The 71,706-nt window shown below is 44.6% G+C and overlaps 3 protein-coding genes and 2 non-coding genes across 6 annotated transcripts; 3 read left to right on the top strand and 2 right to left on the bottom strand.

Annotated features, from left to right (window-relative positions):
- The first annotated feature begins 19,080 nt into the window (after positions 1–19,080).
- LOC123171255 (ethylene-responsive transcription factor 1-like) lies at positions 19,081–25,657 on the top strand. The gene is made up of 6 exons (XM_044588837.1): positions 19,081–19,137; positions 19,529–19,870; positions 22,244–22,297; positions 23,254–23,307; positions 23,654–24,029; positions 24,981–25,657. Exons 1-6 carry the CDS (start codon positions 19,081–19,083, stop codon positions 25,655–25,657), a joined length of 1,560 nt encoding a protein of 519 aa, XP_044444772.1.
- Positions 25,658–26,351: 694 nt separating this feature from the next.
- LOC123167942 (probable LRR receptor-like serine/threonine-protein kinase At2g23950) lies at positions 26,352–30,613 on the bottom strand. Of its 2 annotated transcripts, XM_044585798.1 has the most exons (11): positions 30,375–30,594; positions 30,156–30,288; positions 30,002–30,073; positions 29,756–29,899; positions 29,567–29,638; positions 29,407–29,466; positions 29,182–29,288; positions 28,783–28,914; positions 28,345–28,707; positions 27,151–27,542; positions 26,352–27,047 (listed from the first exon to the last, which is right to left on the bottom strand). In XM_044585798.1, exons 1-11 carry the CDS (start codon positions 30,481–30,483, stop codon positions 26,685–26,687), a joined length of 1,947 nt encoding a protein of 648 aa, XP_044441733.1. In that variant the 5' UTR covers positions 30,484–30,594; the 3' UTR covers positions 26,352–26,684. The 2 variants fall into 2 exon arrangements, with proteins under 2 accessions (XP_044441733.1, XP_044441734.1); XM_044585799.1 differs by having other exon boundaries at positions 28,345–28,914; positions 30,375–30,613.
- A 30,509-nt stretch (positions 30,614–61,122) lies between these two features.
- On the top strand, positions 61,123–61,195 carry TRNAE-CUC (transfer RNA glutamic acid (anticodon CUC)). The gene has a single exon. It is a non-coding gene; the product is annotated as a tRNA-Glu (tRNA).
- A 2,949-nt stretch (positions 61,196–64,144) lies between these two features.
- On the top strand, positions 64,145–64,217 carry TRNAE-CUC (transfer RNA glutamic acid (anticodon CUC)). Its single transcript has one exon. It is a non-coding gene; the product is annotated as a tRNA-Glu (tRNA).
- Positions 64,218–64,373: 156 nt separating this feature from the next.
- On the bottom strand, positions 64,374–67,345 carry LOC123167042 (uncharacterized). Its single transcript, XM_044584879.1, has 3 exons — positions 66,055–67,345; positions 65,823–65,969; positions 64,374–64,899 (listed from the first exon to the last, which is right to left on the bottom strand). Exons 1-3 carry the CDS (start codon positions 66,967–66,969, stop codon positions 64,555–64,557), a joined length of 1,407 nt encoding a protein of 468 aa, XP_044440814.1. The 5' UTR covers positions 66,970–67,345; the 3' UTR covers positions 64,374–64,554.
- Between the last annotated feature and the right edge of the window lie 4,361 nt (positions 67,346–71,706).

Below are 71,706 nucleotides of genomic sequence, written 5' to 3' on the forward strand. Positions count from 1 at the left end.
AGAATGGCAAGCAAGTTGATACTCCCATGAAGAAGCCCAAAGCTACACCCAAGCCTGAAACTGAGTGCTTCTACTACAAAGGGAATGGTCACTCGAAGCGGAATTGCCCCAAATATTTGGCGGATAAGAAGGATGGCAAAGAGAACAAAAGTATATATGATATACATGTTATTGATGTGTACTTTACTAGTGTTCATAGTAGCCCCTGGGTGTTTGATACTAGTTCAGTTGCTATGATTAACTCGAAATAGGAGTTACAAAATGAACAAATACTAGTTGAGCGCGAGGTGACGATGTGTGTTGGAAATGATTCCAAGGTTGATACGATCACCATCTCACACTCCCTTTACCTCCGGGATTAGTGTTGAACCTAAAATAAATGTTATTTGGTGTTTGCGTTGAGCATAATATGATTGGATCATGTTTATTGCAATACAGTTATTCATTAAGTCAAAGAATAATTGTTATTCTATTTACATGAATAAAACCTTCTGTTGTCATACACCCAAGGTGAATGGTTTATTGAATCTCGATCATAGTGACACACATATTCATAATATTGATGCCAAAAGATGCAAAGTTGATAATGATAGTGCAACATACTAGTGGCACTGCCGTTTAGGTCATATTGGTGTAAAGCGCATGAAGAAACTCCATGCGGATGGACTTTTGGAATCACTTGATTATGAATCATTTGATGCTTGTGAACCATGCCTCATGGGTAAGACGACTAAGACTCCGTTCTCCGGAACAATAGAGCGAGCCACTGACTTTTTGGAAATAATACATACCGATGTATGCGGTCCGACGAGTGTTGAGGCTCGCGGCGGGTATCGTTATTTTCTGACCTTCACAGATGATTTGAGCAGATATGGGTATATCTACTTAATGAAACACAAGTCTGAAACGTTTGGAAAGTTCAAAGAATTTCAGAGTGAAGTTGAGAATCATCGTAACAAGAAAATAAAGTTTCTACGATCTGATCGCGGAGGCGAATATTTGAGTTACGAGTTTGGCCTTCATTTGAAACAATGTGGAATAGTTTCGCAGCTCACGCCACCTGGAACACCACAGCGTAATGGTGTGTACGAACGTCGTAGCCATACTTTATTAGATACGGTGCGATCTATAATGTCTCTTAACGATTTACCACTATCATTTCGGGGTTATGCATTAGAGACAGCTGCATTCACGTTAAATAGGGCACCATCTAAATCCGTTGAGACGACACTATATGAACTGTGGTTTAGCAAGAAACCTTTTTTAAAAGTTTGGGGCTGTGATGCTTATATGAAAAAGTTTCAACCTGATAAGCTCAAACCCAAATCGGAGAAATGCGTCTTCGTAGGATACCCAAAGGAAACTATTGGCTACACCTTCTATCACAGATGCGAAGGCAAGATATTCGTTGCTAAGAATGGATCCTTTCTAGAGAAGAAGTTTCTCTCAAAAGAAGTGAGTGGGAGGAATGTAGAACTTGATGAGGTAATTGTACCTTCTCCTGAATTGGAAAGTAGTTCATCACTGAAATCAGTTCCAGTGATTGCTACACCAATTAGTGAGGAAGCTAATGCTGATGATCACGAAACTTCAGATCAAGTTACTACGGAACCTTGTAGGTCAACCAGAGTATGGTACGCACCAGAGTGGTATGGTAATCCTTTCTGGAAGTCATGTTACTAGACCATGACGAACCTACGAACTATGAGGAAGCGATGATGAGCCCATATTCCGCGACATGGCTTAAGGCCATGAAATCTGAGATGGGATCCATGTATGAGAACAAAGTATGGACTTTGATTGACTTGCCCGATGATCGGTGAGCCATTGAGAATAAATGGATCTTCAAGAGTAAGACGGACGCTGATAGTAGTGTTACTATCTAGAAAGCTCGAATTGTCGCAAAAAGTTTTCGACAAGTTCAAGGTGTTGACTACGATAAGATTTTCTCACTCGTATCGATGCTTAAGTCTGTCCGAATCATGTTAGCAATTGCCACATTTTATGAAATCTGGCAAATGGATGTCAAAACTGCATTCTTTAACGGATTTCTTAAAGAAGAGTTGTATCTGATGCAATAAGAAGGTTTTGTCCATCCTAAAGGTGCTAACAAAGTGTGCAAGCTCCAGCGATCCATCTATGGACTAGTGCAAGCATCTCGTAGTTGGAATATACGCTTTGATAAAGTGATCAAAGCATATGGTTTTATACAAACTTTTGGTGAAGCCTGTATTTACACGAAAATGAGTGGGAGCACTACAACCTTTCTGATAAATATATGTGAATGACATATTGTTGATCAGAAATGATGTAGAATTTTCTGGAAAGCATAAACGAGTGTTTGAAAGGATTTTTTCAAAGAAAGACCTCAGTAAAGCTACTTACATATTAGGCATCAAGATCTATAAAGATAGATCAAGACGCTTGATAAGACTTTCTATGAGTACATACCTTGATAAGATTTTGAAGAAGTTCAAAATGGATCAATCAAAGAAGGAGTTCTTGCCTGAGTTGTAAGGTGTGAAGTTGAGTAAAGACTCAAAACCCGACCACGGCAGAAAATAGAAAGAGAATGAAAAGTCATTCCCTATGCCTCAGTCATAGGTTCTATAAAGTATGCTATGCTGTGTACCAGACCTATTATATACATTAGCATGATTTTGGCAAGGGAATACAATAGTGATCTAGGAGTAGATCACTGGACAGCGGTCAAAATTATCCTTAGAGGACTAAGGAAATATTTCTCGGTTATGGAGGTGATAAAAGAGTTCATCGTAAAGAGTTACATCGATGCAAGCTTTGACTCCAATCTGGATGACTCTGAGTCTCGATCTGGATACATATTGAAAATAGGAGCAATTAGCTAGAGTAGCTCCGTCCAGAGCATTGTAGACATAGAAATTTGCAAAATACACACGGATCTAAATGTGGCAGACCCGTAGACTAAAACTTCTCTCACAAGCAAAACATGATCACACCTTATTACTCTTGGGTGTTAATCACATAGCGATGTGAACTATATTATTGACTCTAGTAGAACCCTTTTGAGTATTGGTCACATGGCGATGTGAACTATGGCTAAAGATTTGAACTATTGGTGTTAAATCACATGGCGATGTGAACTAGATTATTGACGCTAGTGCAAGTGGGAGACTGAATGAAATATTCCCTCGAGGCAATAATAAAGTTATTATTTTATTTCCTTATATCATGATAAATGTTTATTATTCATGCTAGAATTGTATTAACCGGAAACTTGCTACATGTGTGAATACATAGACAAAACAAAGTGTCCCTAGTATGCCTCTACTAGACTAGCTCGTTAATCAAAGATGGTTAAGTTTCCTGACCATAGACATGTGTTGTCATTAGAGAATGATGTGATGGATAAGACCCATCCGTTATCTTAGCATTATGATCGTTGATTTTTATTGCTATTGCTTTCTTCATGACTTATACATGTTCCTCTGACTATGAGATTATGCAACTCCCGAATACCGGAGGAACACCTTGTGTGCTATCAAACATCACAACGTAACTGGGTGATTATAAAAATGCTCTACAGGTGTCTCCGAAGGTGTTTGTTGGGTTGGCATAGATCGAGATTAGGATTTGTCACTCCGTGTATCGGAGAGGTATCTCTGGGCCCTCTCGGTAATGCACATCACTATAAGCCTTGCAAGCAATGTGACTAATGAGTTAGTTGCGGGATGATGCATTATGGAATGAGTAAAGAGACTTGCCGGTAACGAGATTGAACTAGGTATGATGATACCGACGATCGAATCTCAGGCAAGTAACATACCGATGACAAAGGGAACAACGTATGTTGTTATGCGGTTTGACCGATAAAGATCTTCGTAGAATATGTAGGATCCAATATGAGCATCCAGATTCCGCTATTGGTTATTGAACGGAGATGTGTCTCGGTCGTCTATATAGTTCTCGAACCCGTAGTGTCCGCACGCTTAACGTTCGATGAGGATTTGTATTATGAGTTATGTGATTTGATGACCGAAGTTTGTTCAGAGTCCCGGATGCGATCACGGACATGACGAGGAGTCTTGAAATGGTCGAGAGGTAAAGATTCATATATAGGACGATGGTATTTGGACACCGGAAGTGTTCCGGGTGATACCGGGTCACCGAAAGGGGTTCCGGGCAACCCCCGGCAAATATATGGGCTTAATGGGCCAAGTAAGGGAACACACCAGCCCACAAGGGGCTGGTACGCCCCCTATAGGGCCAGCCACATGGGGAGAAAGGGAAAGGAGAGGAGGAAAAGGAAAGTATGAAGTAGGACTCCTACTTCCTTCCCCTCCCCCCTCCTTCTTTCCCACTTGTCCAAATATGGTAGGGGGGCGAATTGGACTAGGGGCCCAAGTAGGATTCCTCCTACTTGGGCGCGCCCTAGGCTGCCTCCCTCCCTCTCCCTCCTTTATATACGTGGGGAGGGCACCCCTAAAACACACATCAATTGTTCCTAGCCATGTGCGGCGCCCCCTCCACAGTTAACACCTCGGCCATATCGTCGTAGTGCTTAGGCGAAGCCGTGCGCCGGTAACTTCATCATCACCGTCGCCACGCCATCATGCTGACGGAACTTTCCCTCGTCCTCAACTGGATCAAGAGCTCAAGGGATGTCATCATGCTGAACATGTGCTGAACACGGAGGTGTCGTACGTTCGGTACTTGGATCGGTTGGATCATGAAGACGTTCGACTACATCAACCGCGTTACTAAACGCTTCCGCTTTCGATCTACAAGGGTACGTAGACACACTCTCCCCCTCTCGTTGATATGCATCTCCTAGATAGATCTTGCGTGATCGTAGGAATTTTTTTTAAATACTACATTCCCCAATAGCTAGAAAAGAGTCTTGATGATCCACAAGTATAGGGGATCAATCGTAGTCCTTTCAATAAGTAAGAGTGTCGAACCCAACGAGGAGCAGAAGGAAATGACAAGCGGTTTCAGCACGGTATTTTCTGCAAGCACTGGAATTATTGGTAATAGATAGTTGATAGCAAGGTAACTTGTAGCAAGCAACAAGTAGAAATTGTAACAAAGGTGCAGCAAGGTAGCCCAATCCTTTTTATAGCAAAGGACAGGCCAGAACTTTCTCTTATAGCAAGCAAAGCATTCTCGAGGACACATGGGAATTTCATCTAGTCACTTTTATCATGTTTATGTGATTCGCGTTCGTTACTTTGATAATTTGATATGTGGCTGGACAGGTGCTTGGGTGTTGTTCTTACTTGAAAAATCTTCTCACTTATGAGTACCCCCTCTCGCAAGCATCTGCAACTACGAAAGAAGATTTAAGATAAATCTAATCATATCATGAAACATATAGATCCAAATCAGCCCCTTACGGAATAGCGCATAAACTAGGGTTTAAGCTTCTGTCACTCTAGCAACCCATCATCTAATTACTACTCCACAATGCCTTCCCTTAGGCCCAAAGATGGTGAAGTTTCATGTAGTCGACGTTCACATAACACCACTAAGGGAATCACAACATACATATCATCAAAATATGGAACGAATACCAAATTCACATGATTACTTATAACCTGACTTCTCCCGTGTCTTGAAGAACAAAAGTAACTACTCACAAATCATATTCATGTTCAAGATTAGAGGGGATTGAATAGCATCAAAGATCTGAACATATAATCTTCCACCAAATAAACCAACTAGCATCAACTACAAGATGTAATCAACACTACTAGCAACTCAGAGGTACCAATCTAAGGTTTTGAGACAAAGATTGAATACAATAAATGAACTAGGGTTTGAGATGAGATGGTGTTGGCTAAGATGTTGATGAAGATTGGTCCTCCCACGATGAGAGGGTTGGTGGTGATGTTGATGGCTTCGATTTCCCCCTCCCGGAGGGAAGTATCCCCAACGAAATCGCTCTGCTGGAGAGCAAAAGTGCTCCTGCCCAGGTTCTGCCTCGAGACGGCGATGATTCGTCCCGAAAGTCCTCTCCTGATTTTTTATGGAAAATTTCATCATATAGGAGAAGATGGGCCTCGGAGGTTGGCTAGGGGCCCCACGAGCCACCAGGGCGCGTCCAAGGGGGGTGCGCGCGCCCAGATGCCTCGTGGGAACCTAGTGGGCATCCTCTGGTATTTAATTTCTCCAATTTTTTTATTCATTCCAAAATAATTCTTCGTGAAAGTTCAGCTCATTTGGAGTTGTGCAGAATAGATATCTCTGATGTAGCTTTTTCAGGTCCAGAATTCCAGCTGCCGGCAATCTCCCTCTTCATGTAAATCTTGCAAATTAAGAAAGAAAAGGCATTAGGATTACATCACAAAGTGTTATATTGATTAAAGAACATTATAAATATCAGTAAGAAAACATGATGGAAACTGGACGGATGAAGGATGAGCAGGAATTAAGCTTGAGGATGCTTGATACATCTCCAATGTATCTATAGTTTTTGATTGTTCCATGCTATTATAGTATCAATCTTGGATGTTTATTATGCAATTATATGCAATATTATATCTTTTTTGGACTAACCTATTAACCTAGTGCCAAATTCCAGTTGCTGTTTTTTTGCTTTTCAGGAAAACCAATACCAAATTGTGTCCAAACGCTATGAAACTTTTTGACGATTTTTTTTTTCTAGACCAGAAGGGACCCTAGAAGCTTCGGGACAAGACCTGAAGTGCCACGAGGCAGCGACAAGCCTGCTAGGTGCGCCTGATACATCTCCAATGTATCTACTTTTTTCACACTTTTCCTCTTGTTTTGGACTCTAATTTGCATGATTTGAATGAAACTAACCTCGGACTGACGCTGTTTTCAGCAGAACTACCATGGTGTTGTTTTTGTGCAGAAATAAAAGTTCTCGGAATGGAACGAAACTTTGCGAGGATTTTTTATATCAATAATAAGAATTTCTGGAGCCAAGACCCACTAGAGAGGGGCCCCTGGTTGGGCACAACCCACCAGGGGGCGCCCCCCTCTCCTGGCGCGCCCAGGTGGGTTGTACCCACCTGGTGGCCCCGTTGAAGACCCCCTGATACTATAAATTCACATTATTCCAAAAAAAATCAGGGAGAAAGAATTATCACGATCCACGAGATGGAGCCACCGCCAAGCCCTGTTCTTCCTCAGGAGGGCAGATCTGGAGTCCGTTTGGGGCTCCGGAGAGGGGGATCTTCGTTCTTCGTCATCACCAACCAATCTCCATTACCAATTCCATGATGCTCCCCACCGGGAGTGAGTAATTCCTTTGTAGGCTCGCTGGTCAGTGAGGAGTTGGATGAGATTCATCATGTAATCGAGTTAGTTTTGTTAGGGCCCGATCCCTAGTATCCACTATGTTCTTAGATTGATGTTGCTATGACTTTGCTATGCTTAATGCTTGGCACTATGGGCCCAGGTGACATGAACTCAGATCTGAACCGTTTATGGATTCATCATTATATCCATGTTTTAGATCCAATCTTGTAAGTTATAGTCACCTACTACATGTTATTATCCGGCAACCCCGGAGTGACAACAACCAGACCCACTCCCGGTGATGAACGTAGTTTGAGGAGTTCATGTATTCACTATGTGTTAATGCTTTGTGCCGGTTCTCTATTAAAAGGAGGCCTTAATATCCCTTAGTTTCCAATATGGACCCCGCTGCCATTGGAGGGTAGGACAAAAGATGTCATGCAAGTTCTTTTAATAAAGCACGTATGACTATTTACGGAATACATGCCTACATTATATCGATGAACTGGAGCTAGTGTCGTATCGCCCTAGGTTATAACTGTCACATGATGAATATCATCCAACAAATCACCGATCCAATGCCTACGAATTTATTTTATATTGATCTCGCTGCGTTACTACTGCTATCATCACTGTTACACTTGCTACAAAATTACTGCTATCGCTGTTACTGTTACCGTTGCTGCTGTGACTACTATGAAAACTATCATTTTACTGTGCTACTAATCGCTTTGCTGCAGATAATAAATCTCCAGGTGTGGTTGAATTGACAACTCAGCTTCTAATACCTTCAAATATTCTTTGGCTCCCCTTGTGTCGAATCTATAAATTTGGGTTGAATACTCTACCCTCAAAAACTGTTGCGATCCCCTGTACTTGTGGGTTATCAAGACCTTTTTCTGGAGCCGTTGCCGAGGAGCATAGCCATATTAGTTGAGTCACTTCGGATTATTATCATATTATCACTATGAAGAATTTGAAGGATCCTAAGCCTAAGATTTATCCCTCAAAGACGAGGGGAGGTAAGGAACTGCCATCCAGTTCTGCTTTAGATTCACCTTCTGTTATGAGTAAAATCGCAACACCACCACATGCTATCAATTCTAATACGTCGCAAGTTATTGATGATGCTACTTCTACTATGAATAATGCTTATGATGATGCTAGTACCTTGCTTGATAATGATGATGTGCCACTTGGTGATTTTCTTGATGAACAAATTGCTAGAGTAATACAACATGATGTTGTTGAATCTAATGATGAGCTTGAAACTGAAACTCCTGAAACACCGGCTAGAACTAGCCTTCCTAGATATGAATTGCCTAATGTACCGGAAGGTTATGTTATGAGTGAAGAAGCAACTAGAGATATTCTTGCTTGTAAGGATAGAGATGATCTAGAGAAATTACTATGCAAGTATAAAGAAAAATCTTTGAATGTTAGAATGAAATGTGATCGTAAGTTTGCTACTTCACCTATCTTTATTGATGATAAGGACTATGAATTCTCTGTCGACCCAGAGTTAATTACTCTGGTTGAATCTGATTATTTCCATGGTTATGAAACTGAAACTGTTGTGGCATATCTTACTAAGTTGAATGACATAGCCACCCTTTTTACTCATGATGAGAAGACTCGCTATTTATTTATTCTCAAATTATTTCCTTTCTCATTAAAGGGTGATGCTAAAGCTTGGTACGATACTCTTGCTCCCGGTTGTGTGCGTAGTCCCCAGGATATGATTTATTACTTCTCTGAAAAATATTTTCCTACTTATAATAAACAAGCTGCCTTACAGGAAATATTTAACTTTGTGCAAACTAAAGAAGAGAGTCTCCCACAAGCTTGGGGGAGGCCTTGCCAGTTACTTAATGCTTTGCCTGATCATCCTCTTAAGAAAAATGAAATACTTGATATCTTCTATAATGGACTAACCGATGCTTCTAGGGACTTCCTAGATAGTTGTGCTGGTTGTGTTTTCAGGGAACGAACTATTGCTCAAGCTGAAGAATTATTGAATAACATATTGACAAAATTATGATGATTGGACTCTTCCTGAACCACCGCCTAAACCCACTCTGAAGAAGAGGGGTATATTATATCTCAGTCCTGAAGATATGCAAGAGGCAAAGAAATCTATGAAGGAAAAGGTATTAAAGCTGAGGATGTTAAAAATTTACCTCCTATTGAAGAAATACATGGGCTTAATACACCACCACTGCCTAAGGTGGTAGAGGTAAATTCTCTTATGAAGTTCAATGAAAATGATAATCCTCACAATATGCATCCTAGTCAATGCCTTTATGAGTTTAAAAACTACATTAGAAAATAAGATCACTTCAATGCAAATGTTATGAGACAATTGAAATACAATTCTCATATGATTGCTCGCTTGAGTGACTTGTTATTTAGAATATCAAATGATGCTAGAGGTGTTGGAAAACATGCTTCTATGGTTCAAACTCAACTAGAACAAGTTGCTAAACCACAAAGAGAATTACTTGATGAAATGAATCATAATATGCACGACTTTGCTGTTAGAGTTGCAACTAGAGGAGGTAAAATGACTCAGGAACCACTTTATCCTGAGGGACACCCAAAAAGAATTATACAAGACTCACAAAGACACACTAGTGCACCTAGTCCTTCTAGAAAGAAAAATAAAAAGAAAAATGATAGGACTTTGCACACTTCTAGTGAACCTGAAATAGAAAAACCTCCTGATAATGAAAATGAAACTTCTATCTCTGATGCTGAAAGTCGATCTGGTAATGAACATCCACCTAGTGATAATGAAAAAGATAATGCTGAGATTCATGAAGACACTCAACCAAATAATGATAAAGAACCAGATAATGATGTTGAGATAGAACCACCTGTTGATCTTGATAGCCCACAACCCAAAAATAAAAGGTATGATAAAAGAGACTGCATTGCTAAAAAACATGGTAAAGAAAGAGAACCGTGGGTTCAAAAACCTATGCCTTTTCCACCCAAGTCAACTAAAAAGAATGATGATGAAGAATTTGAACGCTTTGCTGAAATGCTGAGGCAAGTCTTTTTGCGTACTCGCTTGACTGATATCTTGAAAATGCCTCCTTATGCAAAGTATATGAAAGACATCATCACAAATAAGAGAAAAATACCGGAAGCTGAAATCTCCACTATGCTTGCTAATTATACTTTTAAAGATGGAGTACCTAAAAAACTTGGAGATCCGGGAATACCAACTATACCTTGCTCTATCAAAAAGAATTATGTGAAAACTGCTTTGTGTGATTTAGGAGCTGGTGTTAGTGTTATGCCTTTCTCTTTATATAAAAGACTTGACTTGAATAAACTCACACCTACTGAAATATCTTTGCAAATGGCTGACAAATCAACTGCCATACCTATCGGTATCTGTGAGGATGTGCCCGTTGTTGTTGCTAATGTTACTATTTTGACTGACTTTGTTATACTTGAGATGCCCGAGGACGACAACATGTCGATTATCCTTGGTAGACCCTTCTTGAATACTGCAGGGGCTGTTATTGATTGCAATAAAAGCAAGGTCACTTTTCATATCAATGGTAATGAGCATACGGTGCACTTTCCGAAGAAACAATTCCAAGTGAATGGTATTAATGTTATCGAAAAATCTCCGACAATCACTATTGGAAGTTTTCAAATACCTCTCCCTACTATCAAAAAGAAATATGAAATGCTTATTGTTGGGGAGATACATATCCCCATTGAGGTAACTTAGTGATTTACGAAAGTTCTTCGGTTTCATGCTAATCGAAAGTGGTTGTTAATAAGACCTGATCAACCTTATTAATGAATCATTTTTGAACGGTATGAAGTTGATGAATTTAGTAAGCACTACTTTCCGTCCCTACTTTTTATTCTCTGTTTTTATTAGTTAAATAAAATAAATGCCATGTTTTGTCTATTTTTTGAATTTCCCGTGCAATAAAAAAATGACCGAAAAATAAAAGTTTTTAGAATGCCCTGAAAATTTTGTACGATTTTTTTTCTGAATATTTAAGAATTTTTGGTGCAAATAATACCAGAGGGAGGTGCACCAGGTGGGCACAACCCACCTGGGCGCGCCAGCACCCCCAGGCGCACCCTGGTGGGTTGTGGTCCCCACGTGGGCCCCCTCACTTATCTCTTCATCCCACATTGTCACCTGCCTCCAGAAAAAAAATCACTCTTGCTCTCTCTCTCCCGTGTTCTTGAGCTCAAACTCGCAGATTTCGATCTCTTTGCTCGAAGCTCCATTTCCGAAACTGTTTCGAGGGATTGTTGCTTGGTATGTGACTCCACCATTTGTCCAATTAATTTTTGTTTTAGTGGTTTATACTTTCAATAAATAGCTACTCTTGGTGCTGCTATAGATGTGCTTTCATGTTGAATTCTTAGTGTTCTAAGTAGTTTGAATGCTTGCTATGACCTCTATGTATCCCTATGAGTAGTTGCTATCAATTTTGTAAAGTTTTGTTGGAAAATTTTTGTGACTAAAAATTCAATTTTTTTCATAGGAAAATTGTACGCGGACATGATGAACCTATTTGGAAGGAGTTCTTCGAGGAGACGATCCTCAGGGGCATCTTCTAGTGACAGTTCTGCTCGCCGGTCTTATGTTGAACCAAGTGAAAGTTCCACGCGACATGCCGCCACCAAAACATGTTTATGACCTTGCGATGAATATATGGTGCGTGTGGGCATCAATAAGGAAATTGAGCAATATGTTCACAATGCCGGTCTCGGTCCCTACCTCTCAGATAAGTGTGAACAGCACCATCTTCTCACTGAATCATTTGTCAAAGGATTTAAATATTTTCCACGTGAGTCTAGGGTGTTGTTTATGCTTTATGATAATCCATTTACTATTCCACTAGAGAACTTTGCTTACCATTGCAAACTCCCATTTTGGGTTTCGCTTGATGAGCCACCAAAGGCTGAGTACGAGTCTTTCTTGACTAGCCTTTGTTACGGTGAAAACAGGGGAGTGAGACAAGGAAGAATAACGAGCATTCACTTTCCCGCAATTCAGTATTTTGCATTATTCAACGGGAAATGCATAGTAGGCAATCAAGACTGTAGCATACTTTGTGCACCAGACATGCGCCTCATTCACACCGCTCTCACTGGTGAAAGGAATTATAACCTTGGAGCGATTGTTGCACGTAGACTTCAGCATAACGCCAAAAGTGGCTAGTTCTATGGTGGACTTTATGCCACACGTCTAGCACGAGGGCTGGGTGTTTAACCTTTGCCCTTTGATCCTATCTTACCCACGCAGTATTTAGATTTTGACACCTTAAAAGAGCATAATATTCTTAAGGGAAGGGATGATAACTTCACTTATAATCTGTTTAACCAATCACATGTTGTGGACACATATTTGCATGCGCCTGCTCTCTTTGATTATAACAGCAAGGAAAGATATTTTGTTCTTGAGAGCGAGGACCTAGCTCACAATGCAGCAGTGTTGGTGGCATGGCATGCTGAGGAATCCGCACCGAGAGCCTCGGTGAGCTACCATGCCGACTACTACCCTCCAGGCTACTGATAGACTACCAAGTTAGGCCAAAAGCCTAAGCTTGGGGGAGTACGTTTTTCCACCGACATTATATTCATGCTCACATATCATTCTAGTTGTCAGTGCTCACACTTTTTCATTGTATCATCCATGCTTAGATTTATTTTTCTTGCTTTCTTCTTATGTGTTTGAAAAACTTTAGAAAAACCCAAAAAAATAGTTGTAGTAGTTTACTTTCTATGCATGCTTAGTAGTAGTACTAAAAAGAAAAAATCCAAAAAGATTTCCTTGTTATTCTTTTGCTTGTTGGGAGCTTTCCCGTGTAAATAGTTTTTCTCATTTTTGTTTTTCCCTTTTATTTGCTTGTTGAAGAAAACCAAAAACTCCCAAAATATTTCAGTGTGTTTCTCTGAATTTCTTTTTCTTTTTATTCGAGTCTTACCGAGGAGAAGACCACGATGAAAATGTTGAGTGGCTCTCATATGAATAACTGTTGAACTAATAAAGAGCCCATTTTACCTTGTCTTCTCCTGTTGAATAAAATGTTTGCAGATTCCAGCTTAGTCCATGGCACTCTTGCACTACTATTATTTTCATATCATTCGGTCGTGCAAGTGAAAGGCAATAATGATGATATTCAATGAACTGGCCGTGGCAAAGAGAAACTGGTATGAACTCGCCTTGTTCTGTCTGTGTAAATATGTTTAACCTAGTATCCATGCTTCAGCCCATTATGATTAAACATGTTTGCAATGACAATTAGAGATTATAGTTTCTCATGCCATGCATAAGTAGCTGGGAGTTGATAATGATTTATCTTGGATATCAACATAGCGTTAAAATGATTGTGATGTAGTATGATGATATGGTATCCTCCTCTGAATGTTCGAGTGGCTTGACTTGGTACATGTTCATGCATGTAGTTGAATCAAAACCAACATAGCCTCTATAATATTTATGTTCATGGTGTTCATATCCTACTCATGCTAGTGTCCAATGTTACTTATGCATAATGCCTGGTTATGATCGTTGTTGCTCTCTAGCTGGCCGCTTCCCAATCTTAATTGCTAGCCTTCGCCTGTACTAAGTGGGAATTCTGCTTGTACATCAAAAACCTTGAACCCAAAGTTATTCCAGATGAGTCCACCATACCTACCTATATACGGTATTACCCTGCCGTCCTAAGTAAATTTGCATGTGCCACCTCTAAAAACTTCTAAAAATTATCCTTTTGTGTGCCTGGATCGTTCATGGAACGACAGGAGGTGGTCGATATCTTCCGTGCTAAGCGGGTTATCCTCAGGTCGAGTGTTTATTCACTCGCCATCGCACGAGGAAATGGGCGGTAATAGGGATGCCCAGTCCCAAACTGCAAACATGAAAAAGAGTTCATCTCTTGAATAATCAAACAAAAACTCCCAATGGAGTCAAAACCTTTACTTTACCGCTTGGGAACCGCCACTAGCGTGCTTAGCATGGAAGATGTTGATAACTGATGGTCGTGAAGTGAATGAGAAGGGTGCATGTCTCAAAATATCATTTATCTCTGTTTTAAAAATTGAGCTCTGGCACCTCTGCAAATCACTGCTTCCCTCTGCGAAGGGACTTTCTATTTACTTTTATGTTGTGTCATCACCTTCTAAAACAAGCGCCAGAAACTGAGTAGAGCACAACTGTCATGATTTATGCATTGTGTATAGCTAATGTTGGGTGCATCATGACTGGATCTTTTCTACCATGAATTACAATGTTTAGTCGCTGCTTGAACTTTGGAGGTGCTCTGCATTTATGTTTTGCGGTCTCAGAAAGGGCTAGCGAGATACCATTATTGTCATATTATATCATGGTTGTTTTGACAACGTGTTGCTGTTTGAGATATCTTATTATTGCTCGCTAGCTGATTATGTCATTGGTATGAGTCATTATAATCTTTAAGAGTTATTGTTGACATGGTTAGTTATAATGTTGGCTGAAAACCTGGGTGCTGTTTAAGCTTATTTATGCAAACAAGAGCAAAAGAGTTCGTAAAAGTTTTTTCTTTCTCACTTTCAGTTTATCAACTGAATTGCTTGAGGACAAGCAAAGGTTTAAGCTTGGGGGAGTTGATACGTCTCCAACGTATCTACTTTTTCTCATGCTTTTCCTCTTGTTTTGGACTCTAATTTGCATGATATGAATGAAACTAACCCCGGACCGACGATGTTTTCAGCAGAACTACCATGGTGTTGTTTTTGTGCAGAAATAAAAGTTCTTGGAATGGAACGAATCTTTCGAGGATTTTTTATATCAATAATAAGAATGTCTGGAGCCAAGACCACCAGAGAGGGGCCCCTGGTTGCGCACAACCCACCAGGGCGCGCCCCCCCCCTCTCCTGGCGCGCCCAGGCGGGTTGTACCCACCTGGTGGGACCGCTAACGACCCCCCTGATACTATAAATTCACATTATTCCAAAAAAAATATCAGGGAGAAAGAATTATCGCGATCCACGAGACGGAGCCGCCGCCAAGCCCTGTTCTTCCTCGGGAGGGCAGATCTGGAGTCCATTTGGGGCTCCGGAGAGGGGGGTCTTCGTTCTTCGTCATCACCAACCAATCTCCATCGCCAATTCCATGATGCTCCCCACCGGGAGTGAGTAACTCCTTCGTAGGCTCGCTGGTCGGTGAGGAGTTGGATGAGATTCATCATGTGATTGAGTTAGTTTTGTTAGGGCCCGATCCCTAGTATCCACTATGTTCTTGGATTGATGCTTAATGCTTGCCACTTTGGGTCCGGGTTCCATGAACTCAGATTTGAACCGTTTATGAATTCATCATTATATCCATGTTTTAGATCCGATCTTGCAAGTTATAGTCACCTACTGCATGTTATGATCCGGCAACCCTGGAGTGAAAACAACCGAGCCCACTCCCGGTGATGACCGTAGTTTGAGGAGTTCATGTATTCACTATGTGTTAATGCTTTGTTCCGGTTCTCTATTAAAAGGAGGCCTTAATATCCCTTCATTTCCAATATAGACCCCGCTGCCACTGGAGGGTAGGATAAAAGTTGTCATGCAAGTTCTTTTAATAAAGCACGTATGACTATTTACGGAATACATGCCTACATTATATCGATGAGCTGGAGCTAGTGCCGTATTGCCCTAGGTTATATCTGTCACATGATGAATATCATCCAACAAGTCACCGATCCAATGCCTACGAATTTATTTTATATTGATCTCGCTGCGTTACTACTGCTATCATCACTGTTACACTTGCTACAAAATTACTGCTATCGCTATTACTGTTATCGTTGCTGATGTCACTACTATCAAAACTATCATATTACTGTGCTACTGATCACTTTGCTGCAGATAATTAATCTCTAGGTGTGGTTGAATTGGCAACTCAGCTGCTAATACCTTCAAATATTCTTTGGTTCCCCTTGTGTCGAATCTATAAATTTGGGTTGAATACTCTACCCTCGAAAACTGTTGCGATCCCCTATACTTGTGGGTTATCAGCGCCCTAGGGGGATGCCCCATAGGCTTGTGGGCCCCTCATGGCACCTCCTGGCCTAATTTTAGCTCTATTAATTCCCAATACATCAGAGAGCCACCTGAAACACTTTTTCCAAACTGCAAGTTTGTGTTCCTTCGAGATTCCATCCGGAGGCCTTATCTGGTACTCTACCGGTGGGGGAATCGACCACGGATGGCTTCTTCATCATTCTTGTTGCCCTTTCGATGATGCGTGAGTAGTTTAGCACAGACCTAGGAGTCCATAGCTAGTAGCTATATGACTTCTTCTCTCTCTTTGATCTTCAATACAATGTACTCCTCGGCATTCTTGGAGTTCTATTCGATGTAATCTTCTTTTGAGGTGTGTTTGTTGGGATCGGATGAATTGTGGGTTTATGATCAGATTATTAATGAATATTATTTGACTCTTTTCTGAATTCTTATATGCATGATTATTATAAATTTCTATTTCTCTCGATCTATTGATTTGGTTTGGCCAACTAGATTGATTTTCCTTGCAATTGGAGAGGTGCTTTGTGATGGATTCGATCTTGCGGTGCTTGATACGTCTCTAACGTATCTATAATTTATGAAGTATTCATGCTGTTATTTTATCATTCTTGGATGTTTTACAATCATTTTATAGCAACTTTATATCATTTTTTGGGACTAACCTATTGATCCAGTGCCCAGTGCCAGTTGCTGTTTTTTGCTTGTTTTTTACATCGCAGGAAATCAATACCAAACGGAGTCCAAACGCAACGAAACTCCACGGGGATTTTTTATGGACCAGAAGGAACCCAATGGGCCAGAGCTGCTCCTGGGGGGTGCCCCGAGGGGGGCACAACCCACCAGGGTGCGCCAGGCCCACCTGGCGCGCCCAGGTGGGGTGTGCCCACCTCGGTGGCCTCCCGCACCCCTTCTTTGCACTATAAATTCCCAAATATTCCAAAACCCATCGGGGTTAACCTAGATCAGAAGTTCCGCCGCCGCAAGGTCTCTGTATCCGCGAAAACCAATCTAGACCCCGTTCCAGCACCCTGCCGGAGGGGGAATCATCTCCGGTGGCCCTATTCATCATCCCGTCGGTGACCACGATGAGGAGGGAGTAGTCCACCCTCGAGGTTGAGGGTTTGTACCAGTAGCTATGTGTTTAATCTCTCTCTCTCATGATCTATATCATGGGCTTTGTTAATATAGTCGGATCATGGGCTTTGTCTTGTCGGATTGAATATTCAAAGATGAGAACACATGATATATATCTTGCAATATGAATACTTGTGGTGAAAATTGGGGTATCTTATTGATTCACTTGACATATGTTATGGCATTCAACTCGCGGATTCCCGTGGTGATATTGGGGTAATCTATGCATAGGGGTTGATGCACATTTTTCTCCGGTAGAAACTTCGGGGTCTCTTTGTAGTTCTTTGTGTGGACTGAGCATTATGAATATGAATTTGCTTTGGTGTTATCTTAGTACGAACTCTTGATTAGATCGATCGGAAAGAATAGCTTGCGTTATTCTAGTACGAACTCTAGGATAGATCGAACGGAAAGAATAGCTTTGAGATGGTTTAGTACCCTACAAGCAATATCTATCTTTTGTTCTCCGCTATTAGGAACTCGGGAGTGATTCTTTATTACACTTTGAGGGATAATCATATGATCCAACTATGTTAGCACTGTTGAGAGATTGCACTAGTGAAAGTTCGGACCCTAGACCTCATTTTTAAGCATTGCAATACCGTTTTTGTGCCTGTTTAATATTTGTTACCTTGCTGTTTTATTTATTCAGATTATAAAAATATGTTTCTACCATCCATATTACACTTTTATCATCATCTCTTCGCCGAACTAGTGCACCTATACAATTTGCCATTGTATTGGGTGTGTTGGGGACACAAGAGATTTCTTGTATTTAGTTGCAGGGTTGTTTGACAGAGACCATCTTCATCCTACACCTCTCACGGATTGATAAGCCTTAGGTCATCCACTTGAGGGAAAATTGCTACTGTCCTACAAAACTCTGCGCTTGGAGGCCCAACACGTGTCTACAAGAATAAAGTTGCATAGTAGACATCAGTGCTCAATCCCAGTGACAGAAAGGGACATGACACATATTTGTATCATTGTCGTTAAGGATAAAACGATGGGGTTTATTCATATTGATTGAGTTTACTTTGGCTATGTCATGTCATCTTGCTTAAGGCGTTACTCCGTTCTTTATGAACTTAATACTCTAGATGCATGCTGGATAGCGGTCGATGTGTGCAGTAATAGTAGTAGATGCAGACAGGAGTCGGTCTACTTGTCTCGGACGTGATGCCTATATACATGATCATTGCCTTGAATATCGTCATAACTATGTGCTTTTCTATCAATTGCCCAACAGTAATTTGTTTAGCCACTGTATGCTATTTTTCAAGAGAGAAACCTCTAGTGAAAACTATGGCCCCCGGGTCTATCTTTATCATATATCAAAATCCAAAAATACTTTGCTGCAATTTATTTACCGTTATTTTTATTTTGTATTTTTGTTTATCTATCTACCATTATCAAATTTGATCGTTGCAATTAATCGACAAGGGATTGGCAACCCATTGTTTGCGTTGGGTGCAAGTATTTGTTCTTTTGTGTGTAGGTGATGTTCACGAGGTCTTGTGTGGTTCTCCTACTGGATTGATAACCTTGGTTCTTAATCGAGGAAAATACTTATCTCTACTGTACTGCATCATCCTCTCATCTTCAAGGAAATGCCAACGCAGCTCACAAGTAGCAGGAGCGACGCAGCATGCCCTCCTCATGCTAGGGTTCAACAGACCCACGCCGGCCATTCTTATCGCCGCCGCCACGGCCTCGGTAAGCACTTACTCGTCAGTCGTTCGCCCTCCACAGAGGCAGTCACCAAGATGGTCCACAACACTGCAGACGGGCGGTCTCCATCCATCGCACGGCCATGGTGCGACCCGCTTCTCCACATCACCAGACGACAGCGTGATCGTTCCTGCAACCCCCGCTCTAGAGGCCAGCATCAAACCCCCCCCCCCCCCACTCCCGCTTCCAGAACCTACCTGGTGCCTTTCACCCATTGCACGACCCCTCACTTATACATGGGCCCTCCGACGTGCCCCCTTGCCCAGGGGGCCGCCGTCGACCACCATGTGTATATGGGAATGTCCTCTTCTCAGCCTGCCAACCTACAGACCCGCTCCACCAATTCATTAAAAACTCTGCCCATTTACCAATTCAGGCGAGGCTCCTACCCCACAATGACTATGATGAGGTACTAGTGGCCATGTGTGGCGGGGCGATCCTCGCGGACCTCAAGCCGTCCATGGTGCCTTGGAGGGTGATCCAGACAATGTTGTGGCCCGAGAAGAGGAGGCCCGGTAGGGGCCGGTGCTTCACGAGGCTCGACGGATTTAGGGTCGGGCTCGGGGTGGAGGACGATGATGTGGATGTCAAGGAGTTTAAGGTCGACATTAGGGAATCCGACTTGGATGTCGGGCGGGGTGGGGTGGCTGAGGAGGATAATGGCGCGAGGTTGTCGAGAGCAATCCATTCACCGCCGTCAAGAGGTCCCTCTCTAAAGGTATTGGCCCCATGTCGCTGAAACCGGTTTTAATCCATGTATTAGGAATAATTTTCGTCCTTGTCTTGTAGAAGATACTGTAGTATCACATTTTCTCATTTTTAGGTAGGACATAGATGTTTGAAACTGCCTATGGTTAAATTTTTGACGGGGTTAAATATTTGCTTATGTTGTTAAAGATTTCAATATATTCTTAGATCATAGCCCAAGCCGGAGCTGGGACCTGACCTCCTGGCCACGTCCGGGGCATGACATCCATGGACACATGTGTAGAATATTGTAGTGAACCACAATAGGCCCATCGCCTAGTGTGAACCTGGCTCCTCCCTTGATTATAGGTAGCACCATACCAAATAAGCCAACCCGCAAGAGGGGTTTTCTATTTTTACGTGGTTTCTACTCTTACATTTCCTGGTTTCATGCGGTCTAGGCATGTACGTTTTCCGATTTCAGATGATTTACACTCTTTTTTTCTCAAAGTAGAATGGAGACACAAATTTACGTATTGATCTGCAACATAATTTATGCATCAACCAACCCAGAAAGACCGCCCCGAAGTTACCTTTTGCCATTGTTAGTTAGGATACAAGGTTGGAAACCACGTAATATATAGAAAGTTCTTGGATATTATTAAATTTTTCTGTTTATGGTTTCACAATTTTTATGCTATTTGAGTATAAAATAATCAGGTGTAGATTTTTTACCCAAAACTATGTTTTGGCCAAGAGTTGGTGCTTGATTCATGCATCAGCCGTCACATCCTCTCAAAAGAAACAAAACTGCTCTCAAAGTATTTCTTCTCGGTCTCAAGTAAGACGCACAAAATCGTGAATCAATGTTGCCACGTTATTTCACATTTTTTTAAATCTCTATATACATGATTAGATCATGAACACATTATAAAAAAGTTTTAATGTTCATACAGATTCATTAACTAACTGTATAATAATGCTAATGATTGCACATACTTGATAGTAAGTCAATCAGGGTAAGTAGATATGTATGATTTACAAGGATCATAGACTTACAGAGTCATTTATAAGGGGATATTGGTTGAATACTAGCAAAAGAGTCAGTGTGTTGCAACGCGTGAGAAAATAACACATGTTCTTAACCCAATAATCATGAATCAAGACCCTAATAGGCCCACGTCTTTATTTTCACATGGCATCATATTTGTGTTGTCGACGGTGGCCTTAGTGCCCATACAACGAAAACGCGTTTGTATGTGGTTAGTCCTAATGCGTCTCTTTCTCTCTCTCTCTCTCTCTCTCTCTCTCTCTCTCTCTCTCTCTCTCTCTCTATCTATCTATCTATCTATCTCTCTCTCTATCTCTCTCTCAGGCACACTCGCTCAGAATAAGATGAGAAATATGTTGTTTTTCCAGCGAGTTTTTTCAGAGGTGTGCATGAGTGGTTATCGATGTTTTCTTTCCTCTCAATCTAGTCTTAATGGGTGTTTATTTGCAATTCGGATCGTCGCCGGCACGAAAAAGACCGGATCGTGCACTATAGATTAAGTTTGCACCAAAATAATATTTTAGAAATATTTAACTGCTAAAAATAACATCATAAAGATTCTACACATTTTTCTAATCAAATTTGATATATAACATGTTAAAATCGGAGTTACGGCCTAAAAGATATGGATAATTTTATTTTAGATAAACTGCAGATTGATTAACTGAAAAGTCATGAGGTTTTCTGTTAAAACGATAAAAAAAGATTCGGCTGACTTACAGATGGACGGCGGGTTGATTATCTGAAACGCTAGGGGGTTTTCTGAGAAAATGCAAAAAAACAGTTTGGTTGTGACTTAAACGTGTATTGTGGGTTAATTTATAGAAAATAGAGGGTTTTTTGCAAAAAGTGTGCGATGGATGACGAGAAGCACTTCGTGCTTTATTATTAGGTAAAGATTAAGTAAGATACAAGGTCGATGTCATGTTCATTTTAAAACGAATGTTAGATCTCCATATACATGGTTAGCTCAAGAATGTGATGAGAACATTACAATGCTAACTTATAATTCATATAATTATCGCATAATAATGTTAATGATTGCACATAAAGTACATGCTAGTAACTTAATGGAGTAACTGTATTTTTCTTTGAGAACAACGGAGTAAGTAGCTACGAGTGACTTACAAGAATCTTAGAGTTACACACAATCATTTATGAGAAGATTTGGATTAAACGTTCAATTGGATGAGCTCGCCCAATAAAGAAGCGAGTACGACAATAATAGAGTCATACTACAGGTGTGTAGTACGATCTTGAGCTAACAAATGTCGTAACTAGCTATGAGTGATTTGTAAAGATCTTAGCATTACACACAATCATTTATGAGAAGATTTTTGGTTAAACATTCAGCTCAATGAAACTCGGACAGAGATGTACTATACTAGTAGTACAGTGGTACTACAGGTGTGTAGTACATTCTCGAGCTAATAAATGCCATAACAAGGTATGAGTTATTTACAAAGATCCATTACAAACAATCATTTATGATAAGATTTTTGGTTAAACGTCCGGTTGAATGAGCCTATCCAATAAACCTAGATGAAGAGACTACGACAACAGTAGATTCATACTACAGGTGTGTAGTGTAATCTCGAGCTAGTAAATGATGTAACTAGCTATGAGTGATTTGCAAAGATCCTAGCATTACACACAATCATTTATGAGAAGATTTTTGGTTAAACGTTCAGTTGGATGAACCCATCCAATAAACCCAGACGTAGAGTGTACGACGATAATAGTACAGTCGTACTACATCGCGTAGTGCCATATTGAGCTAATAAATGAAGTAACTAGCTATGAGTTATTTGCAAGGATCTTAAAATTACATACAATCATTTATAAGAAGATATTGGTTAAACGTTTGGTTGGATGAATCCGTCCAATAAACCCACATGAAGAGAGTACAACAACAGTAGAGTTGTACTACACGCATGTAGTACAATATTGAGCTGATAAATGGCATAATTATGAGTGATTTGCAAAGGTCTTAGCATTACACACAATCATTTATGATAAGATTTTTTGTTAAACATTCGGTTGAATGAACCTGTCCAATACAGTAATAGTACATTTATAGTTTTATACTATAAGTTTGTAGTAAAATATTGAGCTAATAAATGATGTAACTAGCCATGAGTGATTTGCAAATATCTTACATTATACATGATCATTTATGATGAGATTTTTGGTTAAACGTTCGGTTGAATGAACCCGTCCAATACAGTAATAGTACAATTATAATACAGGTGTCTAGTACAATATGTATAGCTAATAAATGACGTAAATAGCCATGAGTGATTTGCAAAGATCTTAGCATTATACATGATCATTTATGAGAAGATTTTTGGTTAAACGTTCAGTTGGATGAACCTGGACAAAGAGTGTATGACAGTAGTGGTACAGTCGTACTACATGTATGTACTACAACAATCTTGAGCTAATAAATATTGGCTTGCCTCCAAATAAACAAAGTCAAACATACATCCATCTGTTCATTCGCGAGGCATAATACAAGAAATACCACTTCTCCCATGGACAAGCACGCAAGATTCACCGAGTAGAAACACTCACTTTCGGAACCTGCCTCGTGCGTTCCTCCTGTCGCACGGCCTCTCGCTAACGCGTGAGCCCCACCACGCGCCCTCTTGAACCATCACACAACCACAACATATATAGGGGACTGGCCTCGCCCCGACCTGCCAACCCACACCTGCTGTCTTGCTTCATTAGAACCTCTGCCCATTTACCAATTCCGGCTAGGTCCCTTCCCCCAACGACGACTGCGACAAGGTACGAACAACCATCATGTGCGGCAGAGCATTACTCGCGGACGTCAAGGTTCCCGTGGTGACGCGGAAGGTGATGGAGGTCACGGTGTGGCCCGAGAAGAAGAAGCACCGGCGAGGAGGTGGCGGGGGTCGGCGCTTCACGGGGCACAGCGGGCACAGGGGACTCGAGCTATACAACGAGGAGGAGGACTTTGAGGCCGATTTTGAGAAGTTCAAGGCTGACTCCAGGGACTATGACCTGGATCTCGGTCACGGTGGGGTGGCTGAGAAGGACGACGATGATGAGGAAGTCGAGATCAAGCCCTTGGTCGCCGTCAAGAGGTCCCTCTCCCATGGTATCAACCCTGGTTCGCGTGGACTAGTTTTTAATATGCGTATCATTACCTTTAGTGCTTGACTATGTATTACGACATTCGTCTTGGTTTATTAGTCTCCATCGTATTTTGGGTCAAATTTTAACAAACTAATTAACTAATAAAATATTAATGCATGTCGTAAAAAAGATATTGTTGGATTCTTATTTGAGTGTAGATTTGATATTATTTTTGCTAAGTTTAACTTATGTATTTGCTGGTTAAAATCGTGGTAAAAAGTATGACCTAAAAATGCGAGGGGGGCTAGTAAGCAGGATAGAGGTAGTAGAAATAGGAGATTATGTGATTGGTTCGAGAACAGTTTGGTCGTTCGATTGGGTGGTAAGAGAAATTTTGCAGGGATTGTTGTTGGAAGGCTATGTTTCGGTGGTGTTACTCTTGTTTGTTTAGTGATTTTGGATTGGATGTGCTATCATGGAGTGATTTGGGTGACGAGTTAGGCTTTTCCATCTCTGTTGTGTTCGGTTGGTAGGCTATTTCTACCGAGGTCTGGGCCTCTAGAATTGTTTCCTTGTTAGATAGTTGTAGGTGCGTTAGGAACCGAGGATTGTTCTATGCTTGATTCATTTATCAGTCTAAATGATTATTCTACTAATCATTGAATCAGACTGAAAAAATATCCTTGATTCTGCATCGTCTATAATGCAATTTGTAGATTAATAATTGCGGAATGATGTCGAAGGTCTATAACATGAGGTCTGTTTATCAGAACCCTGGATTTTTTATTAAGTTGTGATTTTTATTTTTATTTATTTGTTTTGTGGGTGACTCATGATGCTTTCACTCGAACTCGACTCATCATGGTTCAGTGTTCATTACGATCATTTTATTTTACATATAAATTCATGACAAAATTATTTACTATTTGTGAGAAATTTGTCCGTGTTGGTCCCTCTTAGCATTGACATTGATTTTCCATTGCAGATGACTTAAGCACCATGCCTACTGCTAGTTTTGACGGTCCTTCAGAAAGGCCAGCAAAAAGGAAGAGAAAGAACCAAATCAACGTTATCCGTCGGCGCCCCTTGGGTAAGTGGGCTGCTGAAATCAGAGATCCTAGCAAGGGTGTTCGTGTCTGGCTCGGTACTTTCAACAGTGCTAAAAAAGCTGCAAGAGCTTATGATGCTGAAGCACACAAGATCCGTGGCAAGAAGGCCGAGGTTAACTTTCCAGAGGAACCAACAGGATCTGCTGACTTTGCATCAAACCAACCACCTGTCCCTGCAATGAACTCTGCTGCCCCTATTGAAGTTCCTGTAATGGATATCTACTCTGACCAGGGAAGCAACTCTTTTTGCTGCTCTAACTTGGACTGGGAGTATGACACCAAGAGTCTAGATATATCATCAATTGCTCCCATTTCTACCATTGCTGAAGGAGCAAAATCTGCGGTTGTCAAGAATAACACATATAACTCATTGGTGCCTCTTTTTATGGAGAATAATGCTATCAATTTTGAACCTTGGATGAGATATCTTATGGATGATAGCGTGGATGAGTTGATTGATAGCCTACTGAATTTTGATGTGCCTCAGGATGTCGTTGGCAACATGGACCTTTGGAGCTTCGATGACATGCCCATATGTGGCAAATTTTTCTGAGGGATTCAAACCATGTATATCGGAACAAAGGGTAAGCCTTTGCAATTTGGATGTTCAGTATGAGGTTGATAATATGTTCATTACTTTGAACTTTTTGTTTCGTGTTTCAGGAATAAGACTATGGGAGATTGGGAAGCACTCTATTTTCACCTTCGGCCAACATATGCTTATGTTCAAGCTTAGATACGAAAGAGTTGCATCCCGTTTCTCTTTTGTAATCGACCCTTTCCCTAGTTGTATGTCTATGTGTGGCAGACATTTATTAGATTGATGAACCGTTGTATTTATCTTTTGTCAACTTTTATGTCGTCGCTATCATTTCTGAATGTGAACATCATGGATTTGTGTTCGGTTTGCTTTAATCTGTGTGCTTGACCGCTTTTTCCCTTTAGAGAATTATAGGGTATTGATGAGAGATGCTCTTAGATGAGTATATTTTCTCCTCTTGAAAAGTGTGGTTTTTAAGTTTTAACTGATCCCCTAAACATAACTCCCTGACTTTTTGCCAATCTTTCTAGTTTTAGTTTGCGTACTATATTTCAACTACATTTTTGCACACATATTAAATCCAAAGATAATAATTAAGGTCCACACAATTCACGAATATCACAATTTTAGAGTTTATACAAACCAAATTATTCAAATTGAAACGCACGGAAGGGTTCAAGTAAAGAGCACGATAAAAGTACAACTATGAAGTGCTATGGAGATGCCATTGATGCTCAACAAGATCATCTTGAGGTTGCGTATGAAATTCTCTGTTCTCGATGCTTGTGTGCGGAAATGGATCCCCGTAAAAGAGAAGCCAACAAATTTTCTTTACATCTTTCTAGGGAAAGCGAACGCTTGATCAGAAGCTACACATCTCGTCGACTAAAACTGAACATCTTATACTACTAGCTATGAAACTACGTACTAGCTAGCAACAAATCCAATCCCCATTCTCTCCCCCACCCCACCCCTCTATCTCTTTCTTTTCTCTCGAAGTGCTCTGAATTTGGCTGTTCTTTCTGAACATGCAGCGCCGCTACCTCGGCCCTGACAGCTCCATCTCCTCCGCCATGTCGACTGACCGCGCCTCGTCGCTGCCGAGGCTGCTGCCGCCATTGTCATGGTAGTCGTTGAAGGAGCCCCACCCGTTGGGGTCGTTGCGGTGGTCGTCGCCAAGGCCGTCGCGCGGCGGCCGGTTGGTGGCCTCCCATTTGTCGGCGAGGCCGTCGCCTTCGAGCATCCGCACCACCTCGGCCATCCTCGGGCGGTGGGACGGCTGGAACTGGGTGCAGAGCAGGGCGACCTGCACCATCTCGGCCACCTCGATCCTGTCGTAGTGAGGCCCCAGCTCTTGGTCGACCAGCAAGTCCAGCATCTTCTCCTGGTGCACCTTCCTCACCTTTCAAATGAACAGACCAAACATATATACTATCAGATACAAAATGCTTTGGTGTTGAGCGTCAATGGAGACAAGAGTAGAGATGTATGGGCTTGGCGCTTACCCAGTCAAGCATGACGCCCTTGTGGGTGAGGCTGAGGCCGGAGCCCTTGCCGACCTCGAGCGCGCGCTGGCCGGTGACGAGCTCGAGCAGCAGGACGCCGAAGCCGAAGACGTCCGTCTTGTCGGAGGACTGGCCCGTGGAGAGGTACTCGGGGGCGATGTGGCCGACGGTGCCGCGCACGGCGGTGGTGACGTGCGAGTCGCCGTGGTCGAGCAGCTTGGCGAGGCCGAAGTCGCCGACGACGGCCTCGTGGTGCTCGTCCAGCAGCACGTTGGCGGCCTTGACGTCCCGGTGGATGATCTTGGGGTCGCACTGCTCGTGCAGGTACAGCAGCCCCCGCGCCGCCCCCACCGCGATCCGCTTCCGCGTCTGCCACCCCAGCGCCGGCTTCCCTGCAACATACACGCCAAACCCCAAACATCATACATACATACATACATACATACAAGTGGAGACTACGGCGCGCGTACTGTACATACGTTCCCAAGGGTACCAGTCTACGTGCCAGATACAGTAGCGTAGCATGTAGATAATGCAGGCTGCAACAGCGACCAGACACGAGCTGGTAGTACTAGCTGTGTGTGTGTCTGCGTGCTCTGCCGTCTGCCCTGCCCTGCCCCTGCCCTCCCTGTCGCGGTTGCAGCGAGCAGGCCGAAAGGAAGCATGAAACAAAACGTAATCCTGGGCTGCGCCTGCGCCCTAGTACTACGTCTACGCCCCCGGCCGGGACCACGTACGTATTCATGGTCATGGGGTGGGACATGGCATAGCGCCGCTCAGGCGGTGTCCGTGGTCGCGCCCTGGCGCCCGTGCCCGGCCGTAAGTGGCAGTGAAGTAACTGTGCTGGAGCACCGCTGCCGTAGTCATGGTGCAGGGGCGTGCCGGGCGCCGCGGCAGGCGGTCAGGATGCGGACAAAACGTGAGCGCGGTGGCCTGTCTCGCCTGAGCGGCGCTCTGCGTGGGCGGGCCACGGCCGGCAGCGACAAGTACAGGGCGCGGTGGGCGCGACCACGCCTGAGGCACTGACTGGCATGCGCAGGGCGGGGCTGGGCGGACTACGGCCTCCCATCCCATGCATGCATGGTCCCCCGCCCGCGGACCGCCCCGTCGATCTCACTCTCGTTCACGGCCACCGGCGCCAACGTTAACGTGTATGTAATGCATCGGTGCATGTCACGTACATACGATACGTACCTCGGAGGCGGGCGGCGACGGAGCCGTTGGGCATGAAGGGGTAGACGAGGAGGCGCTCGCCGGAGGCGGCGGCGCAGAAGCCGAGGAGGCGGAGCAGGTGGCGGTGCACGGCGAGGCTGATCATCTCCACCTCCGTGCGGAACTGCGCCTCCCCGGACGCGCCGCTGGGGTCCTTGAGCCGCTTCACGGCCACGGCCGTGCCGTCGGCGAGCCGGCCCCGGTACACGTCCCCGAACCCGCCCCTGCCCAGGATGTTCCTGGCGCTGAACCCGTCCGTGGCCGCGTGCAGCTCCCGCAGCCCGAACTGGCGCACGTTCCCCAGCCGCGCCGCCACCCCGCCCTCCAAATCTCTACCACCTTGCTCTGCATCCAATAATGAATCATTGACATGATAATATGCGTGACAGAGGAGGATGATCGACGGCGGCGCTTGCTTACCGAGGAGGGAGGGGCAGCGCTGCCGGCGCCGGCGGCTCCAAAGAAGACAGGACACGGCGAAAAGCAGCAGGGAGGAGGCGCCCAGGCCTGTCCCTACTCCCACTCCCACCGCGCCAGCCTTTGACCTGCTCCCTGCACACACAGGAATGCCCAAACAAAATTAAACGTTGATGATCCCCAGCTCAGCTCAGCTGCTGTCCCCACAGTACGGGAGGAGAGACGTCTGCTCCCAATCGCAGTCGCAATCGCGCGCTACAGGGCAAAGGAAAGTGGGGTGGAAAGGAACGGAAGACGGAACTCTCGCTCTCGACCACGCACTCCCAGAAAGCAAAGCAAAAGCAAAAGCAGCCACGACTAGACAGGCAGGGGTAGCATAGCAATGGATAGAGGTGTGCTCACTGCTGCTCGGGGTGGACGTGGATGCCAGCGGGAATGGCCCGGTGGCCGGAGCCAGCGCGGCGGCGCAGTCGACATGGCTGCCGCAGATCATCGGATTGCCCACGATGCTGCACGTATGCCAAGACACAGATTTGGTTAGTTAACAGGATATACTACTACAGTGGCGATTGGTCTGGGGTGGCAGTTCGAATTGAATATGAAAGTGAGTAGAGGAGTGCAGCATACTTGAAGGTTCTTGTGGGGAAGAACGGGACAGGGCCGGAGAGGTTGTTGTAGGACAAGTCCCTGGGGACACGAGCAGCAACGGGCGTCGGATCATGGATCAAATTCAACCAATGGAAGAAGAAAAGGCAAAATGCGGGGGTAATTTTGTACTGTAGCTTACAGGAAGGAGAGCTGTGGGATGCTGGCCAGCGACGCGGGGAACGGCCCCGACAAGCTGTTGTTGTTTAGCCTCCTACGCCAAAAACACACAGAGACATAAGCACCTACTAGTAATTTAACTGTTCAACATTCCATGAAGTGGTGGTAACAGTAGCGAGGAGTGTAGTGTTCTATGGGGTGGCTCACTCACAGGTACCGGAGCTTGGAGAGGCGGCCCAGCGTGCCGGGCGCGCGGCCGGAGAAGCGGTTGTTGGAGAGGTCCAGCGTCTGCAGCCTCGGCAGCGCGCCCAGCTCCGGCGGCAGCCGCCCCGTGATGTTGTTGTTCTGCAGCAGCCTGAAAATTACTCACAATCGACCCATCCATCAGCGTGTCTGAACTCTGAAGCGCACACAAGCAAGCAAGCAAGAAACAGAGGGCCTGTGGATGATTACTCACACTTGCTCAAGATTAGTGAGGTTGGCGATCCTCCCGGACAGGGTCCCCGACAAGCCCTGGCTGGGCGCTCCCCTGAAACGCGGCCGCACGAGACCGATTAACGGAGCTGTGAGAAGGAAGAGGATACCGGGGGGGAGGGAGCGACGGAGCTTACAGGCCAATGACGAGGTTGTGGGGGGAGCAGGTGATCATGGCCCAGCTGCAGGGGTCGACGGAGTCCTCGTCCCAGTTGCTCAGCACGCCGTGCGCGTCCACCAGCCCCTGCTTGATGGCCACCAGCGCCATCACTGCACGTGAGCCCGCAGCAGGTGATTAAATTAATCCACCACGACGGCGATAAGCAGCGCCAAGAAGTGCGTGAGAAGACGAATACCTTCGGCGTTGAGAGGCTCCGAGGAGAATGCGAGGAATGGGGCGGCGGAGAGGAGGAGGAGGACGACGACGACGGGAAGGAGTGGAGGGTCAGAGACAGAGGAGGCCATCGGAGCGGTGGGGGGGATGATGGAGGCGAGAGGCGCCCGAGGGGGAGAGTGAGAAAAGCGTGGGAGGGAGCGGAGCAGAGATGATGGGGGTGGCTTCGCTTTGCTTTGCTTTGCTTTGCGTCGCTGCTCGCTTTTTCTCGTCTCGTGTCGTGCGACGGTGCAAGGGAGAGGGAGAGAAAGGAAAGAAAAGGCTGCATGCATGCGATTGCCATGGCATCTTTCGTTCGAATATCGATGGAACGAAAATGATCATTCATGCCGTGGAAACTGACGGGTGGGGCCGGGGATGCTGGCCGGCTGATGGCTCTGTTTCGGAGTTTGTGTGCTGTGTGTTTTCCTTTCTGGTCCTGGGTGTTGGGGGCTGGAAACGGACCTTTTTTTTGGGTTCTTTTTCCTTGTTGGGCGTGGTGTTGTTGTGTGAGATGAGGTGGTGAGATGGTCATGAGTGCTTGCTCGGGAGGATGAGTGGAGCCGATCCGTGGATGAAACATGTTGCAGGGTGGTGGTGATCATCGTGTCATCGTCTGAAAGAAAAGAAAGGGTAGGTGCTGCAATGGTGCTTGTCATTTTGTCAACACGTGTCATGTACCTTCACACATCTATGTATAAATGGCTGGAAAAACCTCTTTATGGGTGCAATTGTAAATGGATCTGGGAAGCAAAATCGCCTCTCAAAATCCAGATCTTCTTATGGCAAATGGCACAACATGTGGTGCTTATCAGAGCTGTGATGAGAAGAAAAAGAATGGCCGGGGAACCCTGTGTGTTCCTTCTGCAACAATGTTGAAACAGTATTCCATCTGTTCTTTTCTTGTCCTGTGGCACGAGTAGCTTGGAGGGCTATTGGAGTAGTCCTGGGGACTGAGCTCTGCCCTAATAATACATGGCAATTCTATGTGGGGTGCAATATGTTCTTGCCTAATGGATCTAGATTCTATACTGATGGAGGTGCTCTCTTGGTGATTGGTGCTGAGTCGGCGTCGCTCAGCAGGCGTCTGGCTGCTGGGGTTGCTGTGCTTTGTCAAGGCTTTCTTATGAGCAGGCGTTATCTGTGCTGGGAAAAATGTTAGCTGGCCTCACTTTTGTGTTCCCTCCTGGTTTGTAATAGGTTTGAACTAAGTAGGTGCTGTCAGGTTTTCGTCACATGGTGCTCCTCTCGATGACGGGCGAGCATAGTGGATTTCCTGGCAGTGTGTTGAACTCGCTGCCTCCTTTCCTCTTCCTGATTATGTCAGATACTATTGTATTTCCGTTTCATGCAAATGGAAAGGGGCATGCCCGGTTCAAAAAAAATGTACATTCACACAAGTTAGACTAGCTTGTGTTTATCATATGATCTCATAAACATGCTTTTATATAATTTTAAACCCCCTAAACTCTACATTATTGTGACGCACACAACCATTCTTGTAAGCAGGGTACCGAACAATTGCAACTATGACCGACTACTACACGATATGAGACTAACACATATGACTAAGTCGACTACTTCCGCAACGACGTCTTCGAGAAGGGATAAATCCCCTAGCGACATCGTTGCCATGTTCGACTGGAGATGGTCTGGACAATAGTAATTCTCATCCTGATTGCTGAGACCAATCAATGAAGACCATCACAAGAGCAAGTGTGTACCAAGTAGGCAACACCTTGAACAAGGTAACGACGCAACTTCGTCGCTTCTAAGCCCTGGCAAAAAATATCAGGACAAGAGTTTTCACTCCAAATATGTAGCGGTATTCCAATCAACATGTTGATGATGGATTGTTCGATAGTCACATCTCCTAGTATTCCATGCTAGAGCCAAAAGGTATAATAGCCACCTAAACCATTTTCATGTTACTTTTTTTCTTCTATGTCATCATGCCACCATTGCATTGCAATAATTAAACATGATCATGATAATCGCAATAATAATTTTAATATGGCAAATTATAAATAATATTTCTATTATTTATATTATGCATTTTATACCACTTTGTTCCTTTTTGCCCTTCAACACCAAGACTCACTCCCAAATTTTGCACCTGGTGTTCTTTAGTCAACAGAGGCGTACACCAAAAATTCAGTAATGTTAATAATAGGACATCATACTTTTTAACCATGGAAAATCTAGTGTTAATAATCATACCATAAAATGAAGTGAACTCAGACGTCGGATTTTAACCATGGCAAATATTTGACATCCATGCTAAAGGAAATTGCCATAACTACGATCGGTTTGCCATGCTCAAAGATGTTCGATTTGTAGCGAAGTCCTAATTTGGGGGTGGGTGGGTGGGGGGAGCTTTGAAATATGTCAAAGAGGCCACATTCAATTCTCAACTCTTTTAGAATTTATTTGGCTCTTCATATAGTTTCAAAACCCTTTTTTTATTTTTTATTTTAAAGGAAATGAAATATCCTATCCTAATTCAACCCAAACAACCCATTAGAATATTTGACGTGTAGACCCATTACCTCAACAGTAGTAGGCCGGCCCAGCTCCACCTAACCCACTCCGCAGCCCAGTCCATGATTAACCAGCAGGCCTTGATATGCCTCAAACGTATCTATAATTTATTAGTGTCTCGTATATGTTTATATCATTTTGTCGTAGTTTTGGCATCAATTTTATTATTTTCTAGACTAACTTATTAACTCAGTGCTCAGTGCTAGTTGCCTTTTTCTGCATGTTTTTGGACTTTCAGATAAATCAATTTCATGGAGCTGCAAAAATTCCAGAAAAAGTTTTGTGCCAGGAAGCTTCCAGAGTACCTAGGCCCACATGGGGTAGCCATATGGGCCCCAAGAGGCCAAGAGGTGGCCGTGTGAGCCACCTGGTGCTCCTTTCCACCGCCTCTCGACGCATATATTTTTTGTTCGCCCTAAAACCCCTAAATATCGAGGAGCCATACCTTTCCGCTGCCCCTCTCTGTTCCAAACAAATCTAATCTGGAGGCCTTTTCCGGTACAGTGCCAGAGGGAGAAATCATCTCGGTGGACATCTACATCAACCTATCTTCCACCATTATTGTTCGTGACTAGTTTCCTTTGGACTATGGATCCATAGCAGTAGCTAGACGCTTTTCTTTCCATGGTTTCTCAATGCAAAGATCAGACTATGGATCCATAGCAGTAACTAGATGCTTTTTTCTCCATTGTTTCTCAATGCGAAGATCACATGAGCTTCCCTACGTGATAATGATCTCTTTGATGTCATTTTTTGATGTGTTTGTTGTTGTGTAATTAATTATCATTTTATTTGCGCTCAAGATCACGAAGAATTCCAATTTTTGGATTAAATCATAGTGGTGACTGAAAGATAATAATAAAACAAAACATGCTAGGGCTAAAGGTTTCACCTACATCTGTGTGTTTGCGCTCAAGACCTTATCCAGATAATCAACATTGCAATGGTAAACATTCTTACATATATATTTTGTCTACGTGTTGTTGTGGAACATGCAGCCAAACAACCCCATGACCGACTACTATCGAATCAAGGTTCTATTGTCCAACCAAGACCATTCCGCACAATGGGACACCTCAGTTATTAAGGACCTCAAATCCCTGAACTGGGAGTTGGAAGCACCTTTGTCAGAATTTACAATTGAACACGATGCGGGCGATGCAACTCAACAAGTAGAAGGTTGAACTTTGGTGGTACACTACAGGAGAAACTTTGGTAGTTTACCATGGCTTGATGTTATAGTTGTCATGCGAAAGCCGTTGAGCAATGGAATCTTTGGGGCACATTTTCAAAGAAGAAAGGAGATAAGAAAAGCATCAATCCAGGTCAAACTACCACAAAATTAATAAAGCGGGAAGGTTTGAAGAGATGTCTGGCATAAAAAGCTTTTGAACCTCCTTTTGAAAGCTTCTTCAATCAAGTTACTAAAAGTCCCCCGGGCTAGACAAGTCTTTAGCAAAACTAGGTGCTCTTTGTATAAAGGAAGGGCAAAGTCAACATACCAATCCCTGTTTCAAAATTGGAAGAAGCAATAGGAGGTTCCCATCAGAAAGGCATAGAACAATAAACTCTCTTAAAGCTTTCCAGAATTAGTCTTTCGCTTGACTTGGCTCAACAGAGGTCATGTCTCGATCCTAGCGTGAAGGGACTACTCATACATCGCGAATAAATCACAAGCAATAGACATTGTAAAGATTCATACTTGCAGATGAACTATTATAAGTCTTACAATGCTGCTTATCGTGATGTACTCTCGATTACAAGTTTCATGCTTAATGGAGATGTAGGCTACGGTGGAGATGGCGGTAGTCAGCCTAGCGGCTCTGATGAATGTTTATCACGTTCCGTCCTCTGGCGGTGAAGGGATTTTCTCTCCTTTAAGTTTAGAGCTCTTTTACAGTACCCCTAATTATATATAAGCCGTCCATTTAGTCAAATCCAACGGATAATGTTCACTGGTACTCCAACCTAGTATCAAAGGTGTACCGACATCAAAAGTTGTGGAGTACCGTTATCTTAAGGGTAAAATGGTACCATGGACAATTACGTAGGGTAACTGCTGCAATTTTAGTTATGAACACAACGTGGATTGCATCATTTTCTGACTCATTTTTATCAAAAGATCATCACAATAATTAAACCCTAAGTTTATCAACTGGACCCGCTGGCGAGACGGCTGCCAGAGACCTGTAATTACTTTCTTTTTGATAAGCGATCCATGGCAAGAGAACGAGATGCAGAGTTGCAGACCTTGAGCACCGGAGAATCAAAACCAATGGGACAGGTGACAAGTATATGCACTTAGGGTCGAATCTTACTAACAGCAAGCGACTGCAAACATCAATTTAATTTCAACCAACGAACACCAATTACGGAAGGAGCAAAATCGATTATGTAGAATTCGGGCGGTGCGCCGGCGTGGCGGCAGCGGCTGAGACGATAGTCGAGCGAGAGACGAGGGGGTGATCCAGATCAATCGGCGCTTCCGCAGCCACCAAGATGTACGCATCAGCGATCTTGCATGTAAACCGAATTTAGGCACAAACAGCGCAGACGGGTGAAATGGGTTTTTGGGGCGCCTCCTATGAATAAGCCAAAGACACGTTCACAGAAGTAGTCAGCCATGACGTCACATAGTAGGTGGCAGATGGTATGAGCGTGGACATCCATGCTTGTACCACACACATCGTCTTCTCATCCCACTGTTGCGAGCTCATGTTGATCGGAATTGACCTTCACGCCAAATATACTTCCTTTATGACTTGATTTATCACCTAAAATAGCTCATTTATGTAGGAAATAAAATAAACAAGGATATTTACAATCCTTTTTTAATTGTTAGTTATTAAAAGACAACTCGGAGTGATTATCCCATAAAAATATGAGAATATTCGGTTTAAACATGGCAATAGAAGTGAAAATTCACTCATCAATTTTTACGCAACATGGATGACAGCATAATTTTCGGATCGGCTCATTTACTCACTTGGCATAGGAATAGTTTCAGTCTCATATGACTTTATTATTGGCATTATATTGCCTCTTTTACCATGTTGAACGATTAGGTTGATTGTGTGCATTTTTGCTACGCAGTGGCCAGATGTCGTTCATCATGTTTTGTATTTTTGTGTGTGTGCGCGCGCGCGTGGAATTCATGCTTTGTATTTATTATGAATTACTCTGTCTCATAGTATAAGAGCGTTACACTATACTAGTGTTGAAAACACTCTTATATTATGAGACAGAGGAAGTAATATACTTACATCTTTATCGGAGAAAAAAAACCCGGAGAAACCACTTGAGAAGCCGACAATGAACCATCGAGCACCTGTACCGGCCCTGCTTTAGCATTCACAAAACGAGGCCTACAACTTGATGGTCTTTTTGCTTCGAAGAACAAATGGTGGCTGCAAACACCATGAGTGGTAATCACCGGCTTTGGCATCGTTAACAGAGGTCAATCAGCAGCAATAATCCCGCAACACGGCATCACAGTTCAATGAAACATGTCCCCCCAAGCCACACGCACAGCACGCGTTTTGTTCTTTTGAAATATTGTTCGAGGCCGGTGGATCTTGATTCTTGAACCACATTATCATGCGTTAGCTGCGTACCATCAGAGCCCAACAACGGCATGCTCTTCCCGGTCTACGTGGCCTGGACATCATGACCAGGCTGCTGGACGACCACCGGCGTCGAGGGCTGCACCCCTACGGGTTGCATAAAACCAGGAGTGGTTGCCCTATACCCTCGTCCAGCTGCAGGGGCGCGGCCGCCGTCGCAGGCGGCATGGATATGTCACATGGTCAACCAAAGCAATCTCCTTCTTTTTTTGAGGGAGTCAACCTAAGCAATTTCATAAGCTTTCTGTTGAGTATCGTGATTATTAGAAAAGCTAGGAAAGCATATGATATTATTCTACCTTGCCTTATACTCAAGATGATTATGTACTCCTATATGTATGCCCACGAGGTTCAAGCAAGAAAGACAACAATTCCACCAAACATTTCTCTCCCTTATAACATGGTATCAGTTTCCGGGTTCTAAACCCTAGCCGCCGCCGCTTCCGCACCCGCGCGCCGCCCCGGGGGCGGTCGGCCTCCATGAGCGCCGCCGGGGGCCGCGCCGCCCGTACCTAGGGTTCGTCCGCCGGCCGTGTTGGCCGGCTGCCCTAGAGAGTCTTTTTCCCGAACCCTTACTCCGGATTTTCTCGCTCCCTCGCTGGTCGTTTTGATCGGCGTTTTTTCTTTTTGGTTTTTTGATCTAATTTTGATCGGTTTGCGTCGCCCGCCGCCACCGTCGACCCCCGTGCGCCTATACTCCAACACCAGCGCGACCGACCGGCCTCTTCACCAACCCGGCAGCCACGCGCGGCGAGGCAGCCTGTGCCGGCCATCACCGCCATGCCCCCAAGTTCAACGCGCCCCACCGCCGATCGAGCAACGGGCTGCCGCTGCATCGCTCTGTCGGGCCGCAGCGTCGCCGCCCTGTGGTTCTCCCTGTGGCTGCACCGATCCGCGCCGCCGCTGCGTCGCCCCTTCGGACCGTAGCGCCGCAGCACGTGGTCCCCGCCGCCGCCTTGAGGTTGTTCCCGTGGTTGCACCAACCCTGCATGCTGCCGCTGCGTTGCCCTTCGGAACGTAGTGTCGCGGCCCGCAGTCAACCGCCGCCCCGAGGCTGTAAGTGCATCTAGTGCCCCTTAGTGATTTTGGTGTATTGAAGACTTATAGGTTAAGGGACTAATGTGTTTATGAGTGTATACAGGTCTATAAGTCTATGAGGAGTTTGATATTTACAGAGAAAGTCGACCCCTAAAAATGAAGTTCTTCTTCTGAACACTTTGAAAGTGAAGAAATTGGTGTAACCCTGAAGACTTGGGATTCATACGAGGAACATGAAGCGTGAAGACTTTTATTTTCATAGTTTCATTTTCTCTTTCTTGAATCATAGGAAACACCGTACTGTTAAAGGGGGTCGAAGAAATACTAAGGAAAAATTTCCATGTGATGCTCAGCTCAAAATCCTACACCTACCAATCCCTTTGAGTGAAGCCATTGAAAATCTCATACAGTTCAGTCAATTTCTACAGTGACAGAGACGAAGTTCTTCTGGTCTCTGAGGAATTTGTTCTGACTGAGGAGTTAGGAATTCGCCAGTGCGGATTGCCTACACAGTGAGGAACATGATAGCCCTGAGGAATTTGAGCCTCAAATATCCGACCGTTGCTGTGCTACGCGCCAGCTGTCCCAAAATATCTACCCACCTAACGGTCATATCATTGAAGGACATTTATGTCTTATCATGGCGGGCTGCTCCCTAGGCTATAAATAGCCGCCCCCTACAACCACTAGCTGGTTGGCTGCTCCGAGAGAAACTGACACTTGTCATTTGAGAGCATCCCATCCTCCGAGGACTTTGAGCAAAAATCATCAAGTCAGGAAACCCAAACTCAAACACCTACAAACCCAAAGTGATTGAGCATCACTGAAGAGATTGATCCTGCGTGGATCCGATGCTTGTTACCTTTGAAGACGGTGCTTCTTCCAGACGGTTAGGCGTCATGGTCTAGAGCATCCAAGAGGAATTGTGGATCGCCGAGTGACTGAGTCTGTGAAGGTTTGGAAGTCACCTGAAGACTTATCACGAGTGATTGGGCGAGGTCTGTGTGACCTTAGCTCAAGGAGAATACAGTGAGGACTGTGTGTCCGGGACTGTGTGTCCTCAGGTTTAAATACCTAGCCGCTCCAACCAGACGTACAACTAAGACAACAAATGGAACTGGTCTACCAAATCATTGTCTTCACCAAGCTTACTGGTTCTATTTCCTCAACTCTTTTATTTCCTCATAACTGTGTTGTGCGCTTGTTCATACTGTGTTTGAAGACTTTGACTTAAGACTTTCTCAATTTCCTCAGTTCAATCTCTTCAGTCTGTTTGTCTTCATCCTGTGTTATCATGTGTTTACGCTTTCTAGACTCTGTGCTTGTCTTCATTTCATCATGATGACCATGCTTGTGTTCTGTTATGTTTACTTTTGAGTATTTATTCCGCTGCAAGTAGTTCTTCACTAAGGAATTTCCTCACCTGCAAATTCCTCAGTGAAGAATTCATGAAAATCCCCTATTCACCCCCCTCTATTCGATATAACGCACTTTCAATTGGTATCAGAGCAAGGTACTCCTTTGTTCTGTGTGATTTTGGTTTAACCGCCTGGAGTTTTAGTTATGTCGACCGCAGGTATGATCAAGGTCTCTGCTGGGTGTCCTACCTTCGATGGGACGGACTACCCCTACTTGAAGAATAAGATGCGTATGCATCTTGAGGCAATTGATAACGATCTCTGGTATGTTGTGGAAAATGGTGTTCCCTCAGTCACACCTTCTCTGAACGCTACTGACGTGAATAGATTCAAGCAACTCGATTCTCAAGCGAAGAACATCATATGTGGTCATCTGAGCAAAGGGCAGTATGGAAGAGTGAGTGCTTTGGAAACTGCCAAGCTTATCTGGGATAGGCTGTCCAAAGTGAATAAAGGAGTCTCAACACAGCGTGACTCTCGAGTTGACGTTCTTCGCAATCTCTTCAACCGCTTCAAAAGACTCGACAATGAAAATGTTCAACAAACCTTCGATCGCCTCACTGACATCTCAAATGAGCTTCAAGCACTTGGTGCCACTGACATCACCGACCATGAGGTGGTGAAGAAATTGCTGAGATCGCTTGATTTCTCATTTGATACTCTGGCACTGATGATACAAGAGCGTGCTGACTACAAGTCACTTGATCCCGCTAATATCCTCGAGAGGCTAAATACTCATGAGTTCCAGCTTGCTGAAAAGAGAGATCTCTACGGTTCGAGCTATGGCAGATCACGTGCCCTGAAGGCCAAGGCAGTGTCTGAATCTGAAGATGAAGATTCTGGCAGCAACCTTGGTGATCCTGAAGAACTGAGCCATGAACTAGCACTGCTCGTGAAGAAATTTCTGAAGTTCTCAAAACGTGGTCGCTTTGGAAAACCCTCAAGGAGCAATGATTCCTCATCCAGTGACTACAAGAAGAGACTTTGCCACAAATGCAAGAAACCTGGTCACTACATTCAAGATTGTCCTTAGTGGGAAAAGGAATCAAATAAGAAGAAATACAAGGATTACAGTTCTGATGATGCAAAGAAGAAGAAGAAATCCTCAAAGTCTTCATCATCAAAATCCTCAAAGTCTTCATCTCACAAGAAGAGCAGCTCCAAGAAGGCTCGGGCATTCATTGGCAAGGAAATGTACTCTAAGGCTGAATCTGAGGAACATGAGGAAGAGGAGGCATCTGAGGAGTCCGAGTCCGGTGTGGCGAGTCTAGCCCTTGCTACTGCATTCGTCAGCAAGTCTATCTTCAACTCTGAAGAAAATGACCTCACCAACAAGGCTGAAGAAGGCAATGATGACTACGCTCCCACCTATTGCTTCATGGCAAAGGGTCCCAAGGTACTCAAATATACCTCCTCTGGATCAAGTGAGAATGAATCTGATGAAAACCTCAAGCCCAGCTACTCTAAACTTGCTAAGATTGTTGTGATAAAACTAAAGGCTTTTGAAAAGGTTCAAAATATGCTAGACAAAAGTGATGATATGTTGGGTGAAGAAATGGATCGCACTAAAACCTTAACTGAAAATCTTCAGAGACTTCAGTCTAGGTTTGATAACCTCCAAGGTCATCATAACACTCTCTTATCTGATCATGAGAAGCTTTCTTATGAATTTCTTCAGAGAAAGCAAGATCTTGAAAAGCTAAGAGTGAGTTATGAAGATCTTCAGAAGGAGCGCAATTCATTACTTGCTCAACAAATCAGCGCTTCTTGTTGGAAATATGCCCTAGAGGCAATAATAAAATGGTTATTATTATATTATCCGGAAATCGTAATACATGTGTGAATACATAGACCACAACATGTCCCTAGTGAGCCTCTAGTTGACTAGCTCGTTGATCAATAGATGGTTACGGTTTCCTGACCATGGACATTGGATGTCATTGATAACGGGATCACATCATTAGGAGAATGATGTGATAGACAAGACCCAATCCTAAGCATAGCACTAGATCGTGTAGTTCGTTTGCTAAAGCTTTTCTAATGTCAAGTATCATTTCCTTAGACCATGAGATCGTGCAACTCCCGGATGCCGTAGGAATGCTTTGGGTGTACCAAATGTCACAACGACTGGGTGGCTATAAAGGTGCACTACAGGTATCTCCGAAAGTCTCTGTTGGGTTGGCACGGATCGAGACTGGGATTTGTCACTCCGTATGACGGAGAGGTATCTCTGGGCCCACTCGGTAATGCATCATCATAATGAGCTCAATGTGACCAAGTAGTTGGTCACGGGATCATGCATTACGGAATGAGTAAAGTGACTTGCCGGTAACGAGATTGAACGAGGTATTGGGATACCGACGATCAAATCTCGGGCAAGTAACGTACCGATTGACAAAGGGAATTGTATACGGGATTGCTTGAATCCTCGACATCGTGGTTCATCCGATGAGATCATCGTGGAACGCGTGGGAGCCAACATGGGTATCCAGATCCCGCTGTTGGTTATTGGCTAGAGAGGTGTCTCGGTCATGTCTGCATGATTCCCGAACCCGTAGGGTCTACACACTTAAGGTTCGATGACGCTAGGGTTCTAAGGAAGTTTTGTATGTGATTACCGAATGTTGTTCGGAGTCCCGGATGAGATCCCGGAAATCACGAGGAGTTCCGGAATGGTCCGGAGACGAAGATTTATATATGGGAAGTCCTTATTTGGTCGCCGGAAGTGTTCGGGGGTATATCGGTATTGTACCGGGACCACCGAAAGGGTTCCGGGGGTCCACCGAGAGGTCCACCTGCCCCGGAGGGCCCTATGGGCTGAATATAGAGGGGAACCAGCCCCTAGGTGGGCTGGGTGCCAAACCCCCCTAGGGCCCATGCGCCTAGGGTTGGGGGGAACCCTGGAGGGGGCGCCCCCTTGGCTTGGGGGGCAAGCCTCCCCCCTTGGCCGCCGCCCCCCTTGTAGATCCATCTGGAGGGGGCCGGCCCCCCTCTCCCTTGCCCCTATAAATAGAGGGGGTGGGAGGGCAGCAGCACCACATCCAAGGTGCAGCCCCTCCCCTCCCCAACACCTCTCCTCCTCCGCGTGAGCTTGGCGAAGCCCTGCGGGAGAACTGCCACTCCACCACCACCACGCCGTCGTGCTACTGTTGGAGCCTTCTTCCTCAACCTCTCCCTCCTCCTTGCGGGATCAAGGCGCGGGAGACGTCACCGGGCTGCATGTGTGTTGAACGCGGAGGCACCGTTGTTCGGTGCTTGGATCGGATTCTGCCCCGATCTGAATCGCTACGTGTACGACTCCTCCAACCGCGTTCTTGCAACGCTTCCGCATCGCGATCTTCAAAGGTATGAAGATGCACTCCCCTCTCATTGCTAGTAAACTCCATAGATTGATCTTGGTGATGCGTAGAAATTTTTTAATTTCTGCAATGATCCCCAACACTTCTCAGGAAGAATTTGTTCCTCCATGTTTGAAATGCATTGAACGTGAATCTGCTAATTCTTCACCTGAATGTTCAAATGATTCTAATGCTACAAATTCTTCAATTGTCTCTGCTATCACTAATTCCTCATCTGAGAACATTGCTAGTATCACTGATGATGCAGGGCTGAAGGAATTGTACATGACAGGCATGTACAAAAGCCTCAAAGGGCATTAGACTCTTTGTGATGTGCTTAAAAAGCAGATCCTCAACAGGAACCCTAGGAAAGAGGGTATTGCCTTTGAGAGGAAACTCAATGCTGATGGTACTTATGGGAAGCCTGAGCAGTACCCCAAAACCTCATGGGTTGCTGCAAAGGGACCTCCAGTAGAGCCATCTAATCTATCTGGCTTTACATGTAAATCTCCTCATTCTTCTGATGAGTCATTTGACTCCAACTATAAACTGTTCAAAAATCAGAATGGTGAAGTATTTGCTAGATATGTTGGCACTAACTAAAGGAACGGTTCCCCTATGAAGAAAATCTGGGTTCCCAAAAGGTACCTTGAAAATCTTCAGGTGAATGTCCTCATGACACCACCAGTGAAGAACAGGAACCCCAGATCAAACTCTTCGTATGGACCCAATTCTTCATATGGATCCAAGTCCTCATACGGACCAAATTCTTCACGTGGATCAAATTCCTCAAAAGGATCAAAGTCCTCATATGATCATCATCGTGCTAACACCTCTGTTTCGCAGGGAAGAGCTAAGGCCTATGAATATGAGCATTATTCTTCTAACCATTATGTTCATAAGTCTTCGAAGAATTTCTCTACTTATTTATATGCTTACCCTAACTCCTCTTATGTGAAACGAAATGGACTGGCTTCTATGCCACCTTTCTCATATGGAGCTCGCAGAGTGATGAACTCTTTGCCACCCCTTCAGATGTGGGTGGTGAAGAAAAAGAACTAATCCCTTATGCAGGGTCAGGTCTCCAGACGTGCTAAAACGTCTGAAGAATTTGCTGGAGACCTGAAAGTGCCTGAAAGGACGCAGGCAAATCATGAAGAAATGAACTTTCATTTCTCACGTCCTCATACTGCTTTACCTATTCTATTACTTGATGAAATTGATCTGATGAATTGATGTCATATTCTTCACTAATGAAGTATATGAGTTCATAAGCTGCACTAATTCATCTGCAGGATGATCAACCCAAAGCCAATGAGTGGGTCCTCGATAGTGGATGTAAAAATCACATGACTGGTGACAAGAATCTATTGATGGATGCTCCCTCATCTCCATCGCATCTGAAGCATATCATCTTCGCTGACAAAGGCAAAAGTCAGGTATTGGGTCTAGGTAAGGTTGTGATCTCAAAGGATCGACACATGGACAAAGTCATGCTTGTCGAGTCTTTAGGATACAACCTTATGTCTGTCTCAATGCTTTGTGATCTTGATATGGTTGTTGTCTTTGGCAAGTATCGTTGTGTTGTGATCATGGAAGCTGACAATTCCAAAGTCTTCGAAGGCTTTAGGAGAGGAGACTTGTATATTGTCGATTTCTCTACAGGACCACAACCAGCCGTGTGCCTACTTGCAAAAGCTTCAGAAGGCTGGCTATGGCATCGACGACTTGGTCATGTAGGCATGAGGAATTTGCACACGCTTGTGAAGAAGAAGCATGTCATTGGCATTGAGAATGTCAAATTCCTCAAGGATCACTTGTGCGGAGCCTGTGAAGCTGGAAAGATGACCAAGGCTAAGCATCCAGCGAAGACAATCATGACTACCACTCGACCATTTGAATTGCTTCTTATGGATCTTTTTGGTCCTAATCATTATTCTGCTGTTTCAAATGATGCATCTCAATATGGCTTTGTTATTGTTGATGATTACTCTCGTTACACATGGGTACACATTGTTACTTACAAACATGAAGTGCAGGAAGTCTTCAAACGATTTTCTTCTAGGGCTTCAACCAAGTTTGGTGTGAAGATCAAGCACATCAGAAGTGACAATGGAACTGAGTTCAAGAACTCTGGTCTTGATGACTATCTTGATGAACTTGGTATTACTCATGAGTTATCTGCTCCTTATACTCCTCAGCAGAATGGCGTCGTGGAGCGCAAGAACAGGACTCTTGCTGAGATGGCTCGCACTATGCTTGATGAATACAAGACGCCTCGTCATTTCTGGATTGAGGCAATTGATACTGCGTGCCACATCATCAACAGAGTATATCTTCACAAATTCTTCAAGAAGACTGCATATGAACTCCTCACTGAAAAGAAACCCAATGTGAGTTATTTCAAAGTCTTCGGTGCTAAATGTTGGATTAGATATCCTCATCACAACTCTAAATTTGCACCGAAAGCACATGAAGGTTTCATGCTTGGTTATGGAAAGGACTCGCACACCTACGGGGTCTTCAAAAACGTTCTTCACAAGGTTGTTGAAACTGTAGATGTGTGGTTTGATGAAACTAATGGCTCGCAAAGAGAGCACCTACCTTCTGTGATAGATGAACCAGCACCTGAGGAAACTATCAAGTTCAAGGCTACTGGGGATGTCATTCCGACCGAAGAATCTGCTGAAGAATTCATTCCAGAACGTGAAGAACGTCGAGCTAATGCACCTGAAGAAAATGGTGCTGAAGAAAATGCTGATCAAATTCATCGACGGCAACCAGCTCATCCTCGCGTTGCGAAAGAAGTGCAGATTGAGAAAATCATCGATGACATTGAAGCACCAGGTCCTCTCACACGCTCAAAAGCTTCCCATTTGTCTAACTTTTGTGGGCACTTTGCTTTTGTCTCTATCATAGAGCCCACTAAGGTAGATGAAGCATTTCTGGAGCCTGAGTGGATTCAAGCTATGCAAGAAGAATTACATCAATTCGAGCTCAACAACGTCTGGGAATTGGTCAAACGTCCAGATCCTCGCAAGCACAATATCATTGGCATAAAGTGGATCTACCGCAACAAACAAGATGAAAATGGCCTTGTTGTGAGGAATAAGGCACGGCTTGTAGATCAAGGCTACACACAGGTTGAAGGAATTGATTTCGATGAAACTTTTGCACCTGTTGCTAGACTTGAGGCCATTCGCATATTACCTGCTTATGCTAACCATCATGATATCACCTTATATCAAATGGATGTGAAAAGTGCATTCCTCAATGGTAAGCTTGAGGAAGAAGTATATGTTGCTCAACCCCTAGGTTTTGAAGATCCAAAGCATCCTGAAAGTCTTCAGACTCAATAAGGCCCTCTATGGCCTCAAGCAGGCCCCTCAGGCGTGGTATGATACTTTGAAGGAATTCCTCATGAAGAAAGGCTTCAAACCCGGTTCACTCGACCCTACCCTTTTCACTAAATCTTATGATGGTGAACTGTTTGTGTGCCAAATATATGTTGATGACATTATCTTTGGCTGTACTGACCAACGTTATAGTGATGAATTTGCCTATATGATGAGTGAAGAATATCAAATGTCTATGATGGTAGAATTGAAATTCTTTTTAGGTCTTCAAATTCGTCAACAGCGCAATGGCATATTCATATCTCACGGGAAATACCTCAAGGATGTACTAAGGAAATTCGGCATGCAAGATTGCAAAGGGGTCAAAATTCCAATGCCCACAAATGGCCATCTATGCACTGATGAAAATGGTATTGACTTCGATCAAAAGGTATACCGCTCCATGATTGGTTCTCTATTGTATTTATGTGCATCTAGGCCAGATATTATGCTTAGTGTTTGCATGTGTACCCGATTTCAAGCTACACCGAAGGAATCACACCATAAGGCTGTGAAGCATATTCTTCGATATCTAGCTCACACACCAACACTTGGACTATGGTACCCCAAGGGCTCGGCTTTTGATCTCATTGGATATTCAGACTCTGACTATGTTGGTGATCGTGTGGACCACAAGTCAACATCTGGAACATGTCATTTCCTCGGAAGATCTTTGGTCTGTTGGTCCTCGAAGAAACAGAACTGCGTATCACTGTCTACTGCTGAAGCTGGGTACATTGATGCTGGTTCTTGCTGTGCTCAATTTTTGTGGATGAAGAAAACTCTCAAGGACTACGGTGTCAACGTGAAGAATGTGCCTCTCTTTTGTGACAATGAGAGTGCCATCAAGATTGCTCACAACCCAGTTCAGTACTCGAAGACAAAGCACATTCAGATTCGTCATCATTTTCTTCGTGATCATGTGTTGAAGGGCGACATTTCTATTGAGCATGTGAAGACTGAAGAACAGCTAGCCGATATCTTCACAAAGCCCTTGGATGAGAAGAGATTTAGCAAGTTGCGGTGTGAGCTAAATATCTTAGAATCTTCAAATGTTCTTTGAAAAGGACACTCATCCTAACACTTATGCAAAATTGATGACTTAGATGTGCAACACATGAAGCAAAGTTTTTCTTCAATCAATGAAGACTAACAATCTAAGTGTGAAGAAATTAACGAAGAATTTAATTCTCAGAGCCCTACGACAATTGTACGTGGTGTCTGAAATCATCATTCTTATACGGTGGGTCATGCCACCACCAAAAGTTGAAAATCTTCAATTTGAGTTTTTTCCTCAGTTTTGAAATTCCTCAGTTGTTCATGTTCTTAAACTTTGCTTTGTCTTCACTGTTTCCGTCGTTTTTCTTCATTGGTTATATATATATATATATATATATATGAGTTTATGTCCTCTACGGCATTCACTTACTGCTATTTCTTCAAGTTGTTTTTTTCTGCTAAGTGAATGTGATCGGACCCTTCCCCCTCTATGCTAAACTCAACCCAATCTATTCACAAATTCTTCATGTGCGTTCTATTTGAAACTTGTTCAAAATCTTCACTGTGTCCTTGTCAGCTGAAGAATTTAAGAACGGAACTTTTAACTTATCTTATCTAAATTTTTGGCTTTGCTGCTCAAACCGTTCCGCATTCCACGAAACACTTACCTATTCACCCACAATCTCACACGATCTCCACTTCTCAGTACGTGGGTGACACATGTCAAGAGAATGAGAAGGGTCAGGGGCACGTTCGTCCAATTTCTTCGGGCGAACATTTTTTCACCGTGGCTATAAATACCCCTCCCCTTCCTCACTTCTCTTTTACTCCGCTCGACCTCACGCCAGCTCGAGCTTCTCAAACCCTAGCGCCGCCGCTACTTCATCGTCGCCGGTGAGGAAGAGCTTCACTGCCTCGACCTCATCGCCGTCGTACTCGCGCCGGCTGTGGATTTCTTCACTCCGCCACCGCCGTAGCTGTCTTCCTCAGCCGAGTTAGGGCGTGGAAGATCTGAACTGACGAACTTCACGTCTTCACCTCTCAGTTCGTCGTGTTCTTCGTCCAGGGTAATTAAAAGTTACTTTTACTACCATCTTTGATTCGATGAATTTCTACAAAATCTTCAAAAGTGTTTATTCTTCAAATTCTTCACACCCTAAACACCTCACATGTCATCTGTTCTTGATTCATTTCTCTAAGCTATATTTTTATTCAAGATTCCTCAATTGTGTGGATTTCTGATCTGTACAACTCTGGAACCTAAGACAAAGAACGCTTAGTGAAATTCTTCAAGACTCATCTGGTCAAATTCCTCAAACTTGTTCTTTTTGAAAAACCTCTGAGAACGCATATGGCCTCTCCAAATTCCTCGCAACTATACTCTGTTCACAGGTACTCATGTCAGCTGCTGAATCACTAGGTTCTCATCAATTTAACTCATTTGCAGCGTTCCTCAAAGAAAAGTTGCATACATCTTCAGAAAATTCAATTGTACAAATTCCTCATCTGAAGAAAATGGCTGATGGAAAGAAGCCACAAAAGGGAGGAAAGAGGCCTGAGGTTAATACTGCTTTTGAGATCCCTGATGACATATATAAGGATTACTGCACTCCTGATGAGGCCAAGTTTGGCAAGGAGGAGAAAAATCAGTGCAAGGTGCTCATCTAGAGGATAGAGAGGAGATGGGCACGGGAATGGGGGGAGTACAAGTATGTTACTCCCACGTACATGAAGAAATTCGCTCTCAATCCTCCATGCCCAAGACCTCCATTGGCACCTGGCCAAGAAGCAGATCCCACCAGCCTCAAGCGCGGTGAGGATTATCCTGATGAATGGGCCAAGCGCCAGGCCAAGTTGGCCAGACAAGCAAGAGAAGCAGTGAGGAAATTCAACGAAGACTCTGCTGCTGCTACTGCTGCCACTGCTGAGGCCTCTGCTAGCAAGCCGAAGAAGGCCATGACAAAGAAGCCTGCTCATAAGCCAAGTGCTTCACCCTCAATACCCTCACGGCCCAGTTCCTCAGCAATGCCCTCACGACCAGAATTCAAAGCCCTCACGGCCAACTCCTCATGCTGCTCCCGCTCCAAAGTCCTCAGCTCCTCCGCCAAAGTCCTTAGCTGCTCCGACCAAATCCTCTGCACATGTGCACCTTGCCATGTGCCAAAGGACGATAGGCATCTCTATTGCCTCAGGAGCTTCTGCTAGTTCCTCAGCTGCACCAAATTCTTCAACGAGACCCTCTCTGCTGAAGACAAAGACCACTGCTGGACGTGGCTCTCGCCCAAGTCCTCACAAGAAGCAGGTCACCTTCCAAGTGTCGTCTGATGAAGACAAAGCTGATGATGATGAACTTGCAGAAATCATCAGAGATAGGCAGGTCAAGGCCGCTAGAGCCAAAGGCAGCAATGGGCCTCTTCTTCTGGATCCGAAGCTGATCCTAGACTTCATTGATCTATGGCACAAGGATCCCAACACGCCTTTGCCGGAGATGAACCTCACTCCTGGTCAAAGTCATGTTTTGACTGCCTTCATCGAAGAAGAGAAATGGAAATTTGAACAAGGAAGAAGAGTGAAGAAAGCGCAGTACAAGAAACAGCGTTTTCTGAAGCAAAATGTTATGAAGCTTTCCCCCGAAGAACTCGTTGCCTTGCAAGCTGAGATCAAGCAACTGAGTGATGACTTTGATCGTTACTACACTGACTGGCTTGGAGCCAAAGTCAGGTTTGTGAAGTTGACTGAAAAGTTCACGTCCAATGTTGCAGCCCCAACGCAACAAGAAAATCCTCAGGCTGAAGCATCTGCTCAGCCGACTGAAGAAAATGCCAGCACCGCTAATGACAATCAGGCTGCTGAAGAAACTCAAAGCACCAGGGCTGATGACTGCATTCCAGCCGCTGAAGAAATTGCCAGGGCATCCACTGGTGGTGTGCCTGAAGAAAATGAAGAAGTCAGGGCAACTGCATCAGTTATGCCTGAAGAAATTCAACCAAATTCCTCTGCTCCTCCTGCGCCTACCCCAACTCCGATCCTTCCATCTGCATCAGATGTGAAGAAGACCAAGGCTGCAAGCGTGCAGCAGTGAAGAAAAGGAAGGCATCAACTTCATCACATTCTTCAGCCCCGAAGAAGATGAAGCCATTGACTAGCTCATTTGACAACCCAATTGATGTTGTTCCTATTTCAACCATGTCATCAAAGGACCTTGTTCCTTTTGATGAAGATTATGTGATTCCAAGTGAATCCGATGAAGAGATTCCTTCTGCTGCTTCGTCAGAGCAGTTGGATGAAGAAATTGAAGTGGATGCAATCCCTTCAACACCAATTGTCTCCTCGCCTATGCCTCAGTTCACTGCTGAAGAGGCCGGCGTTGAAGAAATGGAAGAAGAAGATGTGGACATTGGAAGCACTACTCCAGTGATGAATGATGACATTTGGGAAAGTTAGCACCCCAACTCTCCTCTATTCACACCACTCCAACAAATTCCTCAGTCCCCTGTTGCTACTGAAGTACAAATGGGATCTGAAGAACCTCGTAAGACTCCATCTGTCCATGAAAAAATTCCAACTACTAGTGCTGATGAAAATGTAAATGAAGAATTGAAGATCCAGGCTGTCACTGAAGAAGAAGCTGAAATTCCTCAGCCTGTGGAACCTGAGATTGCGATTCCTGAGGTGTGAAAGTGCGTTATATCAAGTAGAGGGGGGTGAATAGGCGATTTTTATGAATTCTTCACTGAGGAATTTGCCGGTGAGGAAATTCCTTAGCGAAGAACTACTTGCAGCGGAATAAGTACTCAAAAGTAAGCATAACAGAATACAAGCATGGTCATCATGATTAAATGAAGACAAGCACAAAGTACAGAAAGCGTAATCACAGGATAACACAGGATGAAGACAAACAGACTGAAGAAATTGAACTGAGGAAATTGAGAAAGTCTTCAGTCAAAGTCTTCAAACACAGATATGACAAGCACACAACACAGTAATGAGGAAATGAAAGAGTTGAGGAAATAGAACCAGTAGGCTTGGTGAAGACAATGATTTGGTAGACCAGTTCCAACTGCTGTCTCAGTTGTACATCTGATTGGAACGGCTAGGTATTTAAACCTGAGGACACACAGTCCTCACCGTATTCTCCTTGAGCTAAGGTCACACAGACCACGCCCAATCACTCGTGGTAAGTCTTCAGGTGACTTCCGAACCTTCACAAACTCGGTCACTCGAAGATCCACAATTCCTCTTGGATGCTCTAGACCTTGACGCCTAACCGTCTGGAAGAAGCACAGTCTTCAAAGGTAACAAGCGTCGGATCCACGCAGGATCAATCTCTTCAATGATGCTCAATCACTTTGGGTTTGTAGGTGTTTGGGTTTGGGTTTTCCTCACTCGATGATTTTCACTCAAAGTCGTCGGAGGATGGGATGCTCTCAAATGACAAGTGTTAGTTTCTCTCGGAGCAGCCAACCAGCTAGTGGTTGTAGGGGGCGGCTATTTATAGCCTAGGGAGCAGACCGACATGATAAGACATAAATGCCCTTCAATGATATGACCGTTAGGTGGGTAGATATTTTGGGACAGCTGGCGCATAGCACAGCAACGGTCGGAAATTTGAGTATCAAATTCCTCAGGGCTATCATGTTCCTCACTGGGTAGGCAATCCGCACTAGCGAATTCCTAACTCCTCAGTCAGGACAAATTCTTCAGAGACCAGAAGAACTTTGTCTCTGTCACTGAAGAAATTGACTGAACTGTATGAGATTTCCAGTGGCTTCACTCGAATGGGATTGGTAGGTGTAGGATTTTGAGTTGAGTATCACTTGGAAATTTTTCCTTAGTATTTCCTCGACCCCCTTTAACAGTACGGTGTTTCATATGACTTAAGAAAGAGAAAATGAAACTACGAAAACAAAAGACTTCACGCTTCATGTTCCTCGAATGAATACCAAGTCTTCAAGGTCACACAAATTTCTTCACTTTCAAAGTCTTCAGAAAGTCTTCAGAAGTCCAAAGTCTTCAGTCGAAGAACTTCATTTTTAGGGGTCGAATTTCTCTGTAAATATCAAACTCCTCATAGACTTATAGACCTGTGTACACTCATAAACACATTAGTCCCTTAACCTATAAGTCTTCAATACACCAAAATCACTAAGGGGCACTAGATGCACTTACAAGGTGATAATGCAATTGACTGACACTCCTCAGCCCAAGCCAAAGGATCCATTCTCAAAGAAGCAGAAATTCAAGGCTGATGACTTCTTCGGCGAGCACGTGTTCTTCACTGACTATAATCCCTATGATTCTGCTCGTCTTAGAAGGAAGCGCTTCTGGACCGCCAGCCAGGCCAACTTCTATTCTTCACTGCTCTTCAACAAGGACAAAGTCTTCAACCACGAGCATATTCCTCATGTGGACATGGAATCACTGCCATGCTTCTCACCTGTCCTCAGTGTGCTTCATGACGCAGGCCTCCTCAACTTTTGCACAGACATAGTTGACTGGAATGAAGAGCTCATTCTTCAATTCTACGCAACACTGCACATCACAGGAGATGCTGACGATGTGAACTCCTGGGTTTTGGACTGGATGACCGAAAACACTCAATATAAGACACCGGCCTGTGAATTACTTCACGCCCTGCCCATCAGTCCTCCACCTGAAGGAGCTCGTTGCCTGTACCAAGAGCCTGAACTGACTGCCCATTATATGCAAGTTCTTATGAAGCCTCTGAAACCTGGTCAAGCCCCAAGGACCAAATTCCTCGTGAGGGAATTGCTCTATGTGCCAAGAACAGTCTATCACATTCTGACGAAGACTATGAGTCCAATCAAAGGCCACGACTCGAATGATGAGGAAGTCGTTCGCATCATGAAGAATCTGATATTCAACATCATGCATGGCATCCCTGTCAACTATCATGATTTCTTCATGAGGACTCTGGCCAATGTCGCTCTCTCTCCGTTTGAGCTGAAGCCTTATGCTCCTTGAATCATGAGATTTCTTAGAACAAGGTCTTCACTCAACTACAAGCCTGATTTTCAGAATCACCTCAGCTACTTGCCCCCAATCGAAGTCCTCAAGCGGACATATTCCTCAGCTAATGAAAAGGCAAGGCACCTGTTGTTATTGATGAAGGCATTCGTCCATTGGATGGTCAGTTTTGCAAAGCTGCATCTTATTCCACCAATGATGACGTGAGCTGCTCCTTAGTCTTCACAAGAAGGTGGATCGAAACCATAAATGGGTTAAGCGTCAATTTGGTTCTATTCTTCACAACATGACTGCCACACATAATGCAGTGAAGAAAAATCATTACTACCTCAATGAAGTATTCGGTCGCACCTGGGCTGTTCTGTCTCACATTTATAGCGAAGAAGATCTGAAGAAAATGGATCTCAAGGAAGATTTTGACTGGTCTGCTCCTCCACCGAAGAAATACAAGAAGGTCAAGATTCCTTCCTTGGTGGCCAGCTCATATTCTTCATCGCGCGAAACCGACGAGCATGAAGACTTGGACGACACTGCGGCAGGCCCTACTATGACAAACGACCCCACCAACACTGGCGCTCCTCCATCAACATGATATTCTTCAGGGGCGTTAGTCCTCATTTTCGATCCTTTTGGTCATTCGATGACAAAGGGGGAGAAATTTGAGTTAGTCTTCAAGCGGATCTATCTTATATGGGCATTTTTTTGCTAAGTTACAACTCTCGTTCTTCTGATGACTTTGCTGGATCGAGTTGTAAACTTAAACTCTATGGTGGCCTGATTCTTTTGCTGAGCTCTTCTGCATGCTTATTTGTCATTAATGTTTATGCACGCATGCTGAATTACATCATTCACCATATTTCATCATGCATTTCAAATTCTTCATATTATATGTCAAATGCGTGTATGAATTACAAGATATAGGGGGAGATCTCCATGATTTTACTCTTCAAGTGTGCATTGCTTCAAAAGCAAATTCCTCACTATGCACATCTTTAGGGGGAGTTCTTCTATATCTTGCAATCAAATTCCTCAATACCAGTATTTACACTTCATATGATTATCCCCGTTGAAAACTTAACCTATATTGTCATCAATCACCAAAAAAGGGGAGATTGTAAGTGCATCTAGTGCCCCTTAGTGATTTTGGTGTATTGAAGACTTATAGGTTAAGGGACTAATGTGTTTATGAGTGTACACAGGTCTATAAGTCTATGAGGAGTTTGATATTTACAGAGAAAGTCGACCCCTAAAAATGAAGTTCTTCTTCTGAACACTTTGAAAGTGAAGAAATTGGTGTAACCCTAAAGACTTGGGATTCATACGAGGAACATGAAGCGTGAAGACTTTTGTTTTCATAGTTTCATTTTATCTTTCTTGAGTCATAGGAAACACCGTACTGTTAAAGGGGGTCGAGGAAATACTAAGGAAAATTTTCCATGTGATGCTCAACTCAAAATCCTACACCTACCAATCCCTTCGAGTGAAGCCATTGGAAATCTCATACAGTTCAGTCAATTTCTTCAGTGACATATACGAAGTTCTTCGGGTCTCTGAGGAATTTGTTCTGACTGAGGAGTTAGGAATTCGCCAGTGCGGATTGCCTACACAGTGAGGAACATGATAGCCCTGAGGAATTTGAGCCTCAAATATCCGACCGTTGCTGTGCTACGCGCCAGCTGTCCTAAAATATCTACCCACCTAACGGTCATATCATTGAAGGGCATTTATGTCTTATCATGTCGGGCTGCTCCCTAGGCTATAAATAGCTGCCCCCTACAACCACTAGTTGGTTAGCTGCTCCGAGAGAAACTGACACTTGTCATTTGAGAGCATCCCATCCTTCGAGGACTTTGAGCGAAAATCATCAAGTGAGGAAACCCAAACCCAAACACCTACAAAACCCAAAGTGATTGAGCATCACTGAAGAGATTGATCCTGCGTGGATCCGACGCTTGTTACCTTTGAAGACTTTTCTTCTTCCAGACGGTTAGGCGTCATGGTCTAGAGCATCCAAGAGGAATTGTGGATCGCCGAGTGACCGAGTCTATGAAGGTTTGGAAGTCACCTGAAGACTTACCACGAGTGATTGGGCGAGGTCTGTGTGACCTTAGCTCAAGGAAAATACGGTGAGGACTGTGTGTCCGGGACTGTGTGTCCTCAGGTTTAAATACCTAGCCGCTCCAATCAGACGTACAACTGAGACAGCAATTGGAACTGGTCTACCAAATCATTGTCTTCACCAAGCTTACTGGTTCTATTTCCTCAACTCTTTCATTTCCTCATAACTGTGTTGTGCGCTTGTTCATACTGTATTTGAAGACTTTGACTGAAGACTTTCTCAATTTCCTCAGTTCAATCTGTTCAGTCTATTTGTCTTCATCCTGTGTTATCCTGTGTTTACGCTTTCTGGACTCTGTGCTTGTCTTCATTTCATCATGATGACCATGCTTGTGTTCTATTATGTTTACTTTTGAGTATTTATTCCGCTGCAAGTAGTTCTTCACTAAGGAATTTCCTCACCTGCAAATTCCTCAGTGAAGAATTCAAAAAAATCGTCTATTCACCCCCCCTCTAGTCGATATAACGCACTTTTAGAGGCCGTCCGCTCCCGGTCGTCCCCGAGACTGCATCGACCCTCGCGCTGCCGCTGCGTCGCCCCGTCAGGCCGTAGCGAGTGTGGCACGCGGTCCCTGCAACCGCCATGAGGTCTTCTCCGTCGTCGCCCCGACCCGCGCGCTGTCATTGCGTCGCCCCTTCGGGCCGTAGCGTCGCAGCGTGCGGTCTGCTCCGCTGTCCCCACGCGTCGACTTCCACGTGATATGCGCCGCGCCGCCTCCCTTGGCGCGGGAACGTCACCGTCCGTGCCGGTCTTCGTCATGCTGTCGGGTTCATTATCGCCTACTTCGAGCACCGCGGCCGCGCTCCTTCTCTAGCCGCCGCCGCCGCCTCCTGAGGCCGCCGCCGCCGCTGCTCTTCTTCCGCGGCTCCACGGCGACTACCTCGACACCGGCGACCCCCGACTCAACAACGACCACGGCGTTCTCGCACGGCTACCTCGACTACGGCTACACCACCTGCGCTCTCGACTACCTCGACAAACGGCACAAAGGGCTACCGCCTTGCTTGAGCTACCTCGTCAGTTTCCACTCCAGCCACGACTCCGCGATGTATCGACCGTTACGACTATGGGGGGTGTTTGTTGGCTTCCTTCGGATTCTTCTCCAATCTCACCGTCTGGGTCGCTACCATTGTGACTGCGGGGGATGTTGAGTATCGTGATTATTAGGAAAGCTAGGACAGCGTAGGATATTATTCTACCTTGCCTTGTACTCTAAGATGATCATGTACTCCTATATATATGCCCACGAGGCTAAGCAATAAAGACAACAATTCCACCAAACCTCTCTCTCTCCCTTCTAACATTTTCCATTGCGGCGGTAAGAGGGATACGATTTTAGTCTCCGCATAGTAGCTGAGATGTCATCTGAATAACTGTTACTCTCTTCGTTCTTATAAAAACGTCTTACATTATGGGATGGAGGGAGTAAATTTCAAGTGTTGTTATGATTGTAATGGTAGCTAGGGCTTTGGATTTTGTTTAGGTGGTTAGTTCTCAAGAGTGGCCTCTTATCTCTAAATACAGAGCGACAGTCCACACTCAGTCGCTCACACTAGAAATGATGTCCTCCTTGTTCAAACCCCGAGGAAATGAAGATGATTGCCTTATTTAAGACATGTCATTTGATCCAATCATGAGTTCAAATCATTTTCAGTGATACTATGTTGTGTGCCCTTGTATGTATGGCATGCTTTATTGCACGCTTTCCTAATGGAATGATATAACTGCACTCGGGACTTACAGGGAATTGCTTGTGGACTTCTAAACTAGTTCTAGGAAGCGAAATCAAGATCAAGTTATTATTTCCGAGGTACTAAATTCTGAAACTACTATTTGCTAATACAAGTAAGTCTTGTAGTTCCTGAATATTTTTCTGCTGAAAATGAATCTATTAATTACACTATGCTCTCTAATTTTTAAGGCCTCACATGTCCATAATTTTTAGGCCTCACAGTTAATTCAGGTCTTCAATTTAAAATTGGGTCATCCGATTTTGACCGAGTCAACAATTTCTCAAGGAACTCTCTCATTCAATTCTGGATTTGGTTCATATTTTGACCGGGTCAATGATTGCTCAAATCAATCGGCTGCAACCGGCCTATAAAAACATATCAATCTCACACACTCTTACACACCTAGAAGCGCCAACATGTGATATCATAGTAGTAATATAGTACATGCAGTCACCGACGGAGAAAATATCCCCACATAAATATGGGTTGATTAACAGACAACATCTCTAATCACGCCATAAAATGTCCACCAAAACACTGCCTTATAAATAAAAGGAAAAAACACCCCATCATCACCCCTACTCGCCAAACCAAATATTCCCTCAATTCCAATGTAACGTGCATTAGTTTTTCAAAAAGTCAAATTTCGTTAACTTTGACCAAGTTCAGAGCCAAAAATATTGTCATCCACAAAACTAAATAAAAAATAAAAAAATCATTTCATGATGATACGATTTGGTGTTATGGATATTGATATATTTCTCTATCTATTTAGTCAAACTTAAAGAGGTTTGACTTTTCAAAAAACTAATACACCTTATATTTTGAAAACAAAGGGAGTGGAAAAAAATTAAAAGCATCATGTGAGCCGTTGCTGGACGCATGGACCGCTGGCCACCTAGCACACCACGGCCTCCCCCACGACCCTCTATGCATCCTTTGCTCGCAAGAACCAGAGACAATTGATCATCTGCCGGTCGACAGCTTCTCTCATGGTGTTGGCTCACCACTGCTCCGTGGAGGGCACGACAGGTTTCTTCGCTTGGTTCTCTTCGGCGATGGATAATTCATCGGCCTCCCTTCGCAAGGGCCTAGGATCTATTGCCATTCTCACTGCATGGTCCGTATGGAAGCATCAAAACGCTGCTATCTTCGATGGCCTCACCCCCTCCTTGGTTGATTTGGTTCGTACCATCAAGGATGAGGCGCGTTGTTGGGCCACAGCAGGCGCCAAGGGACTTATCATCTCAATCATCCCAGTAGCCTAGAGTGTTCTGTTGGGGCTGAGCATCCCCTTCCTTCTGCTCATAACATCCCCTTCTATGCCTTCTAGTGTACGTAGTTTGTGCATGAAACCATGTAACCTTGTAATTGTCTCTCTTTTCCCTATCAATGCAATACACAATCTTGCGTGTCCGTGATTTTTTTAAATAAAACCCAACAACACTGATGCTCAGCCTTCTAGTGTACGTAGTTTGTGCATGTACCAATCACCATCTTCTAGTAGTTGATGATGTCTTAACCATCATCTTACACTACTCGTGCAAATTTCAGGGATGGAGAAAGAAAAAACCAGTTTACTCGGGTCATAAATATCGAGCTTGACCAGATCACTGAAGTAGTGTATTTATTTGATTTCAGCATGTGCTTATTATCACATAGGTGCCTATGTACAAGTAATTACTCTGTATTTGGACACTGTTATTTCATCTACTTTTAATCAAATGCATGCATGTAAGTTCCAAGACCGAGCTGGCAAAATCCGAGGCCCTATGCCAAACTCTAAAATTGGGCCTTACCTCACTAAGAAAACAGAACTATAATAATATATAGATAATAATATTTACATAGCAATGTGAAATATCAAGAATCATACCTATTATTGGTCTTGATCAAGTGACTTATTATCTGAGGACACTTTTGATTATTATTTTTATAACAAATTTATCCAAGTCTCCTTTCTTAGATTGAGTTAGACCCATGATTTTTTTTTCTTCTTACACATTTGATAACCAGATTCATATTGTTTAATTGAAACATGACTTAAATCTTGCAATACTAGACGCCTAATAGATGAAATAGGAGAAATCTAGCTACAATATTTTAGTACAACTAAACAGCGGGCGGAAATCAAAACTCACAGTCAAGGCCTCATGGGGTTGTTGGTTATCAACGCGGCGATGCTTGACAAATTGGCGATGGCTCAAACTTTCCTGGCCCTGCCCTCCTGAGCAAAGTCGAAGCCCAAAGAATTGATCTAACATGCTTCGATGACCGCCAGACAAAGAAACAAAGGACTTGTTTGGTTACTTGCATCGTTTTTGGACTATTTGCATCTATGGCTCGGCTGGGCTTGGGTGAGTGCATACAGGCAAAAACAAATCATATTTTGCACATAGTTTGGTTGCCTGCATTAGGGAAGCAACTCCCTCCCCACCACCGACGTTTGATTGCCCATGTTACTAATTCGATCAGGCCATCTGATGACCGCATGGTCAATTTTGCAGACAAAGGAGCCATAAAAATTGCTCTCAACTGGGGAGCCAAATTGCTGCAAACGCATGGCGCGCCACTGCAAGAAGACTTCTGATCCTGTGTAGATGGTGATTGGTACCTGAGCTTTTCAGGTAGATAGTGCTCTTGCGCTGATCCTTATGAAGATGGTGATCTGAACTTGATCTTTTCAGTTGTAGCCAGTGCTTATGTGATTACTGAGGGGCCAGTTTTTTTGCCTGGATGTTGTTAACTCCACGGTTTAGCTGACAAAGTTGTAGCCTCATTCTCTACTTGTTTGTGTTTTTCTTTTCCTTCAGGCTAGGCTCTTCTCTATTGCTATGGTTTCTGATATATGAAATCGGGGGAAACACTCTATTAAAGAAGGAAATTAGGGATGATGATCTGATCAGCGGAGTGTGGTGTTTTGCCTGACACTAAAAATAATAATGCTTATTATGGAAAAATACCCGCTAGGGAAAAACTAGATATTATTCAGCCCCTAAGTTATTTGCATGTCACTTGTGGAAAACAATAAGGGCCGCGGGTTATTGACAGGGTTTTAGACCTTCAAGTACATTGACAATGTGATAGTAATAGATAGATTTGCAGTCCTAGCTCTGTTATCTTCGGCCGAGCCACGACGGCCTCATCCGCCTTTGGACAGGAGGGAGGGAACGTGTAAATGAATTGCAAAGGAGGTGTTTGACACTAATTAGATGCAATCCGTGTGTACGATAATAGGTCAGTACACAGAAAAATCACCACGCACAGATATAAATTCATTACGAAGATGGTGAACCACAAAATGATAATTCCATGCTAGTACTATAATTTCATTACAAAACAAGACTTGAACGTGGTAGCGAATCTTGATCCAGCTGTGAAACTTATGTCTTCTCGGTGATCTTTAGAATTTTGTTTTTCACCTTATAAAGCAAGATTCATCAAATAAAAAATAAAAAATAATTTGCTAGTAATCTCGAGAAATTGAGATGTGCCCTCACCAAATTCAAGGATACTCGGAATTTGCTAGGAGAAGGCACATGTCTGCAATGTGCTGCTCTTGTCAAAATAAACAATGAAAGTTGCTTCCTATCCCTAACTTATCTCTTATTCTTCCAAATTTCCTGATGTCTCCTGTTCTCACAGTGTTTCTTATATATCTTTTCTTGTTTTCTCATCCTTTTCTTGTCATTGTGTGTAACATTCACCTATTTGATATGCTAACTTAGTGTTGCCAACAGGTAAAACTGAGCTTCCTATCTATTCATGTGAAGGTAGAGTCGCATATATAAAGAGTGAAACATTAATTGGTCAAGTGAATGTTGGTAGAGCTAGAATTCATATATTTTATCATGAGATGAATGCTCATGAGTTGTGTTGCCAATTAATAGCAGGAACATTAATGTTATAATCATCGTTCAATTTTGTACGAGTCCAGATTTGATCAGAAAAGTTTGACCTTATTCAAAACGTACATTATGGCCACATGCTTCTCATGACCTCCAGCCTCGGTGGAGAGCTGTTATGCCTTTATATAAGCCACCGGAGGCAGTAGTTATCTATTATCTTTGAGGGATACCGTGCGATCAGGTAATCCTACAATGACAGGAAACAAATATCCTACAGCCGCAATATCCGCGAAATAGCTATACTGTTCTTATCCCTTTCGAGTGTCTACCCAAGCGCAGGACTCAGGAATCCCTAGACGCCATGATGATTGTGGTCCAACGTTTTCGTCTGATCCGGTTTGAACTTGCAGCAATACAGAGTTGCCATGCCCTGCGATGAAACTTCTAATCTGAGAGGAAAAAGGCATCAGTACGCATACATGCAAGCTTGAAGCACTTGTCGGTCTATGTTTAAGAAGGGAAAATCATATTAGTATGCATGCATGCGACCGTGGTACTGAAATTGATCTGTGACGTGCCTCCATGCCCAGGAGCTGGATGGACTATTTGTCTGCCGCAGAGACTTGTGATGCGCCTCTGACACTGGAAATTAAAATGATAATTAGAGTAACTGTTAATTAATAACCAGCAATCCGTCGTAGTCTAGGTGGTTAGGATACTCGGCTCTCACCCGAGAGACCCGGGTTCAAGTCCCGGCGACGGAAATTTTCTTTTTTTTTTGTGCATGCATAGTCTAGGTGGTTACAGTCACTTTAGCTGAAAGTTCAGACCGGATTTGCCCTTCAAACTCCTTTCATGAGGCCCTTGAGCTTGTCTGCCCAACTTTTGACTGATGAGCCGATGACTCCGTTTGGGAAAGAAGAAATATGGGTGCAAATATTGAGTCTCTAAGTCTTTTCAAAATTAAAGCTGTTTCATGGTTCAACTTTTCCTCTGCCATGTGCAATTTTCAACGGTTTGAACATTCTAATCACTCAAAATTATCACCTTATGAAAACCATCTATGATACTTTGCAACCATCTATGATACTACTTCTACGATACTTTGCACTATGACGCTAACCTTTTTTTAAAGCCAAGGAAAAAGACTTGCCTCATTCATTAATAAAAAGGGGTGTTTAGAGTACATGGCAACGGCTCCACAACATAGCCGTCAAAGGAAAATTGCATACGGAATTACTCACGTTGTATGATCTTGCTCAAGTGCTTAGCCCCCGTGGTAACCTAAAGTTTGGCCTCGTCTTGAATAAGCTTTAGGATGTAGAAAGGCAGCGTCGTTTTTTTTCTAAAAACTCTAGCATTCCTCTCGTTTCGGGTGGTCCAACTAACAAGCATTGTGAGAGTAGCGATCAGCTTCTGATTTGCGGTATCAGGCCGTGACATGCCGGTCCACCACTTCTTGACGTTGTGCTCGGTCCCCCATCTGTTTGTGTCAAGCCCTCCGAGCCCGATCAATCCTTTGCCGTCCTCCACACACTAGTCTAAGTTACTCCACATTATAACTAGCCTTAATGCCCATCATAACCTCAATTATGAAAGGGTATGGACCGATCTCAACCGTTGATGTGTTTACATAGGGTGTACCGAAGCAGAAGTGGTAAGGAAAATGATGGTGGCTCTGTTGGCTCCCTTCTTCATCTCTTTCAAATGCGGCTTAGACGTTTTCTATTCTGTCCAGAGGAGGGCGAGGTGGCAGCAGCAGCTCCTGAATTGGTCGAGCCACTATGGATTTACATATTTTATCATCACTTCACCATTGTCTTTGCGATATGTCACTCTACAGACATGTCAAGAACTTGGGACCCTTTCTTTTCAATCAAGTGTGCCATCTCATCGGGATTGTACTTCAAAATGGCATGCAAATCTGTACCTACTAATAAAGTATGGAGTGTTTCTGCATGTCCATCGTCATATGTTTTATTAAAAGCCCCTTTGGTGTTTTTTTAAATAACCCGCGGTCCAGTATTAAGTCCCTCTCCTTTCTCTCTATCTGTTGGGTTTCGGCCCAACTTCAGTAGCCAATGTAGCGCACACCAGACTACTTGTCACTTCTTATAGGATTGGTGAAAGAAGGTGAGTAATTGCAGAAATTTGATGTTCTGTATACAAAATCAAGACATGCCACTGTAGATGTTTTCTTGAAGGCAGCTAGCTACTTGGATTGTGCAAATCAACAAGTACCCCCGCAGATACCATCAAAACTAAGGTTATTCTTAATTAAGTAGCTCACCAGATCACTTTAAGAATTTTTTTCCACATGAAAAATATAACCTTGAAGTTCAAATCTTCTATTGAAACTCCTTTTCTATGTATGAACCTCAAGAGACAACTTCCAGTAGACCTCAGAATAGGCTTTCGCCCCGCTTTACATATAAAGCAACGAACCGAAGCAAACTATTCTTTCGCCTTTTACTTCCAGTAGACCTAGCCAATGGAAATCTCAAATCTCTTAGCTTGTATAAGCTCTCGGTCAGGTATTCTATTCGTAACTCAGCGTATTTTTTTCTGAAGTTTTATGCCCAACTCTCAAACATTTTTTGTCAAGAGTAAGAATGTAGTTGTTGAGAACTTCACATAAATGGTTCCTTGCTGCAGCAGAGTGGTATCAATATTACCATAGAAGTAGACGTTGTTTGAATTATTCTTGATTATTTGTATATGTTTATAGCTCTCTGCTTTGTTCTTAATTGGGACTCCTTGCTCCTTGGCTCCATGTAAATTGTACAAAAGGTAATTTATCAGAATCTTACGGTCTTTTAGTTTGTTCTGAGCCTCTGAGGTTCATCAATTTCACTTCTGAACGTGATATTTCTACGCTAACTGTCACTTGAAAGGCATGTTTTTCTTTACCTTTTCTTAGTTGGTTTACATTTATCGGATGTTCCAATGTTGTTCTATCTGCATATGTGCAATCGGACTTACAAAACCACAAGCAAAGCAATTTATGATGTTACAAATAAAGCAAGCATCTTCTATTTATCAAGGTTGCATTTTCTTAGTTGTTGTTAGTTACCAGATGTGTTAGAACAACACACACGCGTGTGTGATTTTCTCCTGCCTTTCTGATTTCTGAATTGAAATGAGCAGGTGCATGGGTTTCTCGAGAGGCTCAAGTAGTGGCGCTTCAAGCTTGATGTCCCGCGACCCAGTTCCTTGAACCGGCTAACCCTTATTGATGTCGTATGTCCTGAACTGACCCTCATGACCAAATTCCTCAACCCGTCCAACCCTCACAGGCATGTTGTGCAGTGGCTCAACTCATTGCATTGTGATTGGAACACATTTGGACACATAGGGATTAGGTGAACACCGCCAATATCGGCAAGGATGGCGAGGAAGAAAAGCGACGACATGGGTCGAGCGCCGTGCTAAAATAGAGGACATGGACTTGTGAGGGAGTCTTGATCCATGCTTATTGTCTTAGGGGCATGCGATATTTTTTTTTCCTCCCGTTGCAACGCATGGGTAATGTTCAGTACGCGTACATGCATACTTTAAGTGCTACTAGTCAGTCCATGTTTCAGAATGGGAAATCGTGTTAGTATGCTACTGAAATCGATCTGTGACCTGGCTCCATTCACGGGAGCTGGATGGACTATTTATCTGTTGCAAGGCATGTAGGAGTAATTGGATGCCTATCAGACAATCAATCATCCGTCGTAGTCTAGGTGGTTAGGATACTCGGCTCTCACCCGAGAGACCCGGGTTCAAGTCCCGGCGACGGAAATTTTTATTTTTGTATTGCCCCCCGTTCATGAGCTCCTTGAGAATTGCTACTGTACTACCCAGATTCTTCGGATTGTCAAGACAAATTCAGAAGCCAAGTCACATTCCGAGCCTAGGAAATGTTGCCAAAGACACATTCACAAAAGAGAGCGCCTCAAGAAGTCAAGAATTTGAATCATGCCAGAGAACAAACATGGGTAATTACTCCGTAAATTGGACAAAAACAAAACATTCATCCAGACTATCAATAACTGAACTTAAAATTACGACTGCCTGCACCTCGTACAGTCATCGCTCGAGCAGCTTTATGAAATTTATCATTCCTTCACCATATCCATCAGCAGATTACTATCTCCACGGACGAGGAAGATCCATGTCTGAGTTGCTCCTTAATCCGATGCCTGCTAGCTTCATCCGCCTGGGATCTTCTCAGGGACTCAAGGTCGATGGCATCGCACCCATTGCATGGGCTTCTACCATGCAACTCGATTCTTTTCAAGCCCACGGCACGTTCCATGACAAGCCTTATATAGTTTGTCACCTTGTCTTCATCCTCGAACCCAAACATTATAAATAACTTCAGGTTTAGGTGCTTCAAATCCTTGGATGGTTCCCGCACGATCTTAGTCTTCTCGGGATTGTCCTTGGACACTTTGGCACATGGGTGTTGAGTTCGAGATAACTTCATGTATGGACATGGAAAGTAAACACCACATGTTAGAATTAAACTTCCCACCAAATCATGCAGGACAATGTAACAACAATTGCAATTTAATATCTTAGTCACTTAAAATATTGAAATACGCTCAATAATACTCCCTCCGTCCCACAATGTAGCTTGCAAAAACGTCTTACATTGTGGGACGGAAGGAGTAGTATTTAAGTTTAGGCCCATGTAGAGTTTTTGGATGAATCAGCATGAGTTGAGTCCCAGATAAAGTAAGACATGTGAATGTGCTTCAGGGATTTATATGAAATTACAGCTGCTCACATGTTTTCTTTCCAACAAGATACTTTGCAATGAGGAATTTTAATAGAGGGATGTGTGCACCAAACGATGCAGAGGCCAGTCCTTTCCTCCTTCCAAAAAAAAAAAAACTCGACCCAAGGGGAGAGAAATCCCGAAGGCATTATATTGTAAGGTCAAGAAAAGGTCCCGAACACCGGCTTGCGCAGCGCAAGTATACGCAGCAAACACGCTGGCTTGCACAACACAAGTATACGCAGCGAGGGGCCTTTTTTTTGTGAGAACCAGGATTTGAACCCTGGTTGGTAGCCCCACTCCAGGAGGTCTCTACCACCGCGCTAGACGCACGTTTTCTCCTTCCAAAAAAATAAGGAGGGGTTTTTGGAGAAATCTAATACGCAATACAATTCAGCAGAATTTTTTTGTCTACATGGCATTGTCTCGCTACAAAATACTTATAATGAGGCATATACGCAATACTATTAATATTTGTGATAGATCAGAGTTGGTGAGCCGTGAGTGATTGAAAATTAGTTTAACTTCCTGCTATGTTATTAATGCTGAATATTCCGGAAATATGTGAGTCGCATCAAGACTAAGATGTGGATTAAATTTAAAGAGGTAAAGTAATGGCATACTCTGAATTTCTGCAGGGCAGGTGCAACTTCAAGGATAAACAAGGTCCAGCTCAGGTTACACTCAGAAAAGATATTAAAAAGCGCCAAACTAGTCAGGTTGTTGAATATAGAAGTGAGCTCCTTCGGGTGTTCTGGCTTAATCCAAATCTGCAGCAAGAACAAGAACACAATAGACAGCTGACATTAGTAGAAAGGATAAAATGTGATTTTAGATGCAGAGAAATTAACTTACCATTTGAGAGCCAAAATTGAGATACAGTTTAGACAGGTTTGTGGCACTCCTTGAAAAGCACTCGCTCAGTGCAAATGGCACTTGCGATGCCTTGGCCCGAGAACCGAGTTCTACTTTGTAAAGCTCAGGAACATAGCCGCAGCGCACAGGAGGGTTCTTGCGGCTCCAACACCAGAATATCCTGAGCTTAGGGACGGAGATAAGCTCGATCAGTGCGCAACGAAAGCTGATGAACCAAAGATTCTCAAGCCCGGCATGCGGCGTGTCGATCTTGAGCGCAGAGTGTCGGTCAACCAGTCTGCAGGATCTCAACTTGAGGTCCTTGAGCTTATCACAACCACGAATGAGGTCTGCGACATCGGAATCCCCAAATGCGAGGTCCTCGAGTGTAAGAAACGTGAGCCACCCGAAGGCGACAGGGTAGGCGCTGGAGAATGACATGAACTGCTTCCCTAACTCTGTGAGCAGCTGGGTAGTGCGTCTAGTGCCGTCCTTGCATCGGGAGCATATGTCAAACTGGAAGCATTTGGTGTGGCCGCGGCTGACGACGTCCTCAACAGCGCGGCCGATGAAGCTCAGGTGAGGGGCCGACACGCAGAAGGTGAGGGCGAGGGTCTCGATGACACGAGGGCTCTTGCCGGCGGCCGGAGGAGGACACACGGACAGCAGCCTGCACGCCGCGTCCTTGAACGCGCCCATGCCCTCGAGCAGCGTGGCGCGGTGGAAGTGGCCGGCGTTGAGGTGCAGGCGCGAGAGCCGGTAGGGGAGGTGCCGCCACCGCGCCGAGAGCGCGCCGGCGCGGACCGCGTCGCGCAGGTCGAGACGCTCGAGGATCCCGAGGAGGAGGTCGTCGTGGAGCGCGCTGATTCTGTCCCCATCTCGGCTGATGTTGAGCTTGAGCGGCGGCGGCCCCATGGTCGGGATCCGGAGGTCGATTGGTCGACTGAAACCCTAGAATCGATCGCTGAGATGCGCCCCCAGCCGCGGCTCCTGGATCTGGAGGGGACGGGGAGCGCCAAGCACGATCGGCCCGACTCCCACCACCTCCTCCTCCTCCTCGATCCCCCTCCGGCGCGCCGCCGCTAGTCGCGCATGTCTCGCTTCGACTTGGTGCTCGCCGACTTGGATCTGACTGTATTTGACTGATTCGTGCTGTACAAGGGGATTGTACAGGATGGGGAACACGCGAGCACGGAGGAGCAGAAGAAAGCTCACCCAAGGGTACTTTTTTCTTGTATTTGGAGTAAATTTTGTTCATATGATCAGGCACCACACGCCCGTGATTTTGTACATATATTTTCAGCAGTAACCTGGATTTGTTTTGGAGCTTATCCTATATACTTAAAAAGTTCACCCCCAGCAATCTATTTATCTAAACATGCAGCCTATCCACCTCAGCCATGCGTCACATCAGCAATTCTCCACCCATCTCATCATTCCTTTCTAGCCCTCTCTCATATGTGAACTCGAGTTTTTTCTCCCTCGTCAGAGTAGGAACGATCTTTCCACACACATCAGAATATGACACAGTGCACCGTCAGGAATGTCTTTCTTTTCTTCAGAAATGGCCTTTGGTTTTTTGACTTTTTCTCGCCCCTAACTTCCAGCCCGCCCTTCATTTCCTTCTTGGATTTGCCACTGCCTTTAAATATACAAAGTTCTTATTTGTTTAATAAGGTCATTGTGTTTTGTATCTTTTCTGGTTGTATTGTAATCATTTTGCCGTTGAGGGCGGTGGCTCTTATAACTCTAAAAACTAGATGATACCCCGCGCGTTGCTGTGGGTTGAATCAAGACGGTGCACATGAGAGCTTGAAGTCGACGGGGCGCGAGGGTGGACTAATCATCTACCATGCAGTCATGTTGAAGGTGGGGCTGGAGTCCGCAGGACTTCACTCGGTGTTGATTGAGGGGCTACGGCTTAAGAGCTCAGAGAGTCGAAGCCTATTTCAGCGGAAAAAGCGAGTGACGCGCAGTCCGGACTAGAGCCCAGTGGTCTGATGAAAGCGTGAAACTCGTCATCGGTCGGTGATGATTGGTGGTACTCTGCAGTGGGGGTTGAGTGGTGTGGGTTTGCGACCCTTGAGACTCGACCGGGACAACGGAGGCTCGACGCGGTAATAGCGGCGAGACATGCGGTACGCACGGGACATGAAGACGGGCCAGGGCTCTGGTGGTCATACATGTGGTGAGACAACTGCGAATTTGACTCGGGATGACTACAAGCAATGATGAAATTCCTTCAAGTTTCAGACAGACGGTCAAGAAAGAAGCGGTGATGTTGGGTTCAAGTAACTCTTATGTGTGACACCCAATATGTGAGTTGTTCAGTTTCACGCAGGTCAGTGATCAGTGTGTGATGGCGTTGGACGTATACTCTGGAAGTTGGGAGCACAGACTAGAGTAAAGAGGAACTTAATTTTTCTTGAGCGTTGACTGTGGTCAAGAAAAGAAGGGACGACTACAAGTTGCAGGTGAAATCATATGGAGTCTTTGGAGTAGCAGCGGTACTCATGAGATAAACTTAAGTCCAATGTACATGGAAGTTTGACGCATTGACGAATTCAGGGTGGTGGAGAATATTCGCCATGGTGAAGTTTGTTAGAGTTGTGTCGAATATTGTGTATAAGGTAGGTTACAGTTGGATTGTAGTAGTATTTTGTTTAGATAGGATATGGAGTCGTGTCCTAATAGGACACTTGTATCCTAGGCTTCTCATATATAGTGGGGGTAGACACACGATGTAACATATGTCAACATAATAGCACCGGAACGCATGGGAAGCCGGCGGCATATGCCGGTGTCCAGGGCGACCGGGTGCTGTATTGTAGCGGTGTCATGGGAGAGCGCCCATAGTCAGGCCCAGAGGATGTAGCCATATCGGTGAACCTCGTTAACAAATCTCGGTGTCGTGCTCGTGTGATTGCTTGGTCCTCGGATGATCAACGAAGTGCCTCAGATTTATTCTAACAGCGGGAAATTTTTTAGCTCGAAAGGTGTAAGTAAAATTTGACAATATTATATGATTCAAATATTCAATAGTAGTAATAGCCAGAAAGAAATATTAGAAAGGAAGACTTTTTTTTGTAAGGAATGAGTAAAGTTTAGTATAAGCAAATTGAAATAACCAATCAAGGAGAAATCCTCGTGAAAAGAAATCCAAACATGTCTTGATTAGAGGAGGCAAGAATTTCACATATGTATAGGCTATAGCAAATACATATAAGAGCTAAGAGCGTTTTTCATACTAGTGTAGTGTCAAAAACGCTCTTATATTATGAGACGGAGGGAGTAGTTTGTAGCTAATCCGGTCTGATACTGATATGCATGCATCTATTAGCTAGGGTCCATTGACAACGTACCTAAGGTAATCAGCAAAGAACTAATAATAATGCTTGCCTGCATAGGTGCGCATGCTACTATACCAGGGACAACGTGCACACATGTGTAAGGCGTAACAGCAGTGTCACGCACGCCCGCGCAGCGCTCTCGCTGGTGAGGGGTGACATGCGTGCACGCGCAACGCTCTCCCTTTTGAGGTTGCCGGAGGACGTCCTGCTGGAGATCGTGGCGTGCGTGCCTGGCGTTGCTGGCCTCTTGTGGTGCGCCGCCGGGCGCAAGTGCTGGAGCTCCCTTGTCACCGAGCTATCCTTCCTAAGCTGCAACTGCAACTGGCCATAGGGCGCCTGCTGCCACTAGTCCTCCCTCGTCGGCTTCCTCGTCCCGCCGGGAGCGGTGTGACGGCGGGTAAGATCCACCGGTCTCGAGCCTCGTCCAAGCGTCGTGGTAGGTCCTCGGCCCTGGCCGTCCGCTGCTCAGCTCCATCGTCCTTGGCGCCACCGGCCTCTTCCACAACTGCGTCATGCCGCTCACGTCGCACTGCGGCGTCCTCCTGGTGCGCTTCGATGGCGGTGCGAAGGCGGAGCCCGAGTCGACTGCATCGCCGTCTGCATCCTGATCTCTGACGCGTGCCACGTATCTCTACGCTGCCTCCGGCACGATCTCTGACTGGTTCTTCTAGTACTCGACACGATCGTCATGTGCCTGCCTCCGGCAGGACCCCCGCAGGAAGACAGCAGGGAGTGCGCAACATAAAAAGAAAAGCGTGCGAGGGTTAGCGGCTCACCAGATAAACCGTGGCGGTGCTTGCTGCAGCTGGGAAGAACATAGACGAACATGAGCTTTGACGGCGGTCTACAGCGGCAAATGACAGCAAATGGAGCTCTGCATGGGAGGGGAGTAAGCTCCGGCCGTGAGGTAGGTGCCAACGTCCCCAAGAGCTTCCCAACATGATGGAAGCAAATCGCTCGGGCGCTCACGGCGGCAGCGGGCGCTCGGCTGTGGACTTAAACCTTGTGTATTCGTCAGTTTAGTCTTAGCAGAAAATAAACGCTGCTTAGTCAGCTGAGTAGATAAGTTTGTTAGAAAGTTTTTTCCCTTAGAAATAGTCCACACCCCGCACGAGCTGGATCGTGGGATGGCGCGATTGTTGTGGCTCGGCGTGGCTGTTTTCTCAGGCCGTTAGTGGCCTCGTTTCCCTTCTGTAACAGAATAAGAGGAGAAGAAGAAATGCAGAAAAGTTGCAAGTGTTCGCAACGCAAAACTACTGTATTCTGAGCACTCTCGCGTGTGTGTGATCTGTGCTTACAATTGGCATCAGAGCCGTTAGTACGATCCGGCGGTCATGGCGGGAAGTAAGGAGCCCCGGAAGGGCTCCGGCGAGGGGTCGCGAAAGGACTCCGATGGCGGGTCCCGGACTCCGTCGCCGACGCGTGGGCGCACGCTCTCGCGGTCTCCCAGGGCTAGGCATAGACGCACCGTGCGCGGGCGTGAGGTCGCCGCGCCGGTGGTACAGAGACGCGAGGTGGCCCTCCCAACGGTGTTCCCTACACTGACCCGGAGCAACTACGGCAGCTGGTCTCTCCTGATGAGAGCCATCCTACAGACTCGCGGGCTGTGGGACGCCGTCACCACTGGAATCGCCGACTACCACGACGACCGCACCGCGCTGGAGGCTGTCCTCCGGGCAGTGCCAGAGGAGATGCTCGCGGTCCTCTCCACGAAGGAGACGGCGAAGCAAGCCTGGGACGCCGTCAAGACCATGCGGATGGGCTCAGCCGCCGTGCGCGAGGCCAAGGCCCAGGGCCTCCGTCGAGAATTCGAGGATATCCGTTTCAAGCCCGGCGAGAACGTCGACGACTTTGCGATGAGGCTCACCGGGCTCGTCAACAACCTCTCCATCTATGGTGATCCCGTCGGGGACGAGCGTGTGGTACGTAAGTTCCTTCGTGTTGTGCCCCGCAAATACGCTCAGGTGGCACTCTCCATCGAGACGCTGGTCGACCTCGACACCCTGACGGTGGAGGAGCTCACCGGACGGCTCAAGGTGGCGGAGGAACGCCTCGACCAAGACGGCGGAGGCGAGGATGCCGGTCGCCTTCTGATGACCCTGGAGGACTGGCGCGCGTACGAGAAGCGTACAGCGAACAACGGCACAAGCGGCAGCAACTCGTCAGGTGCACAAGCGCGCGGAAGAGGGCGTGGCCGCGGACGTGGCCGCGGCGGTGGACGCGGTGGAAAGGGCAAGTCCCCTGCCGGCACTGACGCCGGTGGTGGGAAGAACGGCGGCGGCGACGCGGATCGTGACAAGTG

This window comes from Triticum aestivum, chromosome 7D (assembly GCF_018294505.1).
Source record: "Triticum aestivum cultivar Chinese Spring chromosome 7D, IWGSC CS RefSeq v2.1, whole genome shotgun sequence".
NCBI classification, from domain to species: Eukaryota; Viridiplantae; Streptophyta; class Magnoliopsida; order Poales; family Poaceae; genus Triticum; species Triticum aestivum.

Coding starts and splice junctions, on each gene's coding strand:
- LOC123167942 (XM_044585799.1), bottom strand. CDS start 30,483: ATGGCCTCCTCTGTCTCTGACCCTCCACTCCTTCCCGTCGTCGTCGTC. Junction 29,467..29,566: donor ATCCCACAGCTCTCCTTCCT/GTAAGCTACAGT, acceptor TCGTGTCCCCAG/GGACTTGTCCTACAACAACC. Junction 27,543..28,344: donor CGTCGCCGCCCGCCTCCGAG/GTACGTATCGTA, acceptor TGTATGTTGCAG/GGAAGCCGGCGCTGGGGTGG.
- LOC123167042 (XM_044584879.1), bottom strand. CDS start 66,969: ATGGGGCCGCCGCCGCTCAAGCTCAACATCAGCCGAGATGGGGACAGA. Junction 65,970..66,054: donor TCAATTTTGGCTCTCAAATG/GTAAGTTAATTT, acceptor TTCTTGCTGCAG/ATTTGGATTAAGCCAGAACA. Junction 64,900..65,822: donor CTGCCCTGCAGAAATTCAGA/GTATGCCATTAC, acceptor CCATACATGAAG/TTATCTCGAACTCAACACCC.
- LOC123171255 (XM_044588837.1), top strand. CDS start 19,081: ATGCTAGGGTTCAACAGACCCACGCCGGCCATTCTTATCGCCGCCGCC. Junction 19,138..19,528: donor TCGCCGCCGCCACGGCCTCG/GTAAGCACTTAC, acceptor TTACCAATTCAG/GCGAGGCTCCTACCCCACAA. Junction 22,298..23,253: donor GTAGTACAGTGGTACTACAG/GTGTGTAGTACA, acceptor TTAAACGTTCAG/TTGGATGAACCTGGACAAAG.